The 64,527-nt window shown below is 49.7% G+C and overlaps 3 protein-coding genes across 5 annotated transcripts in view; all 3 read right to left on the bottom strand.

Annotated features, from left to right (window-relative positions):
• Positions 1-9,175: 9,175 nt before the first annotated feature.
• GRM2 (glutamate receptor, metabotropic 2) lies at positions 9,176-20,270 on the bottom strand. Its single transcript, XM_006876003.1, has 6 exons — positions 20,175-20,270; positions 17,870-18,461; positions 14,408-15,245; positions 11,552-12,627; positions 9,478-9,658; positions 9,176-9,270 (listed from the first exon to the last, which is right to left on the bottom strand). The coding sequence occupies exons 2-6, from the start codon at positions 18,317-18,319 to the stop codon at positions 9,197-9,199; spliced, it is 2,619 nt and encodes an 872-aa protein (XP_006876065.1). The 5' UTR covers positions 18,320-18,461; positions 20,175-20,270; the 3' UTR covers positions 9,176-9,196.
• Positions 20,271-23,022: 2,752 nt separating this feature from the next.
• On the bottom strand, positions 23,023-50,670 carry TEX264 (testis expressed 264). Of its 2 annotated transcripts, XM_006876004.1 has the most exons (4): positions 50,413-50,670; positions 39,626-39,847; positions 26,461-26,620; positions 23,023-23,315 (listed from the first exon to the last, which is right to left on the bottom strand). In XM_006876004.1, exons 1-4 carry the CDS (start codon positions 50,668-50,670, stop codon positions 23,023-23,025), a joined length of 933 nt encoding a protein of 310 aa, XP_006876066.1. The 2 variants fall into 2 exon arrangements, with proteins under 2 accessions (XP_006876066.1, XP_006876067.1); XM_006876005.1 differs by lacking the exon at positions 39,626-39,847.
• A 10,061-nt stretch (positions 50,671-60,731) lies between these two features.
• RAD54L2 (RAD54-like 2 (S. cerevisiae)) overlaps positions 60,732-64,527 on the bottom strand; it is a 125,405-nt gene continuing 121,609 nt past the window's right edge. Inside the window, exons 20-21 of one of the 2 annotated variants that reach the window (XM_006876006.1) lie at positions 63,873-63,965; positions 60,732-61,901 (exon numbers count right to left, since the gene is read on the bottom strand). In XM_006876006.1, the coding sequence (XP_006876068.1) occupies positions 60,907-61,901; positions 63,873-63,965 (1,088 nt within the window). In that variant the 3' untranslated portion in view covers positions 60,732-60,906. The remainder of the gene's footprint in view (positions 61,902-63,872; positions 63,966-64,527) is intronic. The other variant, XM_006876007.1, reaches the window with a different exon arrangement.

Genomic DNA, 64,527 nt, shown 5'->3' on the forward strand with positions numbered 1-64,527 from the left:
CAGTCTATGATCAAAACAATTACAGTGTGAAAGAAGGTAAACATAGAGCAACAGAGAACCAGGTGGTGAGAAGGTCAGGTAGATTACAGGATAAAATAGACTGTCTTAAGTGGAGGGAAGAGTTAATGGAATATAAGGTAACCACAACAGTGGGGTTGGGGTTGGGGGCTTAGTTCGGGTGTTAGGGAGGGCAATACAGGAAGGGGGAGGAGGTGGAAGAACAAGATAGATAGGGGAACACTGAGACAGGTTTGCATGGCCTAAGTGGGACAGAGCAAATACTGATAAATGCTCAAACTTAGAACAACAGGGCTCTGTGACACAGGGATCTAGGCATAGTTTGAAGAGGGGAAATAATACTAAAATGCTTGACTGTCTTATGAATATTGATTTCCTTTGCCTACTATTGTAAAACAGACACTTGAGTAGGATAGAAAGGAATGTTGGGAAACATGATTACAGAAAACTTGTAAGCCCGTCTTCAGCCTGTAACTGATTGGAATGCCTAAAAGGGTTTTAGAACTTGCCCAGTGAAATAGACCTCTTGTAAAGACTTTGCAGAGTATAGGAACTTGGGCAGAATCCTGAGTCCCATCCAGAACCTTATAAGGTGGGGCATTCCCACTAGCAAGGATAAGCAGACCAGCCTGGAACAGCTAGAGTGACAGAAGATACATCTTCAAAGAAAGATCATCAGGAAAAACTCAAAACAAAAATGTCAGCACGACTGGCTACTACAAGAATAAGCAAGCTGTTTGCCAGGAAACCACCAATGCAAGCAATCAAGTTCCTTCAGGACAAACTCCCCTCTAAGACTGAAACTCAAAGGAAACACATGAGCAGGCATGTAAGCTTTCTGGCAACCACAATGGTCCACTGGTAAGTGGAAGAAGGGGAAAAGCAGCAATGAAGAAATGGGCTGAGTTCAATCACAGTCCATTGGCTCCCATTAACCTGGAAATGAGAGAGAGAAGAGGAAGGGCTGGTTGGTCCAAAGTGTTGTGAGAACTGGGGACACTTGAGCCCATGGACAAGGACATAGGTACAGAGGGCTAGAGATGAGAGTAAAGCATCCAGTGAGGGGAGATGTACAAGAACACACAAAGTTGCAGACAATACCCATCTGACCTAGCCTTGATGATTTGATAATCAGAACTAGACTAGAGGAAGACTTAAAAAAAATTTTTTTTTTAAATAAAGGAAACAAGGGTAAATTGCTACAATTTGATCAACCTGACCTATACTCATGGAGGTAATAACTCTAAATACCAACCGAGAGGGAAGGAGTCTACACATCAAGTATCAATGCTATCCCCTCTGTACACAGGGTAGACAGGGATGGTCAACTTAGATATTGGCTGCCTAAAATGAGGGGGCGATTAAGGCATGAAGTGACTGGCTTGCAAGGTTTCACAAGGGAGTATAGTTTAAGAGCGTGGTGGGGAGAGGGGGAGAAGAAGTCTCCACTGAATAGTTTTCATCTTGTCTAGATGGGTCTAGTGAAAAGAGATGGGGATAAGATTCATATGATTCAATAGTGAATAATTGTCATCATGACTAATTGTGACTGTCATAATTCTAAAGGTAGAAGCTTTGTAACAACCACCAGGGAGTGGTTAATCTTACAGTCCAGAAATAGAAGACCCCAGGACCATCAAGGGGGATGAGCACAAGCAGAATGTGGGACCCTATCCAGAGAAGCAGTGACATCAGAGAGGGGGGCAGAGATGGGGCCATGCAGATGGGGAGTGGCTGAGGATTCTAGATTCATGGGAAGAGAGGACAAAGAGCTGGTGGCCAGGAGGCTGACTTGCAGAATATGCCCTTTAGAGGTGTAAATTATTATATATACCTGAGTGGTTTTTTTGTTTTGTTTTGTTTTGTTTTGTTTTTAAAAGAAAAGCTAAAGTGAATAGAGAGAAATACTGTTAACTGATGGTACATGGAGGGGATTATACTCATTATAATGAAACAAGGTGTATAACTTGTTGAATGTAAAACTGATGATCTGCCCTGTAAACTTTCACTCAATCCACAATAAAAACTTTAAAAAAAGACATAAAGAGCAGAATGAATAAGAAAACAGGATCCTTCAATAAGATGTCTGCAAGAGACATACCAAAAAGATGGAGACAGCCAACCTAAATGTCCATCAACAGAAAAACAGTTAAACAAACTTTGGTACATACACACAATGGAATACTATAAAGCACTGAAGAATAATGATGACTCTGTAAAACACCTCCAGGTTGAACCTGGAGGACATTATGCTGAATGAACTTTGGTGTTGTTGTGAAGTGCTGCCGAGTCGGCTCTGACCCATAGCCACCCTGTATAGGGTTTCCGAGGAACAGCTAGTGAGCTTGAACCACCGACCTTGCAGTGCAAACATCTTTGCAGTCTGGCGCATTAACCCACAGCACCACACCAGGTGAGTAAACTTAGTCAATCACAAAAGGACAAGCATTGTATGAGACTAATGTTGTAAATAGTTTTTTAAAAAAAAGTTTTCTTGATAAAACAAACATTCTATGATGGTTATGAGGGTGCGGGGAAGGGAAAAGTATTCATGGGCTAGACGGTACACACGTTAACATGGGTGGCAAGACAGGCAGTATACAAGAGTAAGGTTAGTAGAGGAAAGATGAAGGTAGTATGAGAGGCAAGGAGAATGCAATAGCTAAAGTGAATAGAGGTCAATGCTGTTAACTGTTGGTACATGGAAAGGACTACAACTATGCAGTGAAGGCAAGTGTATGGTTTGTTGAATGTAAAGCTGATGATTTTGCCTGTAAACCTTCATTCATTTCACAATTGAAAAGTTTTTGTTTTTTTTTTAAAAGAGATATGCTACATACATATACATACAATGGAATACTACTTGACTATAAAGAGAAATAAGGTCCTGATACATGCTAAGACATGGGTGCTGAGTGAAGGAAGTCAACCACAAAAGAATAAATATTGCTTGATGCCACTTATTGATATGAAATATCCAGGATAGGCAAATATATGAAGCTTGCGTGGGTTACTCAATAAGAAATGTAAGCACAGGTTTGCTATCTGTACTGACAGCTTCACGTTTTTCACCACATCAAAGATTGTTCATTACCTTGTGCCTACCTTGTTTACTGTGTAATCCATCCCTATCCCCAAAAACCAAATTTATTACCAAAGAGTAAATTCTGTCTCATAGCGACTCTATGTAGAGTTTCCAAGATTATAAATCCTTATGGAAGCGACCAGCCTCATCTTTCTCCCACAGAGCAGCTGGTGGGTTTAAACCACTGACCTTGCACTTAACAGCACAATGCTCAACTCACAGCTCTAGATTGTAAATCTTAAAAGAGGTTTTGATTTTGTAGGGAGGTATTGTGGAGTCGGGAAAGAGACAGAAGTCAGCCATACCTAGAAGTAGAATCTTTGATGTGGTAAAAAAAAAAAAAGTGAAATTGTTCACTACCTTATTTATAGGGTAATCTGACACCTGGTGCTTACAAGAGCCTGTAGAAAGAGAAGAAAAAAGAAGAACCCAGTATTTCTTTTAAGAGTGATGCAAAACTTAGGGCACAGGTAAGGATAATAAACAACACGCTAAACATATGTTATAATGTCACTGAACTGTACATGTGATAAATGGTGAAGTGACAAATGTTTTCTTATACATATGTTGTTGATAAATTCTGACTCAGCGGAAACCCTGTATAGGGTTTCCAAGAAGCAGTTGGTAAATTTGAACCACAGATCTTGCAGTTCAAACCGACATTGCAGCCCAAGAAAAACAAACAAACAAAACAGAAACTATAGGCTGACCCAGCACCAAGTTTACTTAGCTTTGAGAAAGATACAGACGGAGTGAACAGCGTCCCAGAGGTCTCAGAGACCAGGAAGCAGCATCATACCTGGCAATCCCCACGAGAACCAAGCTGAATGCAGACCACATCAACTCAGAGAAGCTGCAGGACCTGAGATCCCTCGGTTTCTAAATCCCTAAATACCACTTGAATACCTGTAGGGGCCTGCCTAACTCTGCTTGTTGAGTACAGCTGCAGTGTATGATCGACAGGTTGTAGAATCAATAAACCCAAGGACCAGGTGCAGTGTGGGTAGGGAAATGCTTGAATCAACCACCCCCGCACTTCCCCCATTGGATGCATTTCTCTGCTTCGTGTTTTGAGATGGTTGACAAAGGGTCAAACTCACCGCAGATTCCCTGAAACTGGAGGAATATTTACCTCCAAATGTCATCACCTGTCTCTTTTCTTAAACTTGAGGGATCTTTCAGAGGAAATAAATATCTTTTGGGGTGACGAAATGTATTTGAAGTTCAAGAATGTCTTCAGTTTCACTTCAGATTCATTTTCTTCAATTAGATTCAAGTAAAATTAAATCTTTTTCACTAAAAAAAAAGACATATGGCATGATCCCATTTTTATTAAAGTATTTCTATCTCTCCTTCTATCTGTAAAAAATGCATAGAAATATGTCTAGGATGCTGTACCAGAAATGTTAATGATGGTTATATTTGAATGATGGAACTTGAGGTAACACTTTTTCTTTTTATGCAATACTTGAACTGTTTATAGGGAACATATACTATTTTCACAAAAAGAATTAAGTCATTTCTCTTTAAAATAAAAGTGTTTTAAAAACTGACATCTTAGGGAAAGCCCTCAAGGTTTCAAGCTTTCATATTTGACTTCCATTATCCTTCTCTTCCAAGTTCCCCAATCTCCCTCCCACTTCCCCAAGGCTTCCCTATTTCCCCTTTCCTCCTTCCTTCACCCTCCCAGCTTTCCACTTCCCTTTGGTCCCCACCTCCCCTAACCCTGCTTTCCCAAGCCCTGGCCGCTCACTCCCAGACCAAGAAACAAAAATCCCTCACTAGCCCTTGAGGGCGGATTGAGCTTCTTTCCTTTGTCTACAGGAGGTTGGGGCTGGGCATCTTCCCACTACATTCCTTAACATCAGGGGAGAAGGTGGGTGGGTGGGAGATAGTCATGGGAGAGGCCTCGGTGAACAAGGAGCAAGGTTCACCCAAGGATTCTGAGATGTAGAGGGCCTTAATCTTACTCCATGTTTCCTCTAACTCCCCAATACCACAGGACCCTCTTCTCAACAATTTGCCCCCAAAACCTTTGTCTAATACATCAGCTTCCACTTGGATTATGGTAGTTTGTTAAGCATCTGCCCCTGGAGAGGGATCAAATGTGGCACAGTATCCCTCCTGAGAGCTGCCCTAGAGACATAACAACCCCCTCTCCCCACCCTTCACTCCACAATTTACACTGGGACATGGTTGCTTCTCCCACTTTTTTTCACCAGGCCTTGCATTTGTCCTGTGAAAACTGTAGAGCAGTTCTTGCTTTGGGTGACTGGGCCCGGTTCTCTTACTCTACAGTAAGTCCCTTTGGCTTAGGTGAGGATGGTTCAAGCCCCTCTACTCGCTGCTTCCCCAGTACTGACACAGCATGGATATGGAGAGGGGATTGATATGTTTTCATAAAAACCCAGTGGATCAGTTCTATTCTGCACACATGGAGTCACCATGAGCTAGAAGAGACTCAACAACAATGAGGTTTTTGTCTGTTTTGGTTTGAGTGCCCCAGATGAAGGAGAGGTACAGAAGGAAAGGGGGTAGCTGACAAGTGTGAGGGCTGGTCCTTTGGAATTCTTCACTCCCTTCCCAAACCCTCCCTTCAGACTTCTGGGTCCTTCCCCCTGGACAGGCTGCAGGGGTGATGAAACTTCTTCACCAAATACCTTTTGCATCTTTTGAGCTGGAAATCATATTAACTACCTATCAACAAACAAACACCCTAATAAGAACAGTGTTTGGGGGTGGGAGGGTATCAGAGTCCCCTGGGACTATCCAGGGCTATGGAGGATGGGCAAATGTTTTCTCAGATTGGCTTGACAGGAGACCCAGGGAAAAAGGCCACAGTGGAAGCAGGATGCTGCAGGGCCCACAGGCATATTGCCCTGGTCCCTGGCCTCCTCTGCTGGCCATACTCTGGCCTGGGTCATTCAATGCCAGACATCTAGACCAGAGACTACCCCAATAGGATTGCCAAAATTAGTAAATAAAAATCCAGGTTTTTAATTTGAATTTTAGACAGATACTTGGAGTCCTGACATGGTGCTACAGGATAATGAGCTGGACTGCAAGGTTAATTTCAGTCACAAGGTTGGTGGTTCAAACCCATCAGTTGCTCCTAGGAAACCCTATACAGGGTTGCTATGAGTTGGAACCTACTTGATAGAACTTAACAACAACAACATGTGTATACCAATGTTCACTGAAGCACTATTCACAATAGTCAAATAGTGGGAACAACCTAAAGTTCATCAATGGATGAATTGTTGTTGTTAGGTGCCATTGAGTCGGTACTGACTGATAGCGACCCTATGCACAGCAGAATGAAACATTGCGATAAAAAAATGTGGTATATATAAATGCAGTACTACTCATCCAATACAAGAAATTAAGTCCAGACATATGCCACAATATGCATGGAGCTTGAAGACTTTATGCTGGATGAATTAAGTCAATCACAATTTTGTTAAGTATGTGGAGTCAGATTCGACTCCTAACACCCTATAGGGTGTCTGAGGAGCAGCTTGTGGATTTGAACCACTGACCTTGAGGTTAACAGTCTAGTGTTAATCCTACAGTGCCACACCAGGACTCCCAATCACAAAAGAACAAGTATTATAATACCTCAGTTGTACAAAAAGACAAGAACAGGCAAATGAATAGAGACTAGCATTTATCGGTGGTTACCATGGGTGTGAGGGAAGGGGCAAACAGGTTTATTGCATACAGAGTACTGAGTTCTGGTTTACAGTGAAGGACAAATTGTACTGATTAAGGGTAGGGTTGAACAGCCAATTATTCTAACTGCTATCAATAAAGTTGTATACTTGTAAAAAGTTTAACTGGCAAAAGTTATGTGGTAGATATATTTACAACAATAATCCAAAAAAACAAGTAGCTGCTAAAGCTGCTTATATACAACCAAACACCTTGTGGGATTAGTTTCTTGGTTTGGTGCTTGCAGGTTATGGTTCCATGGGACATCTCAGTTAATTGGCCTAATAACATGTCTTGTGTTTCTGTTCTACCTCCTAGTTCCTTGCATAGGGCCTGAAGTCTTAAAAGTTTGCAACTGGCCATTCAAGGCACAATTCATCTCTATTCACCTGGAGGAATAGAAAAAGAAGGAGAAACAGGAACAGGAGGAGGATATGGAATATGCGACTAATTGCTTCTATGGACAACTGCTCCCTTTGCCATGAAAACAGAAAAACTGGATGGTGCCCAGCTACCATTAGTGAACACACTGATCAAACATTCCACAGAAGAATTTTGATCAAAAGGGGGGAAATGTAGAACAAATTTTTAAATTTGTTTGAGTTTCTGGAGCCATAGGGGTTGGATGAACCTGTGAATGTATTTATTTTCCTGATATAATATTTAAATCTAAGACTAAAAATGTCCCTCCAAGTTTTCATTAGTTTAGCTTAACTAATTAAGACCTTTCTATATGGGATCAAATTAACAACAACAACTTTAAAGATTGGAAAGGAACCTCAGGACACAGTGAGTTTGTTAACGGAGGAGGAACAACTCAGAAAAGGAGGATGAGAATGGTTCCACAAGCTACAGAATGTCATCGGTGTCACTGAATGGTACATGGAGAAACTGTGGATCATATACTGAGTATATGATCAACAACAATAAATAAGTCATAAAAAATGAAATTTGAATTTTAAATAAACAAGGAAATACTTTTCAATATATGTGTCCCAAATATTGCATGGGGCACACCTATACTAAAAAATTATTCCTTGTTTATCTGAAATTCGAATTAGCTGGTGTTCTGTATTTTGTCTGTCATTACTATACCCCAAGTGTTGGCTGGGAAGAAGGAACCATTTCTAGGATTTTCTTTCATCAATTTTCTGGTTTCAATTGTCTAATTATTAACCCAATTTCTACAGCCTACGGAACAAAAGAGTTCTCCTAATGTTGGTTCTCTTTTCTCTGAGATACCACAGTATGGGGGCTCCCCTGAAGTTGTCATGTCCTTCTATTTAAGTTTGATGTTCATAGCCCTCTAGGTCACCATTGCCTGGCCTGAGACTTGTGGCTGAGAGTCTTCCTCAGTGCTCTCTCCAGGTGAGCCCCAAATACAGAGGATGCCCAAAGTTCTGGGCTCCACACCATGAGGCCAATACTACTCCAAGAATTGAAAAAAGATCCCCTCCCTCCAATTTATTGTCAGTCCCAACAGCAGAGAACCTCTCCAACTGCCCAGCCTCTGTCCTTCCTGTTCCCCCACCTCCCTCTCACCAGCTCTTTCTGTCGTGGTTCATTCCAACATTCAATCTCAGAACTCTTCTAGGCTCCTCCCTCCACACCAAACACTAGCCTTGGTGGGTTCTATCCAAGCATCAAGCATGCCAGCCATGGAAGAGCCCACATTCCCAGGCCTCACCTGGCCTTCAGCTGCTCCTCCCGGCCCACCCCCCACACCATCCCTAGGAAAATCAAAGAGAGGGTGGCTTACTCATTTCTGTATCACCCCAGGCAGGAATGGGTCTGTCTTGGTGGCCACCAGGACCTAACATCTAGTACTGAGTCAGTAAGCACTAGTTGAACAATGGTTGGAGACTGTGGCAGGTGTGAGGGGCCTTCCTAGGTCAAGGGCAAAGAGTGATTTTTTTTTTTTTTTTTAGTAAAGACACTTTATTTACAGATATACAAAATAAACCACAGGACTGACTACTGTGCATAAGAGGGTAGGACCCCACATTAACCACCCTCTCATCCCAGAATAACTTATATATATTTTTAAAAATGACCCTAGGAGGGGGGTAGGGACAGGGCTGGAAGCACCTTTGCTGATTGGGGGTTGGGACCTGCAGTACTCAACCAGAGTGCCCCTCCCCCGACCCTGCCTACTTCTCTCTAGAGGAGCACTAGGCCATGGAGAAGGGGATACAGCTGCAAGGGTGGTCAGTGACCATGGCAGGGGCTCCCCACCAAGGATCCTGACTTAGGACTCTGCGAATTGGGGCAAATAGGTAGGTGATGGTCTGGGGAGTGGGCGCAAGTTGGGCATTATTGCAGTGCTTCAGCCAACTTCCTCCTGGCCCTGGACGCGGAAGTGGTCGGGCAGAGTTGGGGTCCTCAAAGTGATGACGTCGTTGAGTCTACTACCTCACGGCCGTTGCAGACAGTGGGGACAAACTGGGAACCAGACCCTAGGAAAAGGAAGTAGGGGCTGGGACCAATTTCAGGTCCTCCCGGATGGTCTGACAGCAAGAAAACCGAGCTGCAGAGGTACCACATAACCTCCCCCTCCTCTCCCCATGGAATCCTAGTGATTAGGGGAGTGGCCCACAGTGCTTGATTGTCTGGGGCAGGAAGAGCGGGCGCAAGTGGACAAGGTGCTTAGGGTAGACACTGACCTTGGACAACGCTGGAGCTGGTCCTGGCAGCAGCGCTGCCGAAGCGGCTGGTGGGTGCACGGTGACTAACCACATTCTTCTGTGGCTGAAAGAGGATGATATGCAGCTTGGGGGCAAAGAGACAGCCGAGCACCACGGAGCCGCTGAGGCTGACCGACACGCACATAGTGGTGGTCTGCACCTGAGGGTAGGGAAGTAGGTACAGGTCAAGCATAAGTCTGTCCTCCCAAAGGCCTAGACTGGAGAGGTGGAACCCGAAAGACAATAGTAAGCATCCCAACACTGGGTCCTGGTCCATTTGCCAAGTCTCAAAGAATTTCTAGGAAGTCTGGACAGGATTAGCCCCAGTGGACCATTTCTCCAGGAAGTCCAGCATTCCAGCCTCAGGGGTTAGCACATGCAGGTGTGCATGTACTTACAGGGGCATGGGGGAATACAGGTGTGGAGAACATGGCTGTTGGTGTTTTTATCTGTGTATCTGTACATGTGACTATAGAGAGGTAGTGAATGGGTGGGTGTGTACAGATGGAAGTGTGCAGAACATGTGTGCACATGTGTGTGCATGGTTGCATGTATTTATACATATATGAGCAGGTGTGCATGTGTGCATACCCATGGGTGGTTACTCTGTGTGTGTGTGTGTGTGTGTGTGTGGGTGTGTGGGTGTGTGGGTGTGTCTCCTGTGAGTCCTTAGCTGCCTAGGATTAGCATGTAAATCATATGCAAATGCAGACTGAGTCAGAACAGATTCCCTCCCAGCCCTGGCCTTTACCACCCAGATAGGTGGCCCAGCAGGCGAGAAAGAAGAGCAGCCCAGTACAGTCACTGGTCCCTAGCAATGCACCACCACACCTCTGTCCTGGGGGAAGGGGCCTTTGCAGGGGCTCTCGCCTAATTTTTCTGCTCCTTTAACTGTTAAGATTGTCAGCTCAGACCCTATTTTGCACTCCCAACTGGGTGACCTTTGGCAAGTGATTGAACCTCCCTAGTCTCCATTTCTTCATCTGTAAAATGGGGAGAGCCACAGATCTTACTCCTGAGTTGTGAAGGAGGATTAACCAAAATGATCCTCACCATTTGGAGTTCAGCTCACCTGTCACCTCCTCAGAGAGGCCTTCCTGATGCCCCATCTGAAGCAGCCACCTCCCCTTACAGCCGGGAAGATCCCAGTGAGCAATTCAGCAACAATTGGACCTAAGCTTAGAAGCCATGATGGGTGGGCTGTTTTTACCTGCTTGAACCTTATTAGCCCTACACCTGGGATCTCCTTCACCACCGTCCTTGCTTCACCTTCCCTACTTACTCTGGCTTCAGCTCCCATCCCCAAGCTGCCTTTTGCACACGTTGAGGAGGCCCTGTGCTGACATGAACAACTACAGAGGCACTGGAGCGTGGTGGCCTCTGGAGATGTGTGACTTGATAGCCTTGCCACCCTGCTCCGCCTTCACCTCTTCCTAGCTTCCCATCATTGTGCCTCTCCTCTGCAACACGTGAGACCAATGTAGACCCTTTGTTCCAATCTCCTTATTGGCCTCCCTCCCTCACCTCCTCCAACTACCTAATCAAGCCTGCCTCTTCCTCACACTTGAACCCAGTTCAAGTATTCCTCTTCCAAGATGTCCTCCCTGATTCCCTGCATACACATACACTCACACTCTTCCTTCTTCTTCTCTATCATTGGGGACCCTCTGTCAAAGTAAACCAGTCAACAACATTTCTCGACTCAACTCTAGTTAATCCCCAGCAGTTTAGGAGTTTCGCCTAGAACAAGGACCAGGTCTCCTCTTCTGCAGCTGGATCCTTGCTCACTACAGCCCCATCTCCTCCCAGCTTAAAGAATGACATAGGAGAGTCCTGAAATCTCTCCTCAGCTCAATCTAACTCTTCCACCTTCCTGGCCATTGCCCCAGGCCCCACTCAGTCTCCCACCTTCCCCTTGGGGTCCAATCCCAACTGTGCAGCCACAAGCTGTGTGTTCCTAAGTGAGCATTTAACCTGTCAGGAAATAAATGAGATACCAGCAAAAACAAAGCATGCAGTGTCCTGTCCCCCACCTCTAAGACAGGCAGCTCACCCGGTAGTCACTGGAGGTGACATAGAAGATGGGCAGGAAAGCAAGCCAGATGATGCAGGTGGTGTACATGGTGAAGCCTATGAACTTGGCCTCATTGAAGTTCTCGGGGCACTTTCGGGTCTTGAAGGCATAAAGCGTGCAGAGTGCGATGAGGAGAACATTGTAGGCCAGCGATCCCAGCATACTTGCATCACGGTGGTTGCAGCGCAGGGTAACTACTTCCCGCCGCTCAGGGGCTGTCTCCTTGCCTGTGCCAGGGGCTTCCACCACCAGCCATGCAGCCACGATGAGCAGCTGGCCTGAGATCAGAGCCAGGCAAATGGCCACCTGTGAGGCAGGACTGATGAAGCGTGGTCGCTGGGCACCCTCACGGGCCCCACCAAAGATACGGGCAATGCGGTTGGTCTTGGTGAGCAGAGCTGAGTAGCAGACAGAGAAGGCTGTGCCCAAGCCAAGGCGCCGCAAGGTGCACACCACCGTAGAGGGCTTGGCAATGAAGACAAAGGTCATGCAGTAGCAGAGAAAGACACCACCTAGCAGGATGTAGCAGAGCTCCCGGCCTGAGGCTTTGACCACTGGTGTGGCATTGTGCCGTATGAAGACGCCCAGCACAAAGAGGGTGGCCATGGCACCCAGGCAGGCGATGGTGACAGGCCCCACAGCCCAGGCATCACCCCAGCGGATGTATTCCTGAGGCAGTTCGAAGCAGCCGGTTAGGCTGGCATTGGGCCAGTAGCCTAGGCCACAGTCAGCACAGGTGAATTCGTCCAGCCGGTATTCATAAGGCTGGCAGGGAATGCAGAGCCAGCAGCAGACCTCGCCTGGCTGTACACTCTTTACCTCATTCTGGAGGCAAGGCTCACTGCAGCGAGAGGCAGGCAGGGGGCCAGCTGAGGGTGAGGCCCATGGGATGAGGCTGGTGTCCAGGGTCAGGCCTTCTGCCCAGTAGCCCACTTTCTGGTAGCGATAGCGCCCGTTGCCTGCTCGCAAGTAGGTAAAGATGTTGTAGCGGCTGATACCGTCGCCAAAGCGGTCAAATCGGACCTCACTGTGGGTGTCAGCTGGACGGAAAGGGGCTGAGAGTGGGGAAGAGGAGTAAGAGAAGGCTGGATTGGTGGGTGACGTGACTTCAGCCCCTATTCTAACATGAAAAAACAAACCCCAACGTTCAGGCCATCATTGGTCTTTCTAATCTTTACTCCAAACAAAAGCCCTGCTTGACCCCAGCCATTTTTCCAAATGAGAGATGATAACAAGTTCCTACCCCTAAGCCCCAACCTAAAGAAGCCCTGGTGGTTCAGCTGGCTAAGTGTGAGGCTGCTAATTCACAGGTTAGCAGTTCGAATCCAACAGCCACTCTGCAGGAGAAAGAGGCACTCTGCTTTCATTAAGCCCTGCAGTCTCAGGAACCCTATGGAGCAGTTCCACTCTGTCTTCTCAGGTTGACATGAGTCAGAATTTGACTTGACAGCAGTAGATTTGGGGTTTTTTGGAAGCCCCAATAACAAACCCCACCATACCAACCCCAGATACAACCTTAAAGCCCACATGTCTCCCTAAACCTAAGGCCTACACTGATCACCAGTCGTGACCCCCTAAACCAAATTTTATGCCTAGTCTCCAACCATTCCCAAGTCAAATACCAACCAAGTGCCAAACCCTAACTTTCATACCACAGCCCTCTCCTCAAATTTAACAAAGAGACTCTAAACTCAACCTTAAGTTCAGCCTGATTCCACTTAATCCCATAAATGCCAAACCCAGCTCCTGCCCCACCAGTCCTAACACAGATCCCAGTGAGTCCTGACCTCAGCGGTCATCTACAACCATTGACGTTCACCAGATGTGCTCAGCAGCTCATAAATCATGTCCAAAGTCATCTTTGCTCCTGAGCTGGCTGGATGATGTGAGATTTACAGGTCTACCCAGACCCCCTCTTTCTACTCCCCTTCAATATGCACAAAATACAATGCTATCCACTGCCATGAAGTTGATTCTGACTCAGTGTAGACCTATATAGGGTATATGAGACTGTAAATCTTCATGGGAGCAGATAGCCTCATCTTTCTCCTGCAGAGCAGGTGGTAGGTTTGAACCTCCAACCTTTCGGTTAGCAGCCTCACATCTAACTCACAGTGCTACCAGAGCTCCTTACCATAAACCCATCCAAACTCATCAGACTGAATTTACCTTTGCTCTAACATCAACCCAATAGAGCCCCTAACTCCAACCCTAATTCCCACCTTGGCCCTATTGTAACTTTGAATGTTAATCTTAACTGGAGTTATTATTTATTAAGCATTAGCCCTGGGTGAGAGCTTCCTAGTCCTTGTGAACCCTGGGACCCTGTGACTTCTCTTCAAATATGGTGATAATTCTGAGGTTGTTTTGTTTTCTTTTAACTGGAATTTTAATTAAAATAACCTTTGTGTGGAGGAAGCTGGCCACCATGAGAGGAAAATCAAGATTCAGCATAAAAATGTTTCCTGTAAATGGAGTGTCATCCTGATGTTCATCATCAACCCACCCTTATTCTGACTCTCACAGGTGTTTTTGTGTGGTTTTTTTTTGATCCGTTGTCCTCCATCCCTATCATGATAAGGAGGCAAGAGGGAGAGAGCAAGAATCAAGCAAGAGTCAGAGATACTGAAAGTGGCAGAACAAACCAGATGTCTACTCTCTGGAAAAATCTCAAAAGATGGAAACCCAACCATGGCTCTAGTTGGAGTCCTCTCTGCCTGACCATCCTTGTCTTGCTCTCATACAAACTTCCTGCCCTCTCTAGGTTCTGTTTCCTTAGCCAAATAATGGAAACTGAGGGTCTGCTCCCCCTCTCCCTCATGCCAGCACCATTACCGTCAAACTTGACATTGAGTATGAAGTCCTTGTAGAGGCGGCGCCCGTTAACAGGCCTCATGGCATCACAGAGGCGGGTCATGTTGGGGCAGAGTGCTCGGTGCATGTTGTGTAGTGCGTGGGCCATGGCATATACTGCATTGACTACGAACATGATCTTGGACTCCTGCTCAAAGGGCACAGCCCGAAGTGAGTGGGCTGCACATTCCCGGTGTCGGAAGCTGCAATGGAACCTCTGCTCCCAGAACTCTCGAAACCAGGGGTTCCTGCTGTTGTTCCAGGGGTCCAGGGTCCGGAAGTATGAGGCAAAGTCATTGATGGGGTAAGAGGCTAGCTCAATAGTGATGGCACCCTCAGCAGCCCCCTCACTGCCTGCCACCACACTTTCTAGGGCTCCCCAGCCATCACTCGCTACCCAGGTAAAGCTGGCATTGAGGCGCTGGGTGGCAGCGAGCAGCTCACGGGCATCCTCAGAACGGGTGAACAGGACAGCCACGCGGGCACTGGGCTTCTGCAGCAGGGCTCGCACCACACCCTCAAAGGCCGACTGACTCATGGCTCGGCCCACCTTCTCCGAAGTGGCCACACAGATGTTTCGGGCACGGGCCTCTAGCTCAAAAGCCTCAATGCCTGTCTCACCATAGTCTCCTTCAGATGCTATAGTGGACACATAGGTCCAGTTGAAGAAGCGGAGAATCTCTGCCATGGCCTTGGCTTGGAAGAAGTCAGGGGGCACAGTTCGGGCAAAATAGTCATAGCGGGACTTGTCACTCAGTTTGGCACTGGTGGAAGCATAGCTGATCTGCGGGATCTGAAACAGCCGGAGGAGGTTGGCCACCTGGGGGAGGTATAAAGAGGGCAAAGATCTGAGACCAAGTCAAATATTAGAGGCAGATGTGTTCCCCTCAGTTAGTGTACCTTTGGGTCAAATGTTCATGGGGTCAGCCCTGAGGTCACCCTCTTCCAAAACACCTGCCATCCTGACTTGATGTGACTTTCCCTTGGGAGAAGGCAGTTTTATATCCTTTCCCAAGGACTTGGAGAGAGAAAACCCAGGACCCAGGACCCAGAGTCTGAGCCACTCCTGAACTTCTCTGTTGTTCTTCTCCAGACACACAGCAGTGGCAAAGATGGGGAGCCAAAGGAAGGCTTGGCTGCCGGAGTGAAGAGACGTTGGCACTCGGCTATACAGGGGGCACAGGGAGGCACTAGGTGGCATCTGGGATAACGAGGGCTACTATGTTCTCTACCTGTTTAGGGAAAGATAGCTCTTCCCTTGAATGATGGGATGGTAGAGAAAGTAGGAGGAAAAAACTTCTCAGGAAAAGAGACCCAGACCTGAGAGTGGTTTTTGGGTGACAGAGTCAGAATTAAACAAAAATCCTACTCTGCTACTGCCACCTATCCCCTATCCCCTGGTCCCTGAGTCCCACCCACAAGAATAGAGCTAAGGTAAGATGGCAGGTAGGTGAGACCAGAGCATGTCCAGGTCACACAGGAAAGATGAGTAGGTTCTGTATACTTTTTTTACTATCTTGTCATCCAATATTTTGTATTTATGACAATGATTTTAAAAATCTATCTAGCTATTTTGTGCATTAACAATGTACGTCTGCTAGTAATGAATGATAAGGTGCAAGGACAGAATAATGCTAGTTGTATGCTTATGTGACCACTTGGTGGTTACATAATGATGTAGTGGTCCTCCATTTTCCCATAGTGCCCATTTTCTAATAACAACCTAATCTTTGGAACCTAACTATGTCAGTAAGTGAGGAGTAGGTACATTTGCAATTGGGAGAACAGGTTCTGATTCTGAGGGTTCTCACTCCCCACCTGCACACTCCTTTGAGCCTCAGTTTTTCATCCCTGCCTCACAAAACTGCTGAGAGGATAAAAGCTATTATGCATGTGAGGCCACAATGCCTGACATATGGAAGAGGCTAGAGACATGGGCAAGACAGAAAGGAAGAAATGGAGAGGAGTCATTAATGGGCCTTGCACATTGATCAGGACAAGGAGAAGACATAGATCCTAAGGTGTGGACTCTGCTACAAGAGACAGATAGCTGAAGCAAGGGAAGAGAGGAGGGCAGAGGGATATAACTGGGGCCCTGGAGATGAATGAATATATGGGGCTCTAAAGAGAATTTCTGGGAAAGGAAAAAAGTCACCCACCCACCCTACAGGCAGAGTTACAAATGCCAATGCTGCCACAGCCACACTGTTTAAGCAGCCACCTGGCCACCTCCAGGAGCGGGGACTAAGAGAACAGGTAATCTACCCCCGTCTCCAAGTCTGAAGCAGACTCCAAGTTTCAGACTCCTCCTCATTTTTCTTTCCTCCTCATTTCTCTTGAATAAGTAAGTGTTCCAGGTCTGGTTCCTGGCCCTACTTCTGATGGCAAAGTCCTCAGCCAGCCTCCTAAAGGAAACAGGCCTCATCCAATGTTTCCCTTGCAGCCTTCCTGATCCAGGTCTGACCTCATCTTCCCCGCAGTTTAGGCTGGGCAATGATCAGATAAGGGTCTAGGATGAGAGATGGGTCTAGTCAGGAAGAGGGAGGACCCCACCTGGGCTAAAGTAGCCAGGCAGGCCAGAGCAGTAAAAGGGCATCAGCTGGAGCAGCACACTCAACTGAAATTGAACAACAGGGCACCACCTGCTGACCCCGTATGGGAGAGCAGGAGGAGGGGATTATCACTGCACATATAGGAGTTCTGACCCTAAATTTTACATGGAGAGGTCTGGTTCCCTCTCCTCGTCACCTCCTCATATTCTGCACCTTAAAAGCCCCAGAATAGAATACCTCCCTAACCTCCCTCCGCCATACACTTGATTTCCCTTCCTCCTAGAATCTCACTTCTCAGTTTCTCTTCTCTGACCTGCTCCTGGCATCTAACTATCCACTCTACTCCAATCCAGAGAGAAATGATCTGACATGCATAATTACCTGACCATTGAGCCTGTTTCCTCACCTATAAAAGGGGTTCATAACAATAGCAGCTAATATTAAGTCTTTATGACTTGTCAAGCCCCCTTTATCATGCTTTTTGCATGTATCTCCTCATAAAATTCCCATCATAGCCTTATGGGTAAAAATATTATGAGTTCCATTTTATAATGAGGAAACTGAGGTACAGAATGGAGAATTTACCAGCCTAGTGGGGAGTCAGAATTCAAATATGAAGGTCTGGCTATTAAGCTTCTTAAAGCTGTTTAACAGTTAAGAGTGACTGGGACAGGGGCAAGAATAGGGATTCTCCTTATATTATCTCTACAAATCAATCCCCATTATGTGAGGGGGCAATTCTTAATCTTCTGTAAAAAAACTTCAAAGGAAGCTTCTGATCCTCCTTTCAGTGCTTGGTAGCCCCAGCTCCTGTTCAGTGGGAATTCTGAGCACCCGCCTCCTGCCTCCCGCCCCAGCATCCCCACCTTCATCTGAACAGCTAACAACATACCTGAATGGATACATCGCTGTAGGAGCCGCCAATGACACCAGTGATAGCGGTGGGAGCGTCGCCATGGGTAGCATAAGAACCGTCGGGGCAGATGTGGCGTGAGCCATCAGCACCGCGGCTGAGGGAGGCTCGCACAAAGTCGAGTGCCTGCTCCAGGGCATGTGTGTCCTTGGAGCAGCTGTCGAGGATGTGTGCGCCCAGGCGCACACCGGGCAGCAGGTGTGGGTCGCGGTTGATGCGGTCCAAAGCGAAAAGCATGGCCTCCAGCCGTTGGATGCCACGGTGCTCGTTGACTGGACCACACTCCTCTGCCGGGCCGCCCTTCTGGTGCACTGGAAACAGCCCACCCAGCACTAGATCTCCCTCCAGGGTCAGTGCCTTCTTGGCTGGGCCCTCAGCTACAGCGCCCCACAGCAGCAGCAGTGCCAGGAGCCCCAGCAGAGATCCCATGGCCCAGAAGGGGATGGGTGGGCCCAGCAGACCTGGAACTCCACGGGATGCGAGTAGCAAAGGAAAAGTGTGTGGGAAGCAGGGACAGGAAAAGGGGCCAGGAAAGAACAGTTAGAAAGTGAGATGAGAAGGGGCCCAACTCCTGCAGAGAAATAGAGAGACAAATAGACCCAGAAAAGTGGAAATGAAGAGCAATTGCCCTTTTGACTATACCCTTGCACCTCCCCCACACACACACCCCACTACCTTTCCAAGAACTCAGGGAACAGGGAAAGAATGGTGTCCCTAACTAGACGGAGTAGCTTCTGGGACACCTCTTGAATCGCTTAGCCCTGCCTGGATCTAGGGCTGAGATGAGCCTTGTGCCCCTATTAAACTCAGCAGGGAGTAGGAACCAGATGAGGATGAGAGACCCTAGCAAACATCAAGCCCTTATTGAAAGTCACCATCTTTACAGCAGAGGCCTTGTCACAGTTACAAACTTGGGCATCCAGTCCTTATCCTGAGCTTTGGATTTCCAGAGAGGAAGCATTGCAAGGTTAAGGACCCACTAGGGAAGAGGGAGGAGAGAATCTCTAAGTGATAATTTCCAACCTATGAAGATGGTGAAATCCAAGTGAACACCCAAGAGTCCCAGCTTCTGGTTCTTAAAAAGCCATTCCCAGACATTCCTGACTGAGGCACTGGGAGGGGTTGGGGAAGAGGTATAAGAGAACAAAAAGCGGGAAGGCTGGTCTCTAGAAAGGACACCCATGTGACAACAGGTCCTAAGTCAACAGGGCAAGCAGATGTGAGTTGGGGGAGTGGTCACATGGTCAGAATCTCAAACAGTGTTAAGGTAAATTTCGTGTGGCACCATGGGATAAAACATTGGACCGAAAGGTCAATTTGATCCACAATGTTGGTGGTTCAAATTCACCAGCTGCTCCTTGGAAACCCTATACAGGGTCCCTGTGAGTCAGAACCTACTCAACAAGCTCCATGTAGGATTCTGTTTGAGACTTTTTTTGCCTCCGTTTTCTCTTCAGCTCAGAACCAAGCAGAGAGACACCTCCCCATTCTCAGTCTTAGGACCCTGTCCAGCCTGAGCCTGGCCCTCAGACACACACCCTCCTTTCCTCTTCCACACTGCTTTCAGTCATTTATGCCCCCAATGACTTTCCAGACACTGACCCCACACAGACTCTCACAATCACTCTTGGAAAGGATGGGAGAGAGGTGCGCATCTTTCCTCAGAATTGAAAAGGAAACTGAGGTTGAAAAAAGGCAGCAACTAATTCAAGGTTTCCATTCCTAGCCATAGAAACTGGGACTCCTCACTCTGTTCCCGCTCCTGCAAGAGCCCAAACCAGGGGGTTGGATCCTGTGAGGACCCCACAGAATGGAGCTGATCAATCAGGCAAACAGGAGAGAGACGCAGGGATGAAGCACAACACAGAGGTAATAGGGACTGAGATGAGCAGTCAAGACAGCAAGGTTTCCACGGGGGAGGCCCACACGGAAGCTCAGAGGGGCAGAGGGGTACAGAAAACCAAGCAGCCCCTGTGCCAGGGCCACAAAATGTGGGCAGGGGGCAAACGAACCTGCGACGGAGACAAAGACCGGGACACTGAAGGACTGTCCAAGGGTCGGGGAAGCAGGAAGAGTGAGGGAGTGCGATGCAGGGCGCGCATCCTCTAGGGAAGAAAGGCGGGACGCCAGGGGGATATCTACCCGCTTCCCCAGGTTCCGAGCGAGCGCCGTCTGGACACCCCAGCCCAGCCCATCAAGGGCACCCAGGAACTCAAGGGCCCCCAGGACACGGCTTAGTACGGATAAGGTCAGTGGTGGCTGCGGCACCACAGGCTCACCCTACCTGGTGCGCTCGTATCTGGAGCGGAGAGAAACAAGAGAGGAGCGGGAGGCACAGGGCTCCGGCTCCCGCTCGCTTGCACGGCGGCTCTGCGCTCTCTACCGGCTCGCTCGCCCCGCCGCTTTCAATTGCAGCCGCCCCGCCCCCGGCCCCGGCCCCTCCTTCACTCCCTCCCCACTCCGGGTCTCCCGCTCCCAACTCTGCCTCCGCCTCCCTTCCGACCCCTCTAGTGCTCCGCGTCCTGCGCTTCTGGCTTTGGTTCTTCGTGGGGCCGCCAGACCCGGAGCTGTTCACCGCGTGGTGCTGAAACCCCAGGAGCTCCTGTTCTGCACTGGAGCTGGTGCCTCTCAGGCCCCTGCGCCCCGCGGTCCCGTAGAGCAGTGGGCACTGGGTACCCAGCTGGGAAGGTCTGGACCACTGAGCCCCAGAAGGTGCACACAGTGCTATGGCTTCCCATCTGAGAGAGCAGAGGGTTGGTCCTAGGGTCGAGGGGTGACACTGGCGATTAAGTAGAGGGGCACATGGGAGGTAAGTGAGAGCTTAGCCCGAGACCACGGGAGTCTATCCCTGTCCTCACATCCATCCTCTCCACCCAACGACCGCAGCTCCTTCCATACACCAAGGCTATGGTGGGGCATGTATCTTTGTCCCTACTTTCCACATGAGAACTGTGTCCTGAATCACTGAGGAAGAGGTTGGAGTGGGCATAGAGACCTCTCCCTTTCTTCTCGCAGATAATCTTTAAAGCTTACCCCATCCCACCCCCACCCCAACACACATACCAGCCCTGACTTCCCAAGCTTGCCCCCAACCCTACTTTTAAGTACAGAGTATTCATGGCAAAGAAAAATCTATCTGTGTGGTGGTGGTAGTAGTGGTGGGGTGACAGGAGCTAAGCAGGGTCAACCTTGAGGGACATGCTGGGTTGGCAAGGGGATATAAAAGAGGAGGGCCTGGGGAAAGGCTCCTGGAACTGGCTGCTGCGTGGGAGGAAACCGGAGCTGGAGCCTGAGCAGAGGGAGGACAGTTTTGAGAAGACACTCTTGACTCTTCCCTCCTACACTGCGATGGGGAAGGACGCCCCTGGGTAGGGGGTGGTGGGTATTCCAGCTGTGCTGAAGGATCTGGGAAGGGGAGCTGGATCTAGTTCTAGCCCAAGTCTGTGCTATCGGCCTCCAGCATGCACACACACTAACAAGTGCTTAGATGGTGCAGCATCCTGACATAGCCCCCTGGCACTGTCCTTTCTACCACAGTGGAGGCAAGGCTAGCTCAGACTAGTGTTAATGAGCACATGCCAACCCCAGGTCCCTGAGGCACACACACCCACATATGCATGTGGCAGAGTGGGTCACCAAAAACAGGCTTTTCCCCTGGACACAGAAACCCAATGCCCCACTGCTCTGGAAAGAACAGCTTTGAAACAAACCAGTCACATCAAACCCAAACAAACAACCCGATTGCTAATGGGAGTTGACGTGGCAGCAGGATGAGGGTTCAGAGCTGTCAGACGAGGCTGGGGAGACAGACACAGTCTTTCAGCTCTGGCTTGCCACTGGCTGCTCTTCCCTGGGGTAGGTTGAGTGATGGGCCAGGCCCCAGCAGCAAAGAAGTTGACAGCAGGAGGGTGCTAAGGTAAGAGGAGCCACATAGAAGACACAGCCACACTCCCAGCCCACTCACTAAAACATCCTCGCAAAAGACCCAGGGCTGTACAATACTACCATAGCACATAGTTACACACACAATTCCAAGCTGTGCACACAGACAAGAATACTGACCTAATCTTACACACATAACTGTATACATTAATCATACAACCGCATACACAGTTGAAAACATGGATACAACAATACATAGCCAGATGTGTGGGCATACATGTACAACTATATATGTGGACAAATACACAGCTGTATTCATGGACGCACAGCTTTAGAGTTTTACACATGAAAACAGCCATAAATCGGCAGCTGTATAGACACAGCCCCTACAGAGAGATGCTCTCAGCTTGCCAGGTTTACACACTTCTATAACATGACCAGTTATACACTGAAAGCACAGCAACACACACACACAGTTGCACGGCCATGCAGCCATCCATACAGATACCATGGCCAGCCACAATCACATCCTGCTTGAGCTCAGGCACACCCAAACAGCAGCTCCAAACATGGTAACACGCACTGAATGGAAGGCATGTGCATACATCACATGTTAGTACATGGTCCTGACAGGTAAAAAAGGGAACACCCTCACCTGCTGGGGAGGCATCAGTGAGTACAGTAACACTACGCCAGACACAAAGGCATCCCCTGGAAGCACGCAAAGGTAAACTTTGAGCTCCCCACTCCTAAGGCCAGAGGACACCCCCCACTCAGATTACAACCCACCTGTTTTCCAGCAGTACTTGGGACTGCTGCAATGGAGGAACAGCTATTAATGGGGGACACAGAGTAGGAGAATGGAGTACGCCTTCTCCCCTACTCCCTGCATCTGGCCATATTCCTTTTTCTCCTTAAGGGGGGGCTCCTGCCTCCTCCAGGTTATCTGCACAGGGCTCCCCAACGTAGAGCAAACAAACAAATGCACAGCACAGATCCAGGTGAAACAAGAAAATCATTTGTTTTATTCTGGGTCCTTAAAAGTTCCATGGGAGTCTGAAAAAAAAAGACAAAGGGAACAACAGGCCTTGGGGCCTGGTGCAGAAAATAGTCCTTGGCTCCTTTGGCCCTGATTTCCAAGGGGGCAGTAAAGAGAAGGCTTAACTAGAGGCCTGGTCCAGGCCCACAGGGGTGAAGGAGGAAGAGGGCTGGAGAGTCTGCTTAGTTCCTTAGCATCTTCGGGTGCTGGATCACTCCTCACCCTTCTCAGGGGTACTGGGCTCTCGAGGCCACTTGTCAGCCCCTAGGTGCTCTTCCTCAGGGTCCAGGCATGGCTCCCCCAGGGGTCCATCGCCCTCCAGATCCAGCTCCTCAAAGGATGAGCCACTGGCGCCCGACTCGCTATAGCTGTGCTCGCTGCGGGTATCACCATCATCCCAGCCTCCGTGGCTGCTTGTCCCAGGGGATAGTGTGGCAGCTGAAGTCTTCCGGCTACTGGGCCCCACCTCCAGGCTTACAGAACTCGAGTCACTTGTGTCAGCTCCTGTAGCTAAGTGAGGGAGCACAGGTTAACAGGAGCCAGGGCCCCCATCCTCCTTCTGGGAGAAGGGCAGAGGCTCTCCCACCAGGCCAGCAACTCAGCTCAAGTCAGCTCATGAATAATAAAGCTGACCGGCTCAGGAGGCTCATTCCAGCTGCCCTCTGCCCTCTGCCCTGACTGGGAAGAACAGACAAGGGAGAAAAGAGGGAGAGAGAGGGTAGCTTGTCGTTCACTTTTCTCCACGGCCCGAATTAGCCTCAGCTCCCTGCACACCCACAAAGCCCTGCCTCCTCCACCCCAGTCCATTAAGGGCCACTCAGCCCTGAGGTGCCGGGTAGAGGATAAACAAAGAGGCCCAAGTAGAATCCCCCCTCCCTTCCATTTCAGGCTTGGAGGACGGTTAGCCCAAGGCCAGCTTACACAGAACATTGCCCATAAAAAGTGTGAGGACAGCAGGCCTATGCCTGACTCTCCCCCTACTGGGATCCCAGAGGTACAGCCATGTCCAGGAAGTCAGATGGCCTATGGCCCTGGTCCAACAGAGGGGGTCTCTGAGCCCTCACTTGAGGTGGCTGGTACAGAGGTGGGTCAAATCCTAGCAAATGTTCAACCAGATGCAAGGAAGTAAGTGATTAGATGAAGAGAGCTGGCAAGGGAAAGGGTTTCTTTTTTGTCTGGGTCAACCAGAGAAGCATCTTCCACCCGGTTGTTTCCCATATCAAAGTCGGCAGGAGAGGATGATGAGAGCACTGTGCTGGTGGTTAAAGAGCTCCAAGACACCTTCAGCTCATTTCCCCCATTCAAGGGTGCTAAATGCTAGTTGGGGCAGTGGGGAGTGACATGGAAGGGCAGAGTTCAGGCTCATTGTATGTAGGAATCCAGATTAGGAAGCTGAAGCTGTCTCCCTTCCTGTGGAACATCACGGAAGGTGAGGAGTGGGCCAGCTTCCCCAGTTCCCATCTCCATGGTGATTGGGCCCTGAGCCAGGAGGAACTGGGGACTGTTTGGAGTGGACCCTGGAACCTTCCTTAAGCCTCATCTGAGGTTTGGGTTAGGGTGGGGAAAAAAACCCTGGGGTCTGCTCTAGCCCCTAAATCCTAAAAGGATACCTCTCTGGGCCCCACTGGCAGAGGTGACATGAGCCCAGAAAGTACAAAACTTCTGGCCCAGGGGTCTCCTTTTGCAAGGACCCCGAGAAAGACTCCCAGGGTGGGGGCCATGCCATGAGGTACACGCACATATATGGAAGCCCATACTGAGCCTTGAGTTGCAAATGATCACTCTGGCCCTGGGTCAGAACTCCAGCCCCTAAACTCAATCCTTACATAATATCAATGTCCCAAGAAACACAGGCCCAGAGGAAAAGAGGAGGATAGTTTTTCTCTGGCCGCATCAAATTGTCATGTCCCACCAAACAGCTCTCTTGGGACCCCAGGTACAGAAACCTGGCAGCCTTCCAGCCAGCCACCTGAATTAAGAATGCTCAGACAAGAGCCCAGAGGTTCCCCCTACAGGCCAGGATCCAGTTAGCTACGACACCTCCTGAGGACATGCGGACAGTTCTGGCAAAGGAACCTCAGACAGAAACATAGTATTCTTCCAGTCCACCCACCAATGTCTGCCCAGGAGCAGGTCCCAGAGTCCTGGGCCTGTGTCTCAACTTGGACCAAGTAGGGCAGGACCTCGATCCTCATGGCTGCTGGGGCAGGGACGTGACGCTGTCACCCTCACCCCAGTCCCTCCTTTCCCCTCTGCCACAGTCAGTGCAAGATCAAATATTCATCACCTCTCCGAAGCTAAATAATACATCAATGTAATAACAGGCGCAAGGCAGCTAATCACTGCCTTTCACCTCCTAGCCCAACGGGAGCCCAGTAGGGAGGCAGGCAGCGACAGGCCAAACCTTGGGCAGGCTAGGCACCTACCACACACTGCTGTACAAGTGGCATGCACCTGGTGGGCAGACACCCAAGGCCCGCCCCGGGTGTCAGGACAGACCCTGTCAAGTGGGCAGACCTCTGGGCCCCCATGCCAGGGAGTGGGCGGGCAGGCTGGTGGGGAGGACAGGCCAAGGAACTGAGGGTGTGGGGAGCTGTGGCTGCAGCCAGCTGCAATGGGTGTCAAGCAATCCTTCAACACCCCTGGCAGGCAGTGTTTGTAGGGAAGGAAGCTGGGTGGGTGGGCTGAGGAGGGGGTGGCAGGCAGCAGAGAGAAGTTGCAGGAAGGTCAGAGCTCTCCTTCTTTCTGCCCTGGGGAACTATCTGGGCAGTTGACCTTGTGACACGTTCTGTGCCCACAGTAGGGGTGCACTGAAGAGTGTCTGCCAGGCATAACCAGGTGGGTAGAGCAGCCCCATGGAGGTAATTAAGTGGCAGATGAAATTAACTCTGTTGGACAAGGGCCCTAGGGAGTAGAGACTATTTCCCATTACCTCCTACCCTCAACACATGCCTTTTTCGGGTCACCTTAGCTGTGGAAGACTGGATGGGCAGGGGGAGTCTCCTAAAGGAGGAGAAGAGGGAAGAGCCCATCTGCACCCAGCCCTTACCACTCCCAGAGGCCATGAACCTCCATGAGTCAAGCCAGGATGGTGAACGGCTAGGTAACCTGCAACTAGCATGTATGTCCCCTCACTTCTGGGATCATGGTAATGGCAGGCAGGGGGGCTGAAAGCAGTCAAGAAATCTGCTGGCCTGCATCCAGAGTATTAAGGTTGTCAGTAGGAGGGTGGGCTAGTCTCCAGTGGAGGAAGCAGAGGTTTGATCTCCTAGAGGCCATCTGGCTCCCCTCTGCCTGCTATCTTCTTATATCTCTTAGATTTTACATGGCAAAAACAGTTATCCCTGAGTAGGACCCCATGCTGGAGGCAGGAGAGCACTTTGTTTCTCTCTTTACCTTCCAGATTCAGTGCCAATTTTACCTGTGTTGCTAGGGGGTACCACGAGTCCACATCTACATGGATCCACGTGTCTGGCAACATAAAATACTGCACATGGGTCCTAAAAATAGGCAATTCTCCTTCCACCTCTGCCAAACATAAAGTGGGCACTCACAGTGCCAAGCCAGATCGGGAAAGGGGACTCCTCAACCTGGCTCCAGAGAGTGCTCCAAGACAGGCCCCACTGACAGTCCTCCAGCCCCCCAGTACCTGTGCCATCCGTCAGTGCCTCCATAGGTGCCCGACTTTTCCTATCCGTCTCCTTGACCTCAGGCACATAAAAGTCTCCCTGCCGTGCCAGTGGACACACGAAATGGATCTGGTCTTGCTGATAGATCTCTAGCCAAGGGTGGGCACACAGCTTCCGCTCCTAGTCAGAGGGTAGCAAAAGAAAGAGTGAATTTTACAGGACTTCCAACCCACTTGTCCCTGAGAAACCCTAGAAACTATCAACAGCCAACTGTCTCCAGTCCCAATTGCTCCTAAGTCCAAAGCCCTGCTAAGGAAACACCCAGAACACCTTAACAGCAGGACCCCAAACTGAGGAAGCAGTGGTCTAAGGACCCAGGAATCCTTGGAACAACTCCCTGAGGCATATGTGAGACCAAGAAACCGGCACTGCTAACACTTATGCATTTGTCTGGGACCAAAAGGCTGTTCCAGAAAGCACTGGTCTCACAAAGCCATTAAACTTAGCTCTCCTCGACAAGAACTCTTATCTATGATCCCAGGTGCCTATGCCAAGTATCTGTCAAGTTTTCTCTCCCAGGACCTCTACTTCTGACCTCCTCTCTACCCTGGACAATGCTTATTGACCAACCGATGCCAGTAGAGGCCAATACTCCTAATCTCTAGGTCTCTTAGCCCCTACCTTGCAGACATGCTATTGACAAACCCTGGACAAGAGTTCCAAGTCAGTTAAATCCCCACGTCTGCTCCCAGTACCCTGCCAGTCTAGGCTCATAACAACTTCAGAAGCTCTAATATGTGGCTGATCCTCCCCTCTTCTTGCATTTGGGCCCAATGGATTTCAGCAGGCTAGCCCTTGGAGAGGCCATGGGGGAGGCAGCTAACCTTAGGTTGGAGAGGCAGACCAGCCAAGGCGGTCAAACTGTGGACATTGCCCTGACTCCCAGTGGGCTGAAGTACAAGTACTGGCGTCGAGGGAAGCCCTCAAGTCCCGAGACAAGCACTTTACTACTCCCCTCTGCCTGAACACAGAGCCTGATACTCCTGACCCTGGTGTGTGTGGAAGGGGGACATGCATGCCAGAGCTGCCCTGGGGCCAGCAGGGGCAACAGAGTAACGGTCAAGAGTTTGTTGCCCAGAGCACACCCCCCTTTCCCGCAACAGAACAAAATTACCCACTAAGATGACTGTGCGGCCCCTGCCCTGTCACCACTCACCCGCCAACCTTCACAACACGGCTATTTATAACACCCACCCGGCTCTCACCATGAGCTCTGAAATGAGCCTTCCACTTAACAGTAATGAGAGACTTATTGCCTGGCGGGAGAAGCCACTCCAGGACTCCACTTGTCTGCCCGGCCTGCCTGCCCAACCTAGATTGAGGAACCCCCTCCAACCAAAGTCTGGGAAGAGGGGCAAATAATGAGACCACAAGGAAAAAGGGAAGGAGGAGTGAGCATGAGAGGTTTCTGTAGCCAGGACCTTTAGTCCAAGAGGCCACATGGGGTGGAAGGCCTGGGTCAAGGTCTAGTCCTAAGTGTCTGTGTGTTCACTGCAGAGTGGGGTATCCTCGTACTGTCACCTCCAGGGTCAGTGATGGAAGGCATTGTTCTAATTCTTATCATTTATTTTTGTTGTTGTTGAGAACATACACAGCAACACATAACACTAGTTCAGCAGTTTCTACAGGTGACACTGATTACATTGAGTTGCGCAGCCATTCTCACAGCCCTTTTCCAAGCTATTCCTCCCCAACTGACATAAACTCCCGGCCTCCTGAGGTTCCTATCTTTAAGTTGCTGCTATCAGTTTGACCCCACAGAAGGTCCTTATTTTTAAGAGTTTGAAGCCAAGCACTTTGCCAAACTGGGTGCTCTGGGGCTCCATCTCTTGAGTCCATCCCACAGTCCTTCAGGGTCTGGGGTACAGCATACAAAAGATGCTTTCTTAACAGCACTTTTCAACCTCGGGAAAGAGCCAGTCGCTCCCAGCTCCGCCCATCTCTGGCCACCACAATGTCTGTCTGTGGCTGCCTAGACATTTCTACCTATTCTGTGGGTATGTGGATACCTACCCATCCCTGGTTGGCAGGAGAGCCTGAGCAAGAATAGAACATCAGGAAGCAAGAAGTACTCAAGTCAGGGAGCAGGTAAGACAGTGAAATAATGTAAGGCTCTTCCACTGCCAGCAGTTGAGAGCAAGCATCTGACTGTTTGCTGAACTGCACACAGCAAACTGGGTCCAGTCAACAGTGCCAGGGTCATGGAGGCATCTTGAAGAAGGTCCAGGATCTTCCCTGGTGGCCAGTGGGAACAAATGGTCCCCTGAGTCGAGTCAGGGAATGACTTTCACCAGCATCCCCATTTCTGGACATTCAAAGGGTCCAAAGGGCAGCAGTTCAATGTCTGGCAGTTGGCCACTTGGCAGTCGTAAACAGTTGGCTCTTGGGGGTGTGCTCCCAGGGATCAGAGCTTGTGTCCATTCAGAGTCCAGGGGCAAGGGTCACTCTACCACATGCCCAGCTCAAGCCACCTCCCTTAGCTTCCATTCTGATGAACTTGGCAACAGCAAGATAAGAGGGAGTAGTGCTCTTTCCACCCTCTCCTCTAGGCCAGGCATCAGGGTGGGTAGTGTTAGGCAGCCACCCTGTGCCACCTGCTCTGCCAGCCCCCTCGTTGGCAGGAGGGAGGCAGCTCTGCGGCTGCTCTGCGCATCTGCCTTTTCCGGAGAGCCCAGGTCTGAAGTTGCCTGGCTGTGGACAGCCCTGTTGCCATGGAAACTGCATCCTCCATCCTTGCCGTTGCCTTCATCTCAAAGCCATCGGGGAGAACAGAGGAATGACAAAAAACCGTGGCCTGGCTACACAGCCCTTCCTTCCTTGCCCAGCCTTCCCTCCTCACAGCATCCCACAAGACAGTATCAGCTGCCCAAGCCTGCTCCTAGGCCCCTGGAGGGACAGATTTGTACTCAAGCCTAGTCTCCCCACACTGCCTCCTCGGGGTCCCTGGCTCCCCTGATGAAGACAGGCATGGAGCTAATTAAAATCTCATTGACAGTTCAGCCCCAAATCATAACACATGCTGGGTCTTATCAAAATACAGACTCAGTGACAAAGAACGGGCAGGCAGAAGGCTAAGGGGTAAACTTCCCATCCAGGCCAACAGGCATGGAAGAGCTTGTACGTGTGCCTGTATCCCCTTCTAGAAGATTCCTGTCCCCTCCATGCTCTGCCCACTGAACAAGAGTGAGCCTGGTATGGGTTTGGGATGAACAATGAGAGGACAGTCACTGAGTGATCTGGCAGAGAGGACAAGTCTGTCCTCTCTCAGCCAGGGGCAACCTCAGAGGGACCGTCATGGCTGCCTTTTGGGTCCTCCCTGTATACAAAGTGCTGTGGCCCCAGGGGAGTATGTCAGCGAGGTAGTAAATATTGGAAAATCGTCAGAGGAAGGTAAGGCCAACTGCCTCTCCCTCAGCTAGCCCTAGGGAGCCCTTGGTGAGCCAACCACAGATGGCCAAGGACACCAGCTCAATGCCATACTGGGGTGGTGCTACTAAGGAACCTAAATGGACTTGGAGTCCTCCCAGCCCCTGAGCACACCACCTCCCATAGTCCAGGTAGCCGGAGGTTTGAGGCAACACTGCTGGGCCAGGAAAACCTATTCTGACCACTGAAATCATCAGCTATTTGACATGGCCAAAGCCAGAAACAATTCACTCCCACACACTAACTCAAGGAAACCATAAGTCTCCTCCAAGATGAGGGAGATGCAGATGCCCATAATTCTCCCTACTTAACAGGAAGAAGCCAGGGTGACTCATACCAAGATGACATGAAGAACTGCTAAAAGCTGGACTCAAGAGTTCCAATCCCTCAGACATCCCTCCAAAGCTTCCATCCATGGCCTTGCACAAACAGAAGCAAAGGGCGACATGAGACACAACTCAAGAGCTTCCAAGGGGTGTTAGCCACCAGCACGTTCCCCACCAACAGTGGGTGCTGGTATACAAGAGAAAGATCAGTTCATCAACCCCACATAAGACTGCCACTGTGCCATTGCCTCCGCCACCTTGGGAATATACAACCTCCTCACCTCAGATGGGGCTCACCTCCTAGGTGGGGGCAGGGCCAGCATTCAGCCTACTCAGCTCAAGGCTCTGTAAAGGGGTCACATTAGTATGCTGAGCCACAGGCTCCTCACAGGACCTCTACCAGCCGGTATTACAGAATCGGAAGAAGAGGAGGCACGAGAGGAGAGCCGAGCTTGCTCTCAGAGTACGGGCCTGTGCCCTAGCTTCACTGGGAGTGGGCAGTGATAGATGAGATCTGGCTCGGACTGGACACTAACTGCAGATCTCATTCCCAGGCTGCCCAGAGCTAGGTGGTCTCAATCCCCAAGGAGGGGAGGGAAGAGGCAAGGAGTCTGGACCAAGGACTGGGTCATACATCTGTACCAGTGAACAAGTTCTGGGCCCAGAAACGGATGAGGTCTACTGGACCATCAACTCCACCTCCACCATAGTCCTTCATCTCCTGCCTCAGGGTAAGGGCCCCTGGGTTTCCCACACCTGCCCTGAGCTGAACAGTCCCCCATCCTCACCCCGTCCCTCCACAGCTGGGCTGGTCAGCAGGGAAGCCAAACAGCCGACAAACAGCTGTTGCACCCCACCCGAGGTGGAGGCATTTCCTCTCTGGGTGAAGCCATGCATGCTCATTTTTAATTACACAGACACCACCATGCCCCCGCCTGCATGAGCATAGCAGTCCCTGTGAGTGGGGGTTTAGACCCCAGAGGCCCCCCAGGCAGCTGGTCTGTACTGCATGTGCAAAGTGCTTGGGGGAGGCTCAGTAGAGGGCTGTGGCTGGAATGTAGCATGTTATTATTCTACCCAGGAACTTCCTTCTGCTGTCAACTTCTTTCTCCTAAGCTCCCTCATCCCTATTGGGCCTCCTAACAGCCTCTGGCTGAGAACCTGAGCTTGTCTGTTGGGCAGGCAAAGATGACAGAAGACAGCTTTGGAGTCCATGCATTGCCAACAAGGAGGGCCTGCAGAGGGGGCTGATGACTACCTCTGTCTCCCTCCCCATATTACAAGAGGGGCCAAAACCCTGAAACTGACAGGCAAAGGGGCCAGGAGTAAGACAACCACGAGAAGGGGAGAAAGGGGGCAGCAAGTGGCAGAGGGCCCAGGCAAGTGGAGGAGAGACTTGCCTGGCTATTGACAAATGGGTAGCTTCCCTCTGGGCCTCTGTTTCCCCAACTGTGAATTAAAGGGGTTAGAACATAAGAACTGGAAAGGATGGGTATTTTTAAATAGAATGTATAATTGGAAAACCCTAAAAGAATCAACAATAAAAGTATCAAACATTCAGGTCACAAAATCAACTCAAGCCCAGTCCATTTTTCTGTGCAGCAGCCAGTCAGTTAGGAAATACAAGGGGCTTCAAAGCATTCAAGCAAACAGAATTATAGGAAAATGGAATTTTTCCACATATAATGGAGGCAAAAAAAGGCCCTCTCATAGCTGGGTTTAGCCCAAAGCTGGTCTAGGGACTCCACATTCAGGGAGCTCCTAAATGGTAGAGGAGGAGATGGCAGAGGAGCCAAGCAGGCTGGGCAGGAGTCTAGGGAAGTGTGCAGGAGGGGAAGGTGTGAGGCAGAGAGGCGGGAGAGCGGGGTGCTGTGCCTGGCACCCCAGCCTGCTGTGCCCACTGCTGCCACTGCCTGAGGACTTTTCATTTTCACCTCAAAGTCGGCAGCTCGCCACACAATTTGCACCTCTGCTCATCTCCCTGGCACTACCTAGGTCCTGGCTTTCTGAGCCGCCCATAAAGTGGACCTATATCTCAGTTGTGGCACTCAGGCTGTAGCACTGAGGAGCTGGAGAAGAGATAGTCCCTAGTGCCAGGTGGCTTGAGAAGTCCCTGACCCAACAGTCAGTCCTAATCCTTCCTTGCCACAGACTTAGATGGTCAACACCCAATCCTAGATTAGTTTTGGCCTTCCCAGGACCTCTTGGAGCAGGACATGAAGGTAGAGGAACATGGGGGTATGCACCCCATGGAGAAGTCAGCCAGAGAAAGGGGGTATGTACCCCATGGAGAAGTCTCCCAGATGATATCTCTATCATGGCAGGCTCCTTAGGTCACCCTTCTCTGAGGCCCTGCAGATCTTCACTATGTCTGTGCAATCAGGGACCCTGAGCCCTATCTGGCTCACAAGCTGACAAAAATGTGGCTGATTCATTATCCAGCAGCAGGAAGGCTGTGTGGTACAGATGGATGCTAAGCACCTGGGAACCAGAGGAGTCAGGAAGCACTAGAGGAGAAAGTACTAGAGGAGAAAGGTGGGGGACTATAAAAGAGTTATATAGAGTACAAAGGAAGCAAAGGTCCTGAATTTCTCATCTCCCACTGGCCATGGCCCTCAGTGCTTCAGGGAAGACATCTTGTCTTGAAGTCTTGGGTTTTCTGTCTGTATAGCAACTAGTTTCTCTTTAGTGGAAGGAACTGCTAAAGGGCAGAATCCTCCTGGCCACTCCTCAGACTCTCTCCTGGCTCTGTAGCCCCTGGAACCCCAAGCTTTTGGGAAATAGGCAACAGAGTTCTTCCTTGGTAAGTTCCATCTGCCTGGGTACAAAGGCTCCCTCTGTGTTGTTGATGGCTCAACTCTCCAGCATCAACCAGACAAGCCTCAGCCTCCAAGGTCCTGCAAGGTTGCCAAGCTGCAACATCCGAGCTGGTATTTTGAGAGTGGTGGCTCCCACGCCCGCCCCAGCAAAGGCTGGCTTTGTGCTTTTAGTCCTAAGAATGGGGGTAGAAGGAGGGAAGTCAGAGAAGCTGGAGAACAGGTATGAGGGAAGAGGCTCCGCCTCCTATAGGGCCACCACTCCTCGACACCCAGGGGGAGGCTCCTAGGAAGAGCCAGGGATGCCAAGGTTTGATATAGAGGGGAGAATGTTTGCTCTTGGCTTGGGGGTAGTATATGAGCCCTGCTCTCAGCTAACTTCAGCCCTGTCTCCATCTCTTCCTCTCCCCCTGTGCTGAAGAGTTCTGTTCTGAAGGCCAAGCTAGAGGCCATCAGTCATCAGCACAGATATTACCTGTGGCTCCCTAGAACCTGCAGAACCCAGGCCAACCTCTCTGTCCTAGATTCCAAGCCACTGATGGCTCTTCTCCACTCTTGCTCTTCCCTTGCACCACAGCCACTCTGCATACGTAAGTCATGCTTGCCACCAAGCCTTTGCTCATGCCAGGGCCTCTGTCTGACCTGTCTTCCTACCTGGTGAACATGGTCTATCATTGTTGGAGTCCAAATGTCACCAATCAAAAAAGGTTGCTTTGTCTTTCCCAGTGAATCCATCCCTCCTCTCTCCAAGAATGGTGAAGCCCTGTGGCCAGGAGGAGGTATAGGAGAGGAAAGCATTTCAGGGGTTTGTCACTCAGCCTCAGATCCTAGCAGTGCTGAAGGTGCCCTTTTCTCTGTGCAGGGGCAGGCCAATTAGCAGGTGGCAATCTTGGCAAGTGTGCCAGAGCTGGAGCCCCAGTAAGGGAAGCCTGGGGATGGAAAGTGAGGACCCGAGGACTAGTCAGGCACCTTTGGAAGCTGCTTACTGTGCTTGTAGCTACTGCCATGGCCACCCTTAATGAGCTCTGACTGGGCAAATGGGCAGGCAGGCTCCCTCTCAGTCTCCTAGACAAGCAGTCTAAGGCACCGCACGCCCACGTAGCTGCCACCCCAGATCCATTCAAGCTGTGGACACTACCCCAAGTTTATGTCAAATGAGTCCTTAGTCTCCTGAGCCCAGCCCCGCTCATGCAAGAGACAAAAGGCCTATAGTCTTAATAATGATCCTCATCCAGGGGACCCAGTCTGGACTCAGCCATTGCTTCATGTTTTGGTCTTGAGTAACGCACCCCTCCCTCCCCAGGTCAGTCTGTTTGTAAAATGATGGGAAAGCTGGCTTTAATTAGGACCCTCTGACTGTCTCCTAGCAGGTCTCCCCCATGCCCTGAATAGTGCTGCAGAGAATAGTACATAACTGAATAAGTGACTGACTTAATAAGGGGGCCTTCCTTATTAAAAATTAAACTTGGAATATCCTCTCACCTTAGCTCAGCAAAAGTGATAGGTATGGGGGAGGATGCCCCTAAATCTCAAATTCCAATTGGGGCTCCCATACCTGGATTTCCATTGGTGTTCTGGCTTCAGCATGGACTGAGCTTCCCCCCACCCCTCCATACTGTCCAGCCCACCCCTGACTCCCTGAGAGTCACTGAGACAGCCTAAGGGGAAACAAGCACAGGTCTATGGAATAGGACCCAGGCTCTGACTACGCTGCTACAAGTTCCCTTGGGCCCACAGCTCAACAGGCTGACCCACTTCCACAGGCCCCTGGCTTTCTTTCCCAGCTGGCTTCCCCTAGCACTACTTCTGATCACCATCATTCAGGAACTCACTCTGAACCACCCCAGAGAGGTCTGCACCCAGAGGCTCTCACGGCTCCCCTCCAGGTCCAGCTTCTAATCCATCATGCTCGCACAGGAATACCTGCCACCCATGCCTGTACAAGGGATGGGTCCCCGTGCCTCCCAGCTCCACTCACTCTAAAGCTGCCACAGCACCCTCAAGACCTGGAACAGACATGCAGTTGACCAGGGGTGGAGGGGGCATCTGTCCAGTTGTGTACCACTCTTAGGACAGACGTTTTCTGTTTTACTGGTTTGAGTAAAGCCCCAGAAGCCCTCCTCCAAACAAAAGCTCATGAGGCCATCTGGTTTGTACAGTCCAGATGCAGAGCTGCTCCAATTAAAGCAGGTAAGGGTCCGAGTGAGAGCTGCACAACCCCATCTCCAGCTGCCAGCCACAAGGGAACCTCAGAGCAGATCCCCTAGGCTCCCTCCCCTACTTTAAATCCTGGCATAACAACCCAAGTTGACCCAACTACCTCAGAACTTTGTTGTCACGGTTCCCTCACTGGATCACTAGCCTCCCCTCAGCAATCCCCTACTCACTTCCTTCCAATTCCATGAAGAAAGAGTTCATGTCTGGCCTTCAGGGCCTGCCTGTACTCCTAGAGCCTGATGGGACAGTCACTATGAGGACAATGCCCTGTGTTCCCCCCTCAGCTTGGGTCCTTCCCTGAAAATTGCCAGAAGCAGAGACCCTGGGGAAGGGGATTGTTGTTAAGTGCCAGTAAGTCAGCTTTGATTCATGCCAGTTCTGACTCATAGCAATCCTGTGTAGGGCTTCTGAGGAGCGGCTGGTGGGTTTGAACCACCACCCTTGTGGTGAATAGTCAGGTGATTATCCTACAGTGCCACACAAAGATTCCAGGGAAGGGGGTTACTGTTGTTGTTAAGTGCCTGTGAGTTGCTTCCAACTCAAGAGCAACCACATATAGGGTTTCCAAGGAGCAGCTAGTGGGCTTGAACCACTGACCTTGAGGTCCAACGCATTATCCTATAGCATCACAACAGGGAAGGGGATAGATGGAGAGTATTCCTCACCCTTTTTTGAAACAGTAAAAAAGTCAGGGCATTGAAGATTTGGCTGGACTAGTCCAACATTTGAAATGCCCCCAACTGCCACCGAGAGACATGAACCCAGCACTATGTTCAGGGACCTTTCATACATGGTCCCCAGGCCTATCACTGAGCTCTGGTCCGCTCCATGTGCCCAGAGCCTTACCTGGACACTCAGTAGGACTGATTCCACCCTGAGGTCAATTTCATGGTCACTGCCCATTGTTCTGAGCTGACATCTGGGTCCCATCATTTCTGTGGTCCTAGAATCTCAAGGAAGTTCAGCTCTCTTCTAAAGCTTCCTAAAGCTGTCTCCTTCCTGGAACTTAGGGAGTGGTCTCCTTCTGCCCTAGAAGTTACCTCCTTGTGCAGTGGAGCAGTCTGACAAAGCTGCAGTATCTTCCATGCAGGGTGTTAAGTCACACAGCACCCAGTTACCCCTGGCACACACACTGCCTGCAGGGTCCTCTGCCTGGGTCCTCTAGTCATTTATGCAAAGAAAGACAATGGTCCAACCCCTACAGTTCATGTTTACTGAACTAGGAAAGTGGGCCAGAGAGCCAGGGGCTACCACACAGACCACAAAGCTAGGATCTGGACACCCCTCCACAATCCCCAGACATTTCCCTTTGGGCTCCTTGAACAGACACTCCCTACCACTGCTGTCCTATGAGGCCAGTCCTGCCCCAGCTCAGGCACATTTGCAACTTCCAGGATATCAGCTGCCCTCCCCCTCCCACCAAAGCTCTCCCAAGCCTCTCCTGGGCCTGGGGAGATAGGCAAGTGGGCTAAGCCCTCCTTTCCCTCCTTTTGGTCTCCCTCACCCTTCCTTTTTAAAAAAAGTCAGCGGCTGCTGTCATTCCATTTGAAGCACCTCCGTGGCAGTCTCAGCCTCAGATCCAGAAAGAGGAGAGAGGTAGAGAGGGGGAGTGTATACATGCGCGCGCACATACTTGGCTAAAGACAGCCAGCTGTCATGGCTGGGAGCAAGAAGCGCACAGAGCCTCATTAGCAGCCTCCTTTCTCTGACCCCAGGGCAGGGATGGGAGTCTTGTATTCCCTTCTCTCAGTCTCCTGGACTGAGAGGTATAGTGCCAGCCCATATCCATGGCAGGAAAAGAGCAGCAAACAGACAATCTCGTCCTCACCTTACCAGGCTTTGTTCCCTAGGGCACAAGATTAGACTAGACACAAGAGCAAAGGGGACCTTCCTAGAAACAAGCAGTGGACCTTAGGTCATTCCTCCACTTCAGGTAGCCTAGAGCCCCTCACCCTCACAGCTGGTGGTCTAGCCTACACAAGTATGCCTCCTAGACACCTGAGAGAGATGTGCTTTGCTCTTCCCCTAAACCCCTGGTTTCTTCATCCCAGAGAGGAGAGAGGATGGTACTGCCCCTGTTCCAGTCCCCACCCCAGGAGACTCCAAGTCCAGAACCTGGCTGACAGGCTCCCACAGGAGGAGGGAAAGAGAGGAAGGGCTTTCATCAAAGAGGTGACGTCAAAACCAGGCAACTTGTGAAGCTGTCAGGGGCCGGGAAATTTGGACAAAGGTGTCTAAAAATAAACCCCGGAGCCAAGAAAAGGCTTTGATGGCTGAGTTGCTTGCCGCCACACCACATGCCCATGTTCTGTTCTGAGGTCTGGAGCCCAGGAAATCTCTTCCCAGGGGTCCTCGTCCAGATTGTCCCTTGGGGTTAAGGATGACACAGACAATGCCTGAGACAACACACACCTGTCCTTCCTTGGGTGAGATGGGTGAGACCCAGGTTTCCCCTTTCCTGTCCTCACCTCCAACTTCTGCCTCTTCCTGCCTCTCAGCCTCCAGCCCCAACCCACGCTCCAGGTAAGCATACCCTGTGTCTCAGCTCCCGTCCTGACTGCCACCCTTCAGCTCACAAAGGAAACCCATCTCTGTACTCTCCTGGTTCCTGCCCTCCTGACCACAACAGCCCTCCTGTTTCTTTACCTTGTTTCTTCCTTTCCTGTCCTGGGCCAATAAAGTCACAGCTGGTGATCCAGAACCTCATTTATTTATTCCTTACCCTGACACAAGATTCCTGCACCCTCTTCCCCAGGTCCTGTCTGAACTCCCTCCCATTTCCATCAGGGTCAGACTCTCTCCCCCAGATGCTGTGGAGAATGAAGCCACAAAGGTCCTTCAGTACCCTAAGATCCTATTCATGCTTTTTTTTTTTTTTCTGTTCTCTGGCCTCAGCCACACTGGCCACACCTGCTGCGCAATTCTGCCTATCACAGGCAATCCATCAACTGCCTACCTGGTCCAAAGAGGCTAGGGTACTTGGGGCAGGCTCCCAGTTAAATATCAATGTCCCTAAACAGATCCACCAGACCAACCCTCTCTCTGAACATGCACATCACACCCCAACCTGATTTCTCTCATTAGGCAGCTCCTACTGAAGCCGACAGAATGGATTTGCCCCTCAAATCATGTCTTCCCTCCATCCCCCACATCTCAGTGAAAAGCATCACCAAATGCTTTTTGTACAGTCACAAGGAACTGCACCCTCTGTGATTTCTCCTGCCTCTCCCCTCCCCATGCCATCCCACTATCCACCCCACTCACAAGTCTACCAGATCTGACCCCAAAATAGACCATAAGGCTTCCCCTGGTCTGCATCTCTATAGCCACTACCCTAGCCCAAGCCTCTACTAAGATTCTTAACAGCCTCCTAAGCAAGCCACCTGGGCCCACCCTGGCCAGGAGGTTGGGGACAGCCCATCTCATATAGACATGGCTCAGATCATGGAACTGTCCTGGTTGGAGTTCTGCAGTGACACTCAATGCTCCTAACCCTGCTCTACCTGAAACATTTACCAAGGTTGCTTCTAGGACGCTGCCTTGAGAGTCCTCTTCAGAGGCCACCCTGTCCAAGTGGGTTCCCCTGACTTATCTCATCACAGCATCCTGTTCTTTTCTAGCATGTACCTTGTTTGTGTGACATTTATTACCTATCTCCACCACTTATTTCATGTCTATTTCACACGTCAAAGTTTCACTGTGCCTAGGACAACAAAGGGCACACAATGAGAAAGCTGAATGAAAGAACAAACAATGGCTTCCAAGTACAAACTTAGGTAATTTCCATGGTACCCAAGTTTACAAGCGATTTTAGAGGAGAAGGGATATGCAATGGGGCAAGTTTGTAAAACTCTCTATGAACAAAGACCCCATCAAACCTCCTGTGGCGGGCTCTCCTTTCTCCAGGTAGGCTGAGCTGTCAGTCCAAAAAGTGAAGGAGACAGGGCCTACTGTTGCTGTCCCACTGCTGGATTTAGGGGGCAAGCCTGGCTTAGGGGCCTTAAGGACTCATAGGCCTGAACCTATGAAGCACATGGGCACCTGAGACCTGCTCAGTAGCTGGAAGCCTAAGAACCCCTGCTCTGCAGGTTTTCAACAGGATAGGGACAAAGTGGACATGCCATTCAAACATTAAGTCTCAGGTCAAAGCCAGAGCTGGACAAACAGGCCAGCTCTCTGAGCTCTCATGAGATGCTCTAGAAGAGATGCCACAGCCTCTGTCCATCCTTCCCGCTCCACAGGGGCCTATAATGATGTCCTCCCAAGACCACCTCCCCCTCACAATCCAGGCAGCCTTGGGCAGTCCTCCCTGTTCTCACCCACACAGGCCTGTATCTCACCTTGATATAAGCATCCAGAGCAGGATGGACACGGCGGGAAGCCAGCCAGATGGACACAGGGGTGGTGTAGGGGAAGGTGGCTGTCACCACATGGCTGGGTGCCGGGAAGGAGAACACCTTGAAGCCAAATTTCTGGTAGAGATGGATAAGCTCAGGGGAGGGCGACTCCTCACCTTCGCTCAGGATGCTGCCCACTGCACAGCGACACTTCTTGGAAGGTACCTGGGGAAGCAGAGATGAAATGTCAAGGTTGAGGAAAGCAAAGAGGTACCCACACTTTCACCTCCACACCAGCTTAAGCCTGGCAGAACTACCAGCTCTGACAAGCCACAGTCCCAGATTTAAGAATTGAGCAATTTTCCCTGCTAGCACACATCTGTGGTCCCCTACCTGTATCTTCCTCATATCTAGTCCTTTATTTATTCCTTCATCAAATATGCTGGACACCTGGGAGTCATGGTAGGGAATGACTTTGTCCCTGCCCCCCAGGAGCCTGGGAAAGGGAGGAGGATGGAGAAGGCCTTTGATCTCTCATGCCCCCACACATATTCCTACTTAACACAGCTTATCAATAGCACCACTGAGAGAACCTTCTTATCTCCTGATGTGACCCTCTGCCCATCCTCACCCCCTAGGCCACAGGTGGACCTATAGGCCAGTGGATCCTGGGGTCTGGATCCAGCCCAGCTCTTAGCTCATCTCCCTCCTATATCCTGGAGGAAAGCAGTCTTCACTGGCAGAGAAACTGTGACAAGCAAAGGAGTAGGTCCCAGCAAAACTGGAAGGTGGAAGCAAGAAAAAGAGCCCAGAATTCTTCAGCAAAGCAAGTGTTATGACTATCTGGTTTTCACGGATACAGGGGCATGGATGGGGACCTGGCATATGGCTGGGAGAAGGGTGCTGTAAGAAGACTAGTCAGGACAAGGGATCACACTGAATTCTGGATTGCTGATGAATACGTGCAAGGGCATTCTCCCTACTCCCTCAGGCAGTGTCATCCACCATCACCTGGGCCTTCACACACTCTCTCCAGCCCATGACCATTCCAGACCCTGCCTTGCTTTCCAAGTTGCTTCCTAGCTAAGTATGCAAAAGCTGATTCCCCTCCCAGTCTCTCTGGTCCCTAGCACCTACCTGCACTTCTGTTCCCCAGACCTCATCTCTCTGGACTCCCAGAAATCTCACTCTGTGGGCTTTTATGTGAGCCTCCAATACTTCGTACGCCCGACCCACGCTTGCAAGGCCTAGCACCCACTATTCCTGACATCAGGTAGTCCCAGTTGTTCCCTCTTCTTGTTGTGCTCCATGTCAGCCTTCCTGCATCTTGAATCTACACAAGCGCTCAGATTGGGTCCCAGAGGCACCTAGTCCTAAATCCAGGAGACTCACCAAAGACCTCAAGCTCTCATTCCTTGATTTTAGGACCCCTTTCTCTTCTGCTTCCACAGTCCACTGACCCCTAAATTTAAACAGGTCCCTCCTTCTGCCTCTACCTTTTCTCCCCAGTCCACCCTTGCAGCACTACAAATTCATTTTTACCTCTGTCCTCCCATTTTCCCTTTCTAAGATACTACAGCAATCTCTTTTCAGCCCTACTTGGCCTCCCCAATTCTAACCAATTTAGTCCAATCCTTGGAATCATACTTTGCCTGGGACTTGGGCACTAGCTGAATCTATTAAAACCAGTTGCCATCAAGTAGACTGCAACTAAAGGTGACCCAGGATGCTTCAAAATCAAACTGTGCTCCATACGCTTTTCAACGATTGATTTTCCAGAAGTAGACAGCCAGGTCTTCTTCCAAGGTGCCTCTGGGCAGACTCAAACCTCCAACCTTTCAGTTAGAAATCAAGCATGCTAACCAGGGACTCTGAGTTTTCAAATATGAGCAGCCTCTGCAGTGGCTCCCTGCCCATGGCTCTGGTTCCCCTTAATCCAGTAACATCAAGCCTGGTTTAAGGTTTTAGAGACAGACAACATGGTGCACTGTTCAGGACCACAACTTCTGGAGAAAGACACGTACAGGTGTCGAATCTTGGGTCATGTGATATGGACAAGTCACTTACTTGGCTTCTTGGAGCCCCAGTTCCTTGACATCTACTTACAGAACTGTCAATTAGGGTGATCCTATACATGAAGGAGCAGCATGGGTCCAGCATTCAGCAAATGTCCATAATTGTTGGCAGTTAGGCATTGTGATAAAGGCCAAATGATTGTTCCTTTGCCTAGAATCCCATCCACCCAAATTAATATGCAGATCCTCCCTGCACATCTTTCAGGCTCAAACACCCTCTAAGGAAACCTTTCAGGGTGGCTCAGTGGCACCTCTCCCTGCCCCTCCTTCCCAGCATCAAAATTATGCTATATACACTTGCCCAGGTCAAATCTAACTCGCAGCAGTCACTTATCTTGGTCTCAAAGTTCCTCCCAACTCCACGTAGGTAGAGGGGATGGCTGTAGTACCAGCTCTCATCTCTAGATGGTGCAACTGCCCCTCTCACGCCCCAAGATGAGTCTGGGCAGATTTGGGGGTTGGCAGATTCCAGCAGGCCTCTTGCCGACAGGCCAAGGGGCAGTGCCTGCTGCAAAGTCCATCTTCACGATCCTGACCCTAGCAGCCTGTGCTGTACAGAAGAGACATTCTGCCAAAGTTAGTTGGAAAAATGGATGAAGAATCACTTGACCTTTCATCTCAATCCATTGTCCTCTGGGTTCACTGCCAGAGTCTTTCTGGGGGTCACTTCAGCAGACCTCAAGGGGGTCCCAAAGGGCACCAGGAACACATGCAATCACTCACACTCAGAACTTCTCAGCTGCTTCCAATTCACCTTTGGAATGAAACTGAACTCCTGAGTCTGGCATGTGAGTGGTCCACACAACACTGTCCAGATCTGTCCACACACTCACCTCACACTCCTTCTCTGCAGGGCCAGACCCCAGCAGGGGCCAGAGCCAAGGTGGGCAGGTACCCACTGAGCGAGCATCTGTGTGGCAGAGGGAGGGACAGATCCAGGCTGTAGCCCAGCCTGCCTTGCCATCCTCCTCTCCCACCACACCCCCACACACACCCACATGGAACTATTTGTAGCTCCCCAAACATGCCATGTCCTCCCATGCTTCCTGCCTTTGCGTAAGCTACTTCCTCTGCCTGGAATGCCCTTCAACCCTACAGAGTTCCTGCTGCCTGGGAAACTCCTGCCCTTCAGCTCAGTCTTCTTTCTCATAGTTTTCTGCTCCTCTCTGCCAAGCAGCCCCTCCTCTCTGAACCCAAATGCCCACACAAGGGTGGTATTGTGCTACACTGTAATTGAAGGCATCCTCATGTCCCCTCTACCTCTTATTCCTTTTCTATTTCCAGGGCCCTAAGATGGAAGGTTCAGGGCTCCCTGAGCCTACCTACACAGAAATCTCTTGGGGTATGTTCAAGAATGGTTCATACATGCATATACACACAAGTCTTGTACTGTGAGCAAACTTCCTCTCAATCCACCTGGAGAAAGGGAGTCTCTTGTCACAGTAGAGGGAGGCAGCTTCTATGGAGACAGGACTCTTGGGATTCTGGAGATATATGGGGCACAGGTGCTCCCTTCCTGTCTGAGCAATCTCCCAGCTACACAGGTGAGGATTTATTGTTCCTGCCTCATGGCCAGTGACTAAGAAGTCCAGGACATTACTCAGCAAGCCCACCACCTGCCAAACAGCCACATACCAGGCTGGAGCTGGGAGGCAGCTGAACCAGTCACCAGCAAGGAGACAAGTCAGGCCCTAAGACAAGCCATAGAGTGGCAGTGAAGATCTTCCTGGGCTCCAGGAGAATACATGGCCCCCTGAGGTTGTCAAGGACCCAGAAGGTGGTCCAAAACAGAATTTTAATTTGATCCTAACTCTGGAATGTCAGCCTGGGCCTCCCATTTCTATCTCTCTGCTCCCTTTTCTCCTCATATTAATCGTTTCTTTGGACAGCATCTGTGCTCAGAACAAGAGCAGGGCCAGAAATAGCACCAGCGATGATCCATATCAGATTGCCAGACCCACCACTTAGTAGGGTCACCCAGGATCTGTCTTCAAGAGTTAACAGAAAGCTTCCAGGTATGAACTGGTCCTAAGACTGGCCCTCCTGTTCCTTCCAACGACAAAGAGGTCTCACAGTGCCCTACCAGTTCTGTCGTGTAAAGCTGTAGTGGAGACAGCCACCTCAGGACCCTGCTCAGCCAAGAGTTCAATGAATCTAGGAACCAGGCAAGATCATTACCTTCCAGGATCTGGGAAGGAGGAGTGGCATCAGCTGGCACAGATCAAACCAAGACTTTAGGTTTAGAAATGACCAGTCCTAGGCCCATAATCTACATGGCCTGACAAGGACAGCTGAAACATCTGCCAATGCCAGGCCCCAGAAGGCTGTCATGACCCCTTCCATACTGGTCCACCAGTCAAAGTAAGGGGGGAAATAGGGACAGTGCCTCCATTTCCAGTGCCCCCAGGAGAAGAAAGCACTGTTCTCTAGGTGCCTCTACATGTCCGCCCACACTTACAGGGTAGATACTAGACCTCTAAGTGTTGCAAGTCAACACCCCCAAGTCCCCGAGCAGGTGGTGCCACAACACTGGAGTAAGTAGCAGGCAGTGGGGTAACACAGACAACCAAGCCAGGAGGCAGGGCCAATATTTCAGACTGCCAACCCCAAAAGAGTGGTCCAAGGGATTTCTCCCAACCAGAAATGTTTCAGGAGGAGCTCTGGAGCACAGTTGTTACAAGTCGGGGTCCTAACCTCAAGGTCAGTAGTTCAAAACTACCATCCGTTCCTCAGGAGAAAGATGAGGGTTTTTACTCCCATAAAGAATTACAGCCTTGGAAACTCTCTATACAGGGTTGCTATGAGTTGGAACTGACTCCAGGGCACACAACCACCACTACTAGAAGTGCTTCAGGAATCTTTTTCCTCCCCACAGCATAACCCGAATAACAGCTGATGTTTGACAAGGTGCTCAACACTTGCCCCAGTCACTGGCTTCCACACAGCAGCTCATTAAATCCCTACAACAGCCCTGCTTAGTAAGTTTTGTTATCAAACCTTTTCCTGAGGTCCAGAGAGCTACGCCCCTCAGCAAAGGTCATACAGCAAGGTAATGCTGGAGCCAAGATTTGAACCCAAGTAGACTGGCTCCAGGGATGCATCCCACAACTTAGGCCACTTGGGGACCCAAGAAATGGGTCTTGTCTAGGAATGGTCTGCACAAGGTTCTTCCCTGAACTGCGCCCCACCACATGGCCCAGGAGACCTGTAGGAGACTGGGACTGGGTCAGAGGCAAGAGGACAAGGTTCCTAAAAGTACAAAGCCCCTAATGTGTTAAGCACCTACTATGTGACAGGCAGGCACTGGGTCTTATCCTTACCATTTAGTCTTATTATTCTTGTTATCAATTTGACAGATGAGAGGGCAGTTAAGAGACATTTAGCAACCTATCCAGAGTCACATGGTTGATATGCTGTGGCGTCTTGATTCATACCCAGAGTATTACATCCAAAGCACTTACCTCCCACACCTCAACCCATCTCCCTTCCGAGGAGAGCTCTGGTGGGCAGAGAATGGCCCAACTTTCCAGAGTTGTCCTACATAGTTACCCTGCTCCAGAGCAAAAGTCCATCTTTTTCCTAGCATAAAATTACAACAGCAAAAAAAACAAACAAAAAAAACCCCCTTCACTGTCATTGAATCTATTCTGACTCACTGCAACCCTACATGATGGAGAATTGTTTCCTAGGATTTCTGAGACTATAAATCTTCATGGAGGCAGAATGCTTCATCTTTCTCCTACAGAGTGGCTGGTGGGTTCAAACTGCCAACATTCTGGTTAGCAGTCCAAAGCTTAATCTACGGTACCACCAGGGCTCCTCAGCAGAAAATAACCACAGGGAATTGGGGGAGGGAATGGCCTGGCTCCTCAAAAAATATCACCCCAATCCTTACTCCTATTGCTCTTGCTGATGGATCACTTCCTCCTGGAAAATCCTCCCCACTTTTCAGACTCCATCAGACCTCAGTGCCTCTGGGTTGGTCAATGGGGCTTATCTCCACACACACTGAGGGGCAGGAGCAACAGAGTCTTAAGTCAGAACTCACCAGGTAAGCCTCGGCCCCAGCAGACTAGGTGGCCCCAGGTCTTGACTCTCACTGGACTAAAGGTTGGGGGTAAAGAGGCACCAGTGGCAGTCTAGCTTTCTAAAAGCAAAATCCAAAGAGATCACCATCCCCTTCACCCACTCCATGCCTGGAGCAGATGTCCCCTCCTAGGTGGTGGATTTAAGCAACCAATCCAGGCCCATCCCCAGTCAGGTAACCTGAATTGGCTGTCCCACCCTTCTTGCCTCAGCCATGCTTCCCAAAAGAGCAGGCAGACAGGTTGCTTAAGTCCCAGACAGCAACACAGTCAGTGGCAGAAGGTGGAAAAGAAGTGATGGGCCGAAGAATATGGTTAATAGTAGCCTGGCCACTAGGGACTACTCACAGGCCAGAGTTAGTGAGGGGCTCAGGGTCCTCCCATCTCACTCCCAAGGCACGCCCATGGGGAGAAGCTAAGAGCTTTCTGAGCCACCACTCTCCACTTCAGAAACAGCTCAGGAGGAAGTAGTTTCCCATGCAAGCGCAGGGCAGAACTGGACCACTGTATATGTGTACGGTCAGGTATAGATCTATAAGGAGGAAATGACCAGCATTCCATGAATGCTAGGCCCTAGCGCAAGGAACCGAATCCTGGTGTGACACTGTAGAATAAGCACTGGACCACAATGTCAGTTTGATCTGCAAGGTCAGAGGTTCAAACTCACCAGCCACTCCTCAGACACCCTATAGAGGGTCACATGAGTCAGAACTGACTTGATGGCACTTAATAGCAACAGAGCAGGTAACACCTTGCAGCTGCTGCCAGAGTCTGTCCATTTCCTGCTGTGTGCTTCCTCCCACCCCTCCACACCCACCAACCATGCCAAGGTCCCTGCTGGATGGGGGAAGAACTCCCGCCCCCTGCTCTACAAGAACTACTGCCCAGGTATTACAGTCTCTTCCCACACAAGGGTCCAAGACATAAGGCTAATCAGTAGCTAAAGCAGCATGAGAGTGTCCACAGCAACTGCCATATCCTGCCTTGTGGGGTCCTTCCCTGTACTACTTCCTGGAGTAGGGTGATCCCAGCCCTCAGCAGGCCCTCCGCAGGGACCAACCACCTCCCTTACCCAGTTGAGGTCAGGGATGGGGTGTGACTAGGGAGCTGTCAGTCCATACCTCATAAGGGTAGCTGCATCCAAAACCAGGTGGTGACCTCTAACCTGGCCACCACTATCCCACAGAGCTTGGAGCAGCCTCACTTGCTCCTCCCACTCACACAGAATCTGACTTCTGTTATGGTGGGCCAAGAAAGGGGGAAGAGTTGGAACAGAACACTCTCAGCTGTGTTCCCATTGCTGTTCCTCAGTGTTCCTTCCATGCTGGACATTGCAGGGGGAGGCAGCCTAAGGGGAGCATAAAGCCTAGGTTCAGTCTTCCCCAGGATAGGTCAGGCCTCTCCTCCAGGATCCCTTGATCACATCCACAATGAGTGATCCTCAGGGCTGGGTGCCATAGTCCCTACAGTTCCAGGGACTGGCACAGACTAGTACGCAAACAATGTTATAAAAACAAATTAGCATGTCTGAACTGTGCAAGATTGGTCCTTCACTCCTCAACTTCAGTCTCCTCTGCTACAAAATCAGCAGGGTGGACCAGGAGGCCTCAGGTCCTTGTAGACCAGACAGTCTGTGATAGCCCTAAGTACCTGAGGCCTTGGGGTACCTGGTTCCCGGCACCTTTCAGGATCTCCACCAGGCCCAGAATGTACGTCCCAGCTCCCAGAGCAGGCAAGGGCCCAAGTGTCCCTGAGGTATCCCAGGTGTCAGGTTGCGACCCAGCTCTGAATGGGGACACAGGTGTCTCCAGGATTAATCCAGGACTAGGACTAGGACCGGGAAGGGCATGATATGTTATGTTGGTCTATCTTCCTCCCAACAAGACAACCACAGCCAGGTTAAAGACCTAGGCCTGACCCTCTCACACCCTAGGATGAGCATCTTTTCCTTTGTTGTTTTTTTTTGGCTGTTGTTAAACATCTGTTGAGGGCCAGGTGCTGGGATGAATACCTCACCTACATCACTTAATTTAATACTTATCAGCTTACCAATGAAGCAGGTTATTTTACCACCAATCCAGGTGTGGCACTGTAAGATAAGCACCGCACTGCTAACTACAAGGCTGTTGTTGTTGTTAAGTGCTGTTGAGTCGGTCCGACCCATAGGGACCCTGTAAAGTTTCCGAGGAGCAGCTGGTGAGCTTCAACCGCTGACCTTGCGGTTCAAAACGACTTTGCAGTCCAGCACATTAACCCACAACACCACACCAGGACTCCAACTGCAAAGTAGGCAATTCAAATCCACCAGATGCTCCTTGGTAACCTTATACAGGGTCGCTATGAATCAGAACTGACTTGATGGCATTTAGCAACACAATTCTGGTATGACACTGTAGGATAAGCACTGGACTAATAACTGCAAAGTTGGTGATTCAAACCCACCAGCCACTCCTGGGAAACCCTATACAGGGGTCGCTAATGGTCAGAAATGTCTCAACAGCACTTGACAACAACCACAACTATATAGGAGGAAATGGAGGCTCACAGAGGCTACGTGATGTGCTCAAGGTCACACAGCTGGACAATGACAGAATGGAATTGAAATTTAAGATTGTCAATCCCAAGGCTGTGTCTTCAGGCCAGGTCCCCAAGTCAGGTGGTACTTAGCCAATCCTGAACACCCAGGCCCACCCTGTAGGATCCTCCACACCTGTGGGAGAGCTGCATACGGGCTTTCTGGAGACAGAGGCTGAGTCAGGAAGCCATGGTAACAGTGGACACCTCCAGGTCCTTTCATCTCATGCTTTCTTGGGTCATTTTCCAGTGCTGACCCCAGGGTATCCTGCTGTTTTTACCTTTTCTCATCCAGGAATGAGCACTTCTAACCCAAGAGGCAGCATGCTGCTTCCAGGGCAGGAAGACATGCCAATGAGGAAACAGACAGCTGCAAGTACTCTCCTCCCTCCCACTGGGACCTCGAAGAGAGTTCCACCCAGGAAAAGTATGGAAGGAGGGGCAGAGGAAGGACAGAGACTTAGACACAGACCCCTGCGACAATGAGGGCTGGGCATCTGCTCTAGGAATTTCCCACAGCTTGCCCCATCCCAGTTGGGCCCTAGTGTTCTTGACTCCATCACCATCACATGATCTCAAAGCCACAGGCAATGTACACTCATCCCTCAACCAGCCAAATGCCAGCTTCTGACCCTAGTCCACATCATCTCTCAACTGGGCCAGGCCCAAGCTCCTTCCCTCCTCCACCTGTTCTTCATTTAGATTCCAAAAATGAAGGCAGCAAACTGGACCACACCCTTCTTCCCAACCTGCCATACCTCCCCACAACCTGGTCTAGTAAACCCTTCCATCTCTTTCCCCACCCACCACACATCCACTGGCCACATTTCCTCTGTCATCCCATGTCTCTGGACCTTTGCTCTTACAGTTGCCTTGGCCTAACAAGAGTGAAATTCTACTCATGTAAGGTCTACCTCTTTTCTGACCCCCTCCAGCAGACAAGACCTGAGACACACTCTCTTAAGACCACAGCTCAAGGCTCTGTGGGCATCAAGCACAGTGTTTTGTTAGAGAATCAACACTTGTGTGGAGCTTCCTAATGGCAGGGCCAGGTCTGAAGTGTGGCTCAAGTCGAACATGGCAGAGAGGGAATCAGCACATCCTTGTTTCAAATAATTGCCCCTGTTGTAGGGCAGGACCCAGAGCTCCAAAGAGACCTGAGAGACCAGGTGAGTGGGTGGACTGTATGGCATGCCTGCCTCAGCTCTCCAAGCAAGGAACCTGGAGCTAGAAATGCCAAATGCCTAGCTTGGCATGGCTGGGAGCCAGGCCAGGGACTGGGGTCACAGAGGCTGAGAAACCCCTGGCAGTGCTGCAAGTCCATTTAGCTGTGGCCAGCACCACCCCATGGCATGGCAGGAGGCCACGTTGGCAAGCCCTGACTCATTGCAGGCTCTAAGTGTAGCCAGACGCCCACAGGGTGCCAGTGATGCTGCTGAGTGAGTCTCCAGCATCCTGGGCATTGTGGGCAGCTTCCCTGGCCCCACTTGTCCCAAGTCCCTCCCCTCCCAACAAAGTTACCTTGAGGTCCAAGAAACACCATGTCATTCATGTTATTGGACTAGGGAGCACCAGAATGGCTAGAGAGGTTTGATTCTAAGCCCATAACTTGGTACAGTTCTCTCAGTCCTCAAGGGCCTCCAGTCACAGCAAGAGAGCTGAGAACCAAACACTTGAACTCAAAGACAGGGAAGAGTCAGAACAGCCTGGCCTTGGAGTGCTGGCTCCAAATGGAAATGGAAGAGAGAAGGATGGCAAGAAAAGGGAACTGGAGCCTGAGTCCCAGTAGAGGCTAGCAACTCACAGTGGTACGACCCACTATACCCAGATGTCATGGGTAACTATTATCCAGGGGAACATGTCCATGGGAACTGTACCTGGATAGTAACAAGCTAGCACATGGATGTCTGGAGTATGTTCAGGCTAAATTTCGAAAGGGCTCTGAGCCACATGGTTTGTAAAGTCAGCTCAAATATGTTTTCCGCCCTTTCCCCAAAAACCAAAACTCCTCTCCAACAAGCCTTGCCCCAGGTCCCTCCATCCAAAGTCTTCTTACCGTATGGGGGTTGTCGTAGTAGACAGCAATGGAGCGGAGTTTTGGAGAGATGCTGCAGCTCTCGGTGAAAAGGTGCCCTGTCTTGCCATAGGGCCCTCTGTGGAACTTATAAGCCACAGTGATATTTCGGATAGGGGGTGAGCCAGCACGCACTGCCACCTCAGCCAGCAGCCCTGAGTACCCGATGAAGGCCAGCAGCGTCAGCAGCAGTAGCAGAGTCAGGGCCCCAATCAGGCCCAGCAGGAGCAAGTCCGACATGGCTCTGGGCCCCCACGCTGTGCCCCTAGGCAGCTGCAAAGGAGACAGAGCAAGAGGAGGCTGGCAATCTGCTTTGACCAACACACCCACCTGCCTGCCAGTTGGTTCTGGCCCAGTCTTAGCCCTGCCTTGGGTGCTCTGACCCAGAGGGGGAGGAGCCAGAGATGTTTACACATACAGTGACCTAGAAGAGAGCTACAAAGCATGACAGAAGCCACAAGCCTCTTTATTTCTTAATCACAATACTTGAGACTCTCAGAGCAGCCCTGCCAGTCAGCTGGCAGCCCTAGTCATACCTGGGGAAACTGAGTCATAGAGGGGCACAGGAGTGAGTGAGTCAGGGAGCCTGATTCTGGTACCAGCCAGTCTCCCCCTAGATGGGCCAGAGGCCAGACAGCCTGCTTTTCTCCCCACCCTTTTGCCTCCTGTCAGTCCAGTCCCTCAAGCCTCACTGCCAGAGTGAGGACAGGCAAACACCAGGGTCCAAACACATATTAACAGAAATAACACGGGGAGCCAAACCCCAGGTAGACAATGTGACACACATAGGAAAGTCTTTGCTAAGCACATCTGGCCTATGGAGACCTTGCTGTCCAGCAAGATGATCCATCGAGAACCAGGGGAAACTAGATTAAAACAGCCCCCACAATAGAAACAAAAACAGCAATACGCTTTCCAGACTTGAGCCACCAAGTTAACAAACTTCATCCCACTAGTTAGGGATTGAATAGTGTCCCTCCAAAATATATGTCGGAATCATAACCCCCACACCTGTGGACATAGCCCACATCCCATTTAAGAAGTGGGGCTTCTTTGTTATATTGAAAGCAGCCATGTCAGCACAGGGTATGTCTTAAACCTAACTACTCTGGAGAGATGGAGAGCAGATTAAACACACAGAGAAACCAACACAAAGTAGGGGACAACTGATGCCATAGTAGTATTGAGGAAAAAATGAAAGAAACAAAGATTTTCCCTAAAAGTAGAAAAGAGAGCCTTCCTCCAAGAGTTGTTGCCCTGAATTTGGACTCCTATCCACCTAAACTTGAAAAAAAGAAATTTCTGTTCATTGAAGTCATTCGTATATGGTGTGTCTGTTACAGCAGCACTAACTAGGTAACTAAGACACCACTTTTCTAGGCCATAGGAGGGTAGAAGCAGCAAGCAGGGGAGAAGACTGCTAAAAGGAGAAACCCACTTACTCCTAAGCAGAAAAGCTATTCAAGTGCAGACACTGGAACACAATACAGATCAAGTATACAAGCCACTCCAGGCACACCACCAGCATGGAGCCAAAGGCCCAACTCCTTACTGAAAGCTTGATACAAGGACGTAAAATTCAGGGACAGAGAAGACTTTTAGGAGGCAAGGAAACAAGTGACTCACTGGAGTAACATTCCCTCCTCATTTAAATATTAGGTTTTTTAATTTAAGTCCTAAGGAAAATTTAGCTCTATGGAATTTGTTTCTTTGATTTTCTGGAGGTCATGAGTTTATACAGAAAAATTGTCTTTGGAGTCCAATGAGCACACAAGTGCCTCATAAAGGCAAAGAAAATTTCTAAATCTTCTTTGGCATCATAACACTGGGGTGTCTTCTCACCCATTGGTGCTCCTGCCCATCAGTTCCATTATCCTTTTTACTCCCATTCCTAGTCCTACTCATTTGCCTCCAGGCACCGTATAATGTTGAAACCCAGCTACTTCATTAATCCTCCCAACAATCCAGTTGAGTAGGTAGGTACTGGTAAGAAGAGGTGAGGGATTCATTCAGAGACTTGCCCAAGGTCACACAAATATTAGAAGAACCACCTGGATCAGGATGCAGGTGGTGGGAAACCTGGCAGTCTGAAGTCTGCCAAGGCCCCCATTTCGACTTTCTCCTTCTTTGTGACAAGCTTCTGGAATGACTCAAGCATTTATTCTTGTTGGACACCTCACTTGTCCTGGGAGGAACTGATAGACCCTCCCAGCCACACACTTCCTGCTCTCTCAAGGGAACCTCATTCTTTTCTTCCATGTCCTAAACTGCTTAGAAAAGTGGGGGAATGCAATTTTGGGTCACCACGGGAAGGGGGAGGGGCAACGTGACTCTCGTCCACATACACGAGAAACAGGGGAAGAGAAAGACTAGGTAAAACTAGGTAGACTCACCTGGCAAGCCAGGCTCACTTTTAGCAGCTCATGGTGTCCAGTCCTACAGGGGTCAAATGTTCCGGTGCTGGGGGCAGAAAGAAGTCAGTCACAACCCACCTCCTCAGGGAAATCACCACTGTGCTGGGCCACTGAGCCTTGGCTGTCTCCTTTTCAGGAAAAGTCCACTGGAGCCTCTACCCCGCCCGCCCCCCACCCCTCCACTGGGCCATAGGATCCAAACCAGCCTTATAATGTCACACTTGTCATGAGGTCGCTAATCGAGTCCCTTGAGCCGCTGCCACTTCATTTTCCTGGGAGGACACATGGCCCGGGGAAAAAAAGCCCCTGCCGGTGACCTCCCACTTGGGCCTCGGTTTCCCCTCAGGTCAGAGGGCCGGGCGCAGGCATCTGGGCGGGCGGGCTGTCCCAGACCAGCTTCCTGGTGCCGCTCACGTGCGCCGCGGCGGGCACCACCCTTAAAGGGACCGGCCGCGGGGAAAACTCGGCGCCAGCAGGAGCAGAAAGCCTGCGGCTCCAAAGGGTCTGCGCGGGAGGGCGGGGACGCGGCCTCTCATCCAGCTTTCCGCTTAGCCACGACCTCACGACGCCCCACGCACCTCCGGTAACTGAAGAGTCGCTAAACTTTTCAATCTAGGCTGCGAGGCGTGGCCTCTAGGGGCAGGTTCGGAGTTAAATTGCAGCTCATGACTCAGTTTCCAACTCCACGGCCCCAGAGGCCAGCCATGCACACGACACAGTGGGAGGTGGCCCCACAGAGGTAAGGGCTGGCGCAAGGTCGCGTCCTGGCCTGGCCCCTCGAACCCAAGAGGGGCAACTGTGAGGCAAGAGATGTAAAGAGCGATCCGGGCCGCGAGGGTCAGGAGGGATTCCGGGGAAGCCTGAGGCCAAGACCAGGCGGGGTCTTCAGGAACGCGGCTGCAGAGTCGCTTCCCCTCGGGCCCAACCCTCACCTCAGCGGCCGCCGGCCCGGAACACTGATCAGCTCCGGCGGCTCCCACCTCGGTCGCCGGGCCTCAGCGCGTTTGCAACGCACGCTCGCTCCGCCCCCTCTCGCGGCGGGACGTGGCCGTGGCCGTGGGCGCGTGCGCCCGCGACCTTAAGGGCGGAGGCCTGCTAGGGCTTGTCTCCATAGCAACGGGCGTGCACCAACCTTCGGGAGGGTACAAGGGCAGTGCCCACCGCGTACCCTCCCTCCACCAGCAAACTTCGGGGTTTCTGGCCGGTAGTGAGCCTTAGCAATAACTCCCTGACATTGAGGTTGGCAGGAGCAGCACACGCAGGTCTGACCCCAGGATTGGAGGGAAATCAGTACGGTGGCCCTCAAGAGAGGTCAGGTGAAGAAGCCGCACAGTGGTATAAACTTCTCACTGAAGCTAAATAGGAACCAGGCAAGGCAGGGCCACTTGCTCTCGTGTTACAGCACAGGAAGCTGAGGCCCAATATGAGTTTAGGTAAGAAGTGGTGGGTCTTACCTCTTAACAAAGAAAATACCTACTTCCTATTTCCCACCCCTCATCTCCAACCAGAGCATAGCGGTGATGATTCATCTATCCACCAAACATTGCCACTCCCCACCAGCAGAGTTCTAGGCGCTGGGGTTACTGTGTGAACAAAACCAAAGCCTTGCCTTGCTGGAGCTCTTGTTCCAAGAAAATGATCCCTTTCCAAGCTCCTCCCTTGGTGCACTGGATATTGGTCACTTAACTTGGAGGGTGGCTGGAGGAGTCTGGTTTGCTCTTCTGGCTTAGCCTACCCTAGGTGACTCCCAGGTCAACTGTAAGCTCTTCGCAAACACAATTTTCAACTTTTTGAGCACTTGCAAACTACAAAGCACTCTGATAAGACTCCAAAGACTTGTCCTGAAAGGCCCAGTCTTGTGGTGGATGTGGGTGTGTGTTGAGGAGATGACAGCCATGCTCACAAGCTCAGCTACAAAACAGACTAGGCCAAGAGCCACCTGCGTGATTTGATATGGAACTTTGATGCTTAGGAGAGGTATCACTGTGATGAAACACCAGAAAGGTACCTACCTGTGTAAGAAGTCAGAAGCCATGGGTTGAGTGCATCTTGTGGATCCCCAATACCACCAGTACATTAACAAAGGGCAGGTGAAGCACTCAATTCTCCCACAGGCAGGGAAGACTGATCCTTTTCCTCAGGGCCAAGCCTGACCCAATCCTATGGGTAGACTAGCCAAGTGGGCAGCTGGTTCCTCATAAGTCCTCTGGGCTGGGTCATGATCATGGCAGTTGTTTGGCCTGTGATTGATCACATACAGGATCAAACCCTTTGGGTGGTTCCAGGCAGATTGGCTAGGAGGGGCCAGGGTGCTATCGGAGACCAACTGCCTCTGTTTGCAGGATCTGCACATTCTTCTGCTTTTCAGAAGCTGATGTGCATCTTCTCCCAGGAAACCATTGTCTAGAGCTGCCCTTTCCACATTTTGTGTTCTCTGCTCACTTTGTTTAATCTGGCTGGGGAGCACGAGAGCCTCCATTCGACGACAGTCTACCTGTAACTGGGGACTGCAGATTAACAACTAGCCAGGCTTCATTTCAGGCTATTCCCAACTGTGGAAGTACAGCCCATGGCAGGATACTTGTAAGGCTCCCACTGGCCACCAGAAGGCAGCAGGCTAATTTGCAAGACACTTTCTTCTCCTTGTGTAGCCCAGCAGTTAGTCGGCCTCACCCACACTTCACTCCCAGTTTGCTCTTTCTATAGCACAATCTCTCCTTTCATCTCCATGAGCCCAAACTTGGCCTTTGTCTTCTCTCACTTCCTCTGTTCAAAGACTCCCCGCAGAAACTCTTTTACTTCTCCCTTAATAAATATCCAGAGAATCTATTTCCCCAAGGTCAGTCCCATTCAGGGAACTAACCTTTGAAGGTTCACCCACCATGCCCTCCCTTCCCAACACCCCACATACTCCAAAACCTTAGTTAGCTTTGTGTGGGCCAGAGGCTGGATTCTCTATATTGGATGATAATCAGAGGATGCACTTGCAGTTTAAAACTCCCTGCATTGCCTCACAATCACAAACACACCATCTCCTGCCATCAGAAGGCAGCGATGCTGTGCATAATTCCCAGTCACTCAAGACATCTTGTTCCATGGCTGAGGACTAGCTTTGCCATTTCTTTTGTTGTTAAGTGTCGGTTCTGACTCATAGCGACCCTATATAGTGTTTCTGAGGCTTTCAATCCCAGGAGCAAAAAGCCTCATTTTTCTTTGGTGGAGTAGCTGGCAGGTTCAAACCTCAGACCTTATATCTCACAGTGCAGCGTTTATTGTATGAAATATGGTCGTTTTCAGGTAAGCAAAGGCAGGACAATCCTAGTAAATTCTACTGCACCAAACAGCCTGTCAGCAATGTGCCCACTCTTCCCACCTATTCCACCTCCCAAATGTCATCCAGTACTCAATGTGTTCTAAGTTATATCCCTACATCTCACCCCAGCCCCACTCCCGACCCAGCCAAACTGTTGATCAAACAACGCTGCCTTCTTGAGTTTAAATTTTATTTTACAAAAAGAGAAAAAAAGAAAACTGATAGGCAGTTATACTGACTTACAATTGTTCTGTTTGCTTTTTAAAAAAAGTGACATGAAACACAAGTAAAAATAAATACGTCATAGAAACAGCCAGTTGCCCAGTTTCTGGGGCAGAAGCGCCTGCCCTGCCAAGAGAGGAGGGAAGCCCATGATCACACCAGCAGCTGGTACATCCAGCCATAGACACTCCTCAAAGCTAGGTGCAGGTCCCAGGCCTTAGAGGACAGCCTGAGGAAAGAAGATGGAAAACTAAAGCCAGGTGCCAGGCCCCTGGGCCACCTCTTCTCCCCTTACTCCTGGCAGCAGTATGGCCTTAGTGGTTATCCATTGCAACCCCCTCAATACACCTGGACCCTCTTTTCCCTTTGGAGAGGGGACAGCAGAAAACCAGTCTCGGGCAGGCTGAGGAGATTCTCCTGGTGAGTCTCCAGCCCACCCTGAGTAACACAACCAGATAACAGTCAGTTTACACCAAGGTGCACGTACACACACACATACACACACATACCTGGGCTGAGCTCTCTTCTAGGAGGGTCCTGTCTCAGGTCACAGTATGAGGTTCCCTCTTCTGAGTTATCACCCCAGTAGTGGTATTGGAGAATACCCAACTTCTCCAGCCCTCTGCACCACCTTTATGGCCTGCCTGTCTACCCAATACACTGGATTACTACATCATATAAACCTGTAAGAGAGGAAAGGGAAAGGACCCTGAAGAACAAAGTTGGAACTACCTGCTCAGAAAGTTCATTATTTTAAGAATCGGCAGTAAAAGGCCCAAGGCTATGTTAGTGGCACAGAAGAGACAATAAGAGATCACAGAGGAATACGGAGGGTAGAAGAGTCAGTAGAAAGGGAACAGAGTTGGAAAGTGACTCTAACAGAGAGCTGGGCATTCTCATAGACCATGAAGTGCCGATTTCCTAGGAACAGAAAGAAGTTAGAAAGTCTCCTGGGGGTCCTTTCGGGACAGAACCTCTGCTCTTGGGATTTTTGGTACGGTAAGAGCCACTTTTCTAAGTGCACAGGAGGCCATGGCTCAGAAGGGAGAGACTGGTCTGAGAAATCATAGAAAGTTGGGAGGCAGGAGGAAAAGGGGCAAATCCATGAACACTAGGAATGAGGAATGTAAAGCTTCTAGAAGACCTTCTCTGTGGGAGGGGAACTCAGTTCCAGAGCAGGGTCAGGCTTAAACTGCCTGTTCTGCTGACAATGGCAGTTCCACACAGCCCACTAAAGTTTGATTGTGTTTTAACCAGTCTGAAAATTTGAACTTTCAACATTACCCCCAGCTCTTTATTTCATGTTCCTGGAGTGGGAAATTTCATATTTAGCTGAGACTTACAAGTATATAAAGACTCCGCACATTAATTCCTAGGGAAGAGATTTCCAAGGACCAAATAGAGTTATTAAGTCAAGAAATGATGACAAGCACAACTCCAAGGGATGAGGACTTTGCAGATACTCAATCTGAAGGAACACGTCTAATCCAACATGGTCCACTTATTTTCTTTCTTAAATGGCTACCCTGTCCCAATTCAATTTTTATCCACAAAGACATTAAGAAAAGAAAATCAAGTCTCACTAAATTAGTCCTGTGGTCTCTAGGCTTAGGCTAAACCAGATGGATGCACTTTGACAGGCCCTTGCAAACAGCCTGTGGAAGACAACGGTGAAGGAATACGCCTAGGTCTGGTCTTATGCCCTTCTTTACAATTACCATTGTCACCTCACTTAGGCATCAATGAAGCCACCACAAGTGGACCTGATCAAAGAGGCTATAAAACATGGTTCTTAGGTTCTGAGACAGCTTCTGCTTCCCTCACACTCTTTTTCATGTTTGAAGTGCATTTGCTCATAAAGAGCATCACTCATAAAGAGACAACAGAAAAGCTGGGGAAGTGTTTCCAGGTTCTTTAAAAAACAAAAAAACCCAAACATGGAAATGATGATAGCACACTAATTTCCTATGTTTTCACACACACCCCCACTTGCTTCACACACCTTCTAACCAACCCTCCACCCTTCCAACCCCTAGCTCCCCTCCCCCTACACACACACACACACACACACTAAACTGCATATATCAGAGAAAACCTTTTCTAGCCAGGTCAGTTTCCCAGCCTCTGGAATCACCAGGTAGAGACCAGGACTCTCTCTGAACACCCATTCACTTCCTGGCAACTCTAAAGGTCTCTCCATGCAGTAACTGGTTTCCGTTCCCTGCTGGGATGCATTCTGTATACTCAAGAGCCTGCCGCAGTGACTTCTAAGAAGTGAACACAGAACTATATCCCTCCTTCCCCCAAACACACACACACACACACACCTCTCTGGGATCCCAGTGCTCCAAAGCCTTAGAATCAGTGTAGTGCGAGTTACAAGTGTGCTCTGCAGATCAGAGATCCAGACTAGCTCACTACTACTGTGCCAGCTTAAACCAGAGAGCCCATTTCCACTAAATCCCATCACCCTCCATCCTTAGGAAGCATCTGAAAAAGAAAGCACTGGTTGGAACTGCTATTTTTAAATTAAAAATAATTTGCATAGCTAAACTGTAGATCTAAGGCTTCTATGAGTAGCAGAGTTAAGGGTTTACAGGATACTTACGAAAACAGAGAGAAAAAGTTCTACAAAGTTCCACTTTGGGTGTTACTGGACAGGACACAGACACACACGCACACACACACCCCATCAGTCATCTTTGTTATCTCTTCTCTGGGGACAATATCCCAGATCGTGTGAAGGCCCTCCAACAATGCACACGGGGGCTACGCAGAAGAGTTGTAGAAGCAGCTACTACTGGCTAGGCTGCCTCCTGGGCTGGGAAAAGACAAGTGCAGTAGCTTCCCAGCCAGGTTATTCCTGGGTCGGTGGTAAAGCTCAAATGCCAGACAAGGCTTATTCATCATAAAGAACGCCTGGCAAAGTCTCAGTAGTGGGGCATGAGCTAATGAGGAAAGCCAATAGGAAGACAGCCAGTGTTCATGCTTAAGGACTGGATGCCCTGCCCCTGGCATCAACAAGAAAGGGAAGACCCAGAATGACTGATGCGTTCTTTTATACAAATCAGGACTCAGGGCACCTACAGTTAATGGGCTCCTCTGTGGAGGTAGCAAATACCAGACCCACATCGATCATCTGATAGGCCGGAGAAGTCAAAGCATCTCCCAATAGGAAATCTCCAAATTTGTTTTGGTCTTTGTAGAATGAGTTGTACCCAGTCCCAGGACTCCCTGATCTTCCTATGAAGCCATATCCCCAAAACATAGTTGTTTAGTCTAAACTTTGGTCAAGTCTTCCTAGTGAATTCACCAAACACTCCAAGTTTTTGTGGGTTTTTTTTAAACCCACCAGCAATGGGGTCTGTAATATCTTAAAACTTTCCATTTTCTACCCTCCTTACCCCTAACCCCCATTCCCACTCCCAATACAAACAAACAAAAAACAAGACACATGAAAAACCCAAATAAATAATTGCCCAGAAGAAATAAATTAACATGGGGCTGTCTAAGGAGAAGGAGAAGGAGAAGGAAAGGCCACCAGGATAGGCAGCTGGGGGTTTAGTTCCATCCCTGTGGAAGGATGTCTTTTCCAGCTACAACTCCTGCCCACTCCTGCCCACAGAACAGTATTTCTCCCTCCCAGCCTCTGCAGGGAGAACTACTCTGAGACAGTCAATGGGGAACAAGACAGAGATTGGTAATGCCCATTTTCTCTCATGATTTCCTCCCAATTCTAAAACAAATGTAGCTCTGAAAACCAGGGTCTTGGGTTAGCTGGGCCTTCTCTTCACCCAACTAGAAGGAAATATGTGGTTTCCATGGCTCTTCTCCTGGGCTAACCCTGAAGGTCACACTAACAGTTGCCAGGAACCACCACACTCTGATTTCCACTTTAAAAAGATAAATTCATTTTCAAGTTCCCCCTTAACCCTCCCCTCCCTCCTCCCCTCCCCTAACACACCCCTGGCCTGTTACATACATGTACATACTTACATAAACACACATACACACGCACACGTGCACACACAGGAACATATATACCTGGTCTGCTTCCTTCCCGCCCCCTAAACAGACCCCATTTCACATGGAATCTCAGTCTGCTGCCCTGCTCACCCTTTCACAACCGACCTGCCTCTTCTCCCTAGGCCTAGTTAAGTCACCTGGTAAGGCAGCTCTCTCAGGAGACAATGTTTCAAAAGACAGAAATATGATGTGGGCGTCTACACTCAGATGGGTGAGCAAGCTAGCAGACAGTATAAGCCAGGCAGGAAGGAAAAGAGGCAGGCTGCCCCAACCCCCCATCACTATTTTGGGTCCCTGTTTTCCCTGCTATTGCTGCTCTGTTGGAATTTTTGCCTCTTTTGTTAAATAGCAAGAATCCTGCCACTATGGTCACCTTCTTCTTTGTCCTCTTCCTTTTCCCTTTTACCAACTGCCCTGTTCTCAGAAAGCCCAGATCACTGCCTTTCGGCTTGGTGGGCAACCTGCTGAGGACCCCGAGTGAGGTGGGGAGGGGCTCCCCAGCTATTTCCCAGTGACCTCTATCACATCATCGTCCTTGTCCTCATCATCATTGGAGCTGAACCCTACCTCGGCAACTTCGTGAGGGTCAAATGGAGGCACCTGGGACCGAAGGAGGCCGCCAGCTGGGTAGCCTGCATGTGGTGACATGTAGCCTGGGTAGACAGACATGCCCCGAGAAAGGTTGCTGGGCAAGACAGGGGAAGGAAAAGGTGCAAACATCCTCGGCTCGGACAGGAGTGGCTGTGAGAACGGGAGTGAGTAGTTGGGTAGTATCCCTGGCACAGAGGGGTTGAGCATGAAGGAGGGGGTGCTGGCAGTGACTGAGGTAGCCGTGGAAGAGGAACTGACGGGGCCTGCTGGCACCAGAGGGTCAGTAGTCACTGGGAACACCAGGCGGGCATCTGCCAGCAAATTGGACAGCTGGTAGTAGGAGGGAGTACTGCCCATAAATAGGGAGTTCTCCCCAGCCTGGGAGGTGAAGGGAGGGGTGAGGTTATGGTTTAAGGAGACGGGTGGCATGGCAAACCCGCCAGAAACCGGATACCCGTGTTCATAGGGCTGCACGGGGGCTGGCAGATGGCCCTTCCTGGATCGCCGGCGGACTGACTCCTGGGCAGCAGGTGGTGTGGCCAACTTTCGTTTGTGGCCCCTTAAGTCCAGGACTGAGTGCCTGTCACTACAGGGCTGGCCAGTCACCAGGAGAGAACTGTTGAGGCAATGACCCCCAAGTCGAGGCTCAGTCCCAAGAGCTGTCTCGGGAATAGCGCTACTGTCCACAAGTTGGGCCGGGGGTCCAGGCAGGGTGGCATTGTTGCTGGGGGAGCTCTGACGGGACTCCCGGGCAGCAGCCACATCTGCATACTGCTGGAGCTCACTGATGATCTCTGGGCTGTCAGGAGAGACGGGCCTGGCCAGCCCTTCAGGGTCTGGGGCTTTGGGTGATGAGGCACTGTGTCTGCCGTTGCTTGTGGACTCACGAGAAGGCCCCTGAGAACCTGAGGACAGAATATAGATAACTGAGAACCAGAATGGCCAAGGAGAGAAAGAGAATATAGGAAAAAATTCCATTTCAAATAATTCCTGTTCTGTGATTCATAAAATTCTGTAAGTTTTAATGTCCAAATAGCATTGTCCAATCAATCTTGCACAATCACAAATAAAGAAATCTGTTCTTGGATTATGTGTCTCGTTTTTTATTTAAAAAATAAAACTATCTAAGACAAGACTTGAAACATCTGTGCACCCCAGTCTCCAATTTGTAAAACTCCAAAGTCGCTGTGAATCCTGTGAGATAATGGATAAGAAACACTACAGGATGATTCTTCTAACTAAAGTTAGACTCTTTCTAGGACAGTTAAGTGACCAGAGAGTGAAAAAGGGAAGATGACATTAAAAAGCAGTCCATCATAGTTCATAAATAAACAAAATATATAGCTATGAGAGACATCTGGGACAACTGAGGAAATCTGAATATGGTCCGGATACTAGAAAGATGAGGCTTTCTGCTCCTGCAAAGATTGACAGCCTCAGAAACTGCAAAGGGACAGTGAATCAGAACTGACTGATGACACTTTACAACAACTAGATGACAGGGAAATGTTATTTACTTTTTCAGTCTGATAATTGTACTACAGTTAGTGGGGAATGTCTTTAATGATAGGAGATGAATATTGAAGTAGTATTTAGAAATAAACGACATGATGTCTTCAATTTGCAAATGGGTCAAACAAAAAGGGTGGGATGGAAAAAAACAGATAAAAATGGCAAAATGTTAACAATCACTGTGCTGTTTTTCCAATTTGGTGGGAAGAGGATAATTAGAGCCACTTCCATAGACGGAAATTTTGCAAGACTGCCCAACATTGTTCATGTGCTGTACATAATACCCTTTGACTTGGAAATCCCATGGTCAGTAACAGAGGAGTTGTTGTTGTTGTTGTTAAGTGCCGTCAAGTCAATTCTGACCCATAGCGACCCTGTATAGGGTTTCCAAGGAGCAGCTAGTGAGCTTGAACCACCGACCTTGCAATTCAAATGACTTTGCAGTCTGACGTATTAATCCACAGCACCACACCAGGACTCCAACAGAAAAGTACAATCTAAATGTCCATCAACAGAGAACTAGCTAAGACACTCTGTTATGTAGGCACACCTCAGAGATACTGTGGGTTCCGTTCCAGACTACCTCAATAAAGCGAATGCTGCAATAAAGTGAGACATACTAATTTTTTGGCTGCCCAGTGCATTTAAAAGTTATGCTTAAACTATACTGTACTTTATTAAGTGGTCAATAGCAAAATGAAAAAAATAGGAAGTATTTCGAGAATTACAAGGATGTGAAAAAGAGACATGATATTAGCACATGCTGTTGGAAAATTGGAGACAATAGACTTGTTCAAAGCAGGGCCTGCCACAAACCTTCAATCTGGAAAAACCACAGTATCTGCAAAGTGCAATAAAGTGGAACACAATAAAACGAGGTATGCCTGTACCCTTCTAACAGCATCCTGTACAAACTTTCAATGAGGCACATCTACAAGGAATAAGGAACAAGCACTAAGATAATGATTATGACTAGTAAGGGAAAAACAGTCTTAAGAGTATATTATATATTATGTTAATATATAGTACACACACACGTCCACGCACCATGTATATGGACAGAGCACAAGTGTTCTATACATAACATGGTGCAGGAATATGTGTGTGTACATTTTGTTTGTATTTTTAAAACAAACGCTGTCAAACTATAAAAAATAAACTGGTAAGAGCTGTACCTCCAGAAAGGCACAATGGATGCTCAGGGTCATAGAAGGAGGAAACTTAACTTTTCACTTTACCCCTGTTGTGCTGTTTGAATTTTGAACCATGTATACATTAGCTATTTAAAAAAAATTAATCTCAAATCAAACCTACACACAAACACAAATAGCTGCTTAGGTTAATGAAAGTGAAAATGATCATACCTGAGGCAGCTGTCCGACCATCTTCAGGGACCTTTGGTTTGCCAGTTGCCCGGACAGCAAATATCCTCCCATCACTGGTGCGAATGTATGTCCCTAAGGAGAAATATGAGGAAGACTTTAAGGAGACAAACAACACAGGCAACCCTGGGAAACTCCAGGTCTAGTTACTGTAGCCTAGAAAGATACTACAAAACTAAGTCTTAGCATACTAAAAAACTTGTGTGCATCAAAAGATTTCACCAGAAGACTAAAAAGGGAACCCACAGAATGGGAAAAAATCTTTTGCACTGGCATATCAGACAAGGGACTAATTTCTAAAATATATAGGAAAGTACAACACCTATACAAGAAAAAGACAAATAACCCAATTAAAAAATGGGCACAGGACATGAACAGACACTTCACCAAGGAAGAGATCCGGGCAGCCAACAAACATATGAAGAAATGTTCACGATCAGTAGCCATTAGAGAGATGCAAATCAAAACAACAATGAGATATCATCTCACACCTACAATAACAGCAAAGATCATAAATGTAGAGGACAATAAATGCTGGCAGGGATGTGGAGAGAGTGGGACACTCCTACATTGCTGGTGGGACTGCAAAATAGTCCAACCTCTCTGGAAAGTAATATGGCGTTTCCTCAGAAGGTTG

This window comes from Chrysochloris asiatica, unplaced genomic scaffold, assembly GCF_000296735.1.
Source record: "Chrysochloris asiatica unplaced genomic scaffold, ChrAsi1.0 scaffold00350, whole genome shotgun sequence".
Classification (NCBI taxonomy): domain Eukaryota; kingdom Metazoa; phylum Chordata; class Mammalia; order Afrosoricida; family Chrysochloridae; genus Chrysochloris; species Chrysochloris asiatica.

Excerpts from the sequence above, each read along its gene's own strand:
- GRM2 (XM_006876003.1), bottom strand. The coding sequence starts at position 18,319 with ATGGGATCTCTGCTGGGGCTCCTGGCACTGCTGCTGCTGTGGGGCGCT. Across the intron at positions 15,246-17,869 it reads ACAGCGATGTATCCATTCAG|GTGGCCAACCTCCTCCGGCT; the intron begins GTATGTTGTTAG and ends TACCTCCCCCAG. Across the intron at positions 9,271-9,477 it reads CAGCTCCAGCGTTGTCCAAG|GGTCTGGTTCCCAGTTTGTC; the intron begins GTCAGTGTCTAC and ends TCCTTTTCCTAG.
- TEX264 (XM_006876004.1), bottom strand. The coding sequence starts at position 50,670 with ATGTCGGACTTGCTCCTGCTGGGCCTGATTGGGGCCCTGACTCTGCTA. Across the intron at positions 39,848-50,412 it reads ACTACGACAACCCCCATACG|GTACCTTCCAAGAAGTGTCG; the intron begins GTAAGAAGACTT and ends CTGCTTCCCCAG. Across the intron at positions 26,621-39,625 it reads CTCTGGATGCTTATATCAAG|GAGCGGAAGCTGTGTGCCCA; the intron begins GTGAGATACAGG and ends CCCTCTGACTAG.